The following is a 71,182-nucleotide window of genomic DNA, read 5'->3' on the forward strand; positions in this document are numbered from 1 at the left end:
AGTGTGTCCAGAGAAGGGCTACGAAGCTGGTGAAGGGCCTGGGACACAAGTCCTATGGGGAGCGGCTGAGGGAACTGGGGTTGTTTAGTCTGGAGAAGAGGAGGCTCAGGGGAGACCTTATTACTCTCTACAACTACCTGAAAGGAAGGTGTGGGAGCTAGGGGTCGGCCTCTTCTCACAGGTAACCAGGGATAGGACTAGAGGAAATGGCCTCAAGCTGCACCAGGGGAGGTTTATGTTAAAAATTAGGAGAAATTTCTTCTCAGAAAGAGCAGTCAGGCATTGGAACAGGTTGCCCAGGGAGGTGGTGGAGTCACTGTCCCTGGGGGTATCTAAGGAAAGGTTGGACGTGGTGCTTAGGGACACGGTTTAGTGGGTGACATTGGTATCAGGGTGATGGTTGGACGAGATGGTCTTGAAGGCCTCATCTAACCTTAATTATTCTGATTCTATGATTTTTTTTCCAGATTTGTGATTGATTTTATTGCTTTAATCCAGACTTTCGTTAGTGCACATTCTTCTTAAAGTGCAGTCCTAAAGCTGACACAGAATTCCAGATGGGGCTTTAGCAGCTCCACACAAAGCAGGATTACCTCACATGTTTCACATTATCTCATGTGTGTTTGAACATGATTGCATGGTGGTTCGTGTGTAAGCAAAAGCATAGCACTATTGGTGAACGCTTAGTTTGGGATTCACTATAGCTCCCAAATACTTTCTGTGGAACTGCTGTCTAACCAGTAATTCTCCGCCGGAATTTCTGCAGTTGATAACAGTGCTGAATTTGTCTCTGCTCATTTGCTTCCTGTTGTGTTGTGTTGTTTTGGTTTTGCCTCTTTGTTTGTTTTAGAATGTGTCCTGTTTGTTACAATCATTCTGGATTTGGATTCTGTTCTCCAGAGCAGGTACAGATTTTCTCAGCTTCCAAGAAAGGGGAAAACAAACCTTAGTTTCAAAATATCAACACCAAATCAGTATAAAAATACATCAGAAGAAAACATATAAACTTACAAACAGCAAAAAACGGTGATGCCCATACTTTGCACTGAAGCAAAGGAAAGATCTTTATTGATCAGTCAATGCTATCTATAAAAGAGATATGTAAAACTTGTCAACATTGAACAAATGAACTGCATTTCTCTAAATGTAATGTAAACTGCTCGCCACACCTATTTTCCACACCTTTTCCTCTTTTAGAGGAAATTATGTAGTTATAGAATGCCATTTGCTCATTTCAAATGACAAAAATGCAAAGTAAAATGACTGTATATGTAAAGTTGTCACTGAAATTTAACTGCTTATACAGTTTATTTTTAAAATAGTATGTCAGGAGTAGGATGGAAATACCACCTGACGTGGAATCTTAATTCTGTGTCAATATGTGATGGAAGCAGATTTTATAACAGTTTATTAGTGCTGTATCTTGACCTAGGCATTTGGCACACTCACTGTATGAATACACCAAGTTTCCTTTCCACAGGACAGTACTTAAATATATCCTGGGAATAAATACAATGGCTCGTTGTATTTGAAGATCACTCATTCTTTCAGAAGGATGTAAAAATGGTGCAGGGAAATAGCACTGCAGCACTCTGGGGATGGAAAGGTTAGAAGGAGAAGCTACTTGAGCAGTTATGTGGGAGTCAGATATATTGATACTTGTGCCTGAAGGTGTTTTGGTCAGGGGATAGCTCTGCTTAGATAATAGAGTTTGTACATAAGAAGCAGAGGTCACAGGAAGGGAAGGTGCTGAGAAGAGCTGGGTAAGCACAACCAGACCTGACAGGACCAGTGCCAAGGGGAAGGACAGGTAGGGCTGCAGGAAACACCTCACAGAGGAATAAGCAACGAGAGGTGCCTCTGGCCCTGAGATTGAGACACTGGGGCCTTGGCTGCTGTGGCTTTTGGGTACAGCTGGCTGAGGCAGAAAAGGCAGCACGCAGGGAACCCACTGCACCCCGCGGGCAGTGACAGGACACACCAGTGCAGGGCTGGGCAGGAGGCACAGCCTCGTCCTGTCATCTCAGCCAAAACCAGCTGAGGTCTGCAGCTGCTCGGTTTGTCTGTGCCTGCTCAGCACCTCAAGCTGACGGCTTTCCCTGGCAGCACGCAGGGAATGGCGGCCGTGAGGCAGCCCTCAGACCGGGTGCGGCTAGGCTGGGCGAGCAACGCCCGACTCTCCAGGAGCCCGTGAGTCTGTCACACCGCCGTTTCCCTCGGTCCCTCTTGCCAGCAGCCATCGGGCCTCCCCACACAAGCAATAGGGACGGGACGTAAGGGCACCTGCCACCGGGGAGCTTGCGCAGTGAAGCCGCCCGCCCTTTCCGCCCTGCCCGCCTCCCCTCCGGCCCCCATGGCGGCGGGCGGCCCCGAGGCGGCCCAGCAGCAAGTGAGCGGCGGCGGGGGCGAGGAGGGCGGCGGGGCTGCGAGTGAGGGGCCCGCCGGGGCACGGCCTTCCCCTACAGGGCGGGCAGCGGATGGCTCCGTCCTGCGAGGAGCTGCTGGCCGGCTCCCTTCAGGCACCGGCGGGTGGCTGCGGGTTTGTAGTGAAGAGCCACTGCCGGTGTCCGCCTGCTAACGCTGCAGCTGCTCCCTGCTTCATGTCTGCTACTTGCAGCCTCATCCAGGGAAACAAGAGACCTGGGTGCCTGTGGAAGAACAGAGTGAAGTTTACTTGTTCTGTAAATCAGGACTGGACCCCCCAGTTTTTATGACCGCCTGTTACACTGAACCGTGTTTGTAAATAAGCAGTAGGGGAGCCAGGCTTAAAACCGTGGCTGGCACGCAAGGTTGTGTGTTTTCTTCTTTACTTCTTTATTCATCTTTACGCAATGCTCTTTCCAGATTGATGAAATTGAAGCCCTGTCATCCATATATGGTGAAGACTGGTGTGTGGTTGATGAAGATGAAAAAATCTATTGCATTAAGATTAGTGACTGTCTGGACCAGCCAAAATGGACGCTCTGTCTGCAGGTACAGTGCTGTTGAGGAGTTTGACACAGAAATTGCAAGTGGACTCCTGCAGGGAAAAGCTCGTGCCTGCATGAAAGCCTTTGAAGTAGGATTTGATATCTCCTCAAACACATTAAGAAGTTTTTGGATTGAAATCTTTGATACGCTTTTCAGTGGTGGTTCCCGTAACACATCAATGTGCTTGTGACGTTGGCAGTAGTTACGTATCCTAATTCCACACCTGATAAAACCACATCTCAGTATTTTTCTCTGTCTCATTTTAGACAAACTGGTTATGTACATTATCTTTGTATAGGACACCTGAGTGAGTCTGGTGCAGCTGCTTCTAGATTTACTTTCTGCAAAGTGTGGAAACACAAAATTCAGATCAACTTGACCAAGTAACTTGCCACTTTTATTATTTCCAGTTCTGTAAACATGCTTCATTTAGTGGAAGTAACACTGAAATGACTACTTGTGGAATTGCAGAGCCCCTTAAATTTAAGTACAGTCACCACGCAGGCAGCTCTTTTCACATTTCTTCTGCACTTCATTTTGCATAACACTTCATCCGCAAAAAGTATGCCACGAAATATGGTATTTGTATGCATTACCGTTATTGGAATCCTAAATACAGATATACCTGTTTTTCCGTCATTCTATAACAGCGTAGCCAACTGTTTTTTTCATTTGTAACACTGATTGTAGCCCAGGTGCTCAACATTGGAATCCATTAGTAAAACTCAGGTAGCTGAGAGCAGTAGTATAGTGAATATTTACCCTGAATTTCTTTCAGGTGATTTTGCCTCCAGGATATCCAACTGCAGAGCCACCTATTTATCAGCTAAAGTAAGTGAAGTTTCTTGATGAGTTTTTTTCCTTCAGACACTTGTATTTCTTTCCTGAGTTACCAGTGCTAATTGTTTAAAGTGTAAGTTGAGGTTTAGTTAAGATGACTTCTTGAATTAAAATATCCTGGGCATAGCAGAATGTTTCAAGAAATCATATTTTATTCTTTCCCCCCAAGTCGGCCTCATGAAGTTCACTATGATAGTCTGATCTCTTGTCTCAGAACTCTAATTCTTACAATATTATTTTGTGGCAAGGCAGCAATTAGACTATGGAGGTATGGTAGCTGCTACTTGACATATTGGACAATATCTCATCACTTTCTAGAGTGTACCACCCTTGTTTCTGCCCTTCTTTCAGCTTGTAAGGCATGCTTTTCACCTGAGCACTTGCTCTTGTTAGGATGGAACCAGAGCAAGTGCCACTTTTTTCCTTCTCTGCTCTCCCCATTTCCCTTGATATGTAAACCAGATGGCAATGGAGACATGTCAGCCAGACCCCTGATTTGGGTGATAGAGGGATCAGGCCTGCAGGGCGTGACATGCTGCATATATGCTAAATTTTGGTCAACAGCATTGGCAAGGGAATGCAACACAGTGCTGGTAAATTTGAGGTAAAATTTGTACTTTAACGTGAGACTAAAAGGGTACAGGTACAGAACTGAAGGATCATGCTAAATATAGTAAGCACGTTTCTTCACTATATTTATGTCCTTCGCTGTATTTAGATCCTTCACTATAATTCATTTATTACATAATAAAATATAATCGTTACATTTTAATATAGTAAAAAGTAGTATGGTGCTGAAGGAGTCAGAAAGGTATGCTAATAATATGTAATGTGACTCTGGAGAGACAACGGCCTACCATAAAAAAGATGAGTCCAGCTTACTTACCTGAGATATGGAAAGGCTGCCAAAGTTGGGAATCTTAAGGGAGATCTAGGTAATCATGCTTTTAGCAAGATGTTTACATCTGAAATTTTGTAAGTGGGGATGATTGACAGTGTTTATTTTCTAGGTGTTTATCATGTTTATTTTGAAATGAGTGTTTGTTGAGATGATGGAGTCAACATACAGACACCATTTTCATCATATTTCTCTTCATTCTAGTGCCCCTTGGCTTCGAGGAGAGGAGTACACAGAACTAGCAAATAGCTTGGAAGAAATATATATGTAAGTTACAGATTGGGGAATATAGAAAAAGATGATATATTTCCAGTTTCATGTTGTGCTCAATGTGTGCTTTCAAGTAACTGCTTGAACTAGTGAGTGTAATAAGTGCTGCAGTAGCCATAAAACAGTAAGTTTCTTTTACAAATCAGACAGTTAATGCTATGTATATACTATGTTTAACATTTTATGAGAATGAATTGTCTTAAATGCCAACAATTTTCCTTTATGTTATTTTGACCTGGTTCTCTAAGGACGGAGGTCTTCATTTTGGCTCCTAATCTTGAGATACTTTCAGAATTCGGTGATATTTCAGTATGAGAGTATATTTCTGTATTTGGATGTTAAACTGCAGGATGTGAAAACATTTCTTCATGTCTTAGAGCATAAGCGACAAAACAGTTTTTCTTAAAAGACAGCTAAGGGATAAGTAGGTTTTGAAGCAAACACAGTTAGTAGAGTCTATTAACTAGAATCCGTAACATAACAGACCATTTATTATCACAGCGTGTAGCTAACAACTCACGATGCATGAGAATAAATATAACATTTAGAAATACTCAAATTATATGTTTTTGAATTGCTGTGAAATTGGGGTATTAAGTGTAGTAATTATATGTGGCTTATTTAATCCTTTCAGATTTCAAAGATAACATAAGCTAAATGAAATGAAAATATGTCATAAGCAAGCATGGTTGTGCCCAGAATTATGACATCTGAACTTCTTGCTTAAGAGATGTGTTTTAATGCCGTAAAATAAGGAAGACAGCACTTAGCTTGCATGAAGTTTGTTTTTGTCTAATTACGTAGTTATTTTGGGTAACTGGATTTCCTCTAATTTAAGCAAGCAAAATTAAATTAGAAGTGTCAAAAAAGCACAGTGATTTAAAGTTAAAAGTTTGATGGGATCAAATTAACCACAGTGGAGGAAAAAGAGCAGATTATCATCGACTCCGTCCAGATTCATTGGAGTCCCTACCAGAGTCAGAGCTGCTCAGTGTCCTTCACGAGCTCTGTTCTGAGCATCTGGAGCAAGTTGCCACATGAAGACTGCAAGGTGGAATAGCATGGTTGTGAAGCACTCTCCCTATTTTTAATAGAGTCTTGTAGGTTATTACAATTTGCTAGTTAGATAAATCCCTGGCAACTCTGTTTTGTCGCTTGCTGTTGAGAGCCCTTGTTGCTCTCCTGTCATTTTTGTTTGTTCAGCAGGAAATGAATGTGTTTGTACTTTAGACCATATATGTCAATTCAGATTGCGTTTAAAACCCTTCTGGAGTTGCCACTGATGTGCACAGTGTTTGTGAAAGCCTTTTATCAATCCAATGTTGAAACGGTTGTCAGGTAAACATAGTTACTCTGCATTGTTTACGATGTGTGTTTTAGTGATCTAAATTGCTTAGTTTTGCAATCTAAAACAATATGAACCATACTGTTAGTCACTCACAATGTCCTCTTAAGGAGGTGGGAAAAGCAGATAACGATTGATCACAAATCTGTTTTGGGATGCACAAAGTGCTTAAAACTGAAAAATATAGGAAATGTTTGGATTTTTTATTATTTTTCCAGATATTCTTCTGGTATACTTGTATACAACAGAGAAATCTTATTCATTGTCTAATCCCTCTCATTCCATCATTAACATAAATGTAGTTCTTCATGTTTTAAAGTAATGCTTCTGTATGATGAGCAGCAGCATGAAATCAGGCCTTTGACTCAGTCTGTTTGGATTTTGGGGACTAAGCTGCAAGTTTACACATTCTTTATTTTTGCTTGAATATTTTTCTTAAAATATGTAAATTTGTTTGAATTACTGATTGCGTTTGACAATAGTACTGTGTACACTAAGCAATACAGTTTTGTTACTGATGTGTACTTACATGCTGCCCCAGATGGTGGCAGTAAAAATAAAATTATTAATGAGAGACTGTGAGTTGACTAAGGCCCTATACCTTCAGTTCTGGTTTTGAGACAAAATATGTCTCGAAATATGTCACAGTTCATAAGCATGTTAAAATATAATTTGGAAGATTATTTTCAGGATACCATTTTCAATATATTTAGGGATGTTTGGGTCCTGCTGCACATAAAGGCAGTGTTTCATAACTCTGGATGTGCACATAAAACCACTTATCCCATTCTCCCCCAGTACCATAAACATGCCTATGCCTGCTAATTAAGGACTCATAAGCTTAATGATTACCTCTCCTATAGGACCCAAACTCCCGTGTATTAGGACCCAGTGTGTCTGCTACCACTGACCTATTGTCACAGTCCACCAGGTTTATTTAGCCCCTACTGAGTGCATGAGGGGAAAGAGAAGGGAGGCTGTTCCATGGAAGAGACATCCAAAACATAAAGGGGAAACGTCCCCTGCAGCCACAGAGTGGCCAAAGGAGCTCACCACTGGCAGCAAAGAACTTTTTGAAGAGAAAACTGATCAAGAACAAGCTCAAAGGCTGGAAGTACTGGCTTAGTGTTCTTTCGAAAATACCGGGAGCTGTCCATTTTTCTCTTCTTGTGGTTGCTTTCACCTTCTGTATATGCCAGAAAGTTTCCATCAGTTACCTGTTTTCCTTTATTATTGGTGTTTTTAATATATATAAAAAAAAAAAGCCATAAGGAGGCAGATTTTCACTTGTTTCACATGGTGAGCTGCTTAGATAGAGTATTCCACAGGCCTCTCTAAGCTCTTTATCTAGACTGTAAAATTGTGTTTCTGCATGTCTGAAGTCTGCATGTTATTTAACGTAGATACTTTCCAAGTAAAATCTGAAATATATATATATATATATATTCTTCATTCACTGTGACTTTTATCTTCCAGACAGAACCTTGGTGAAAGTATTCTTTATTTATGGGTGGAGAAGATACGGGAAGTTCTGGTAGAAAAGGCACAGTCAGCAGATCCAGGTATTTCAGAAAATACATGGGTTTTTCAGTTTACTTCTTCATCTGCAAAGTAAGATTTCATTGAAAGTTAAAGATCTATGCCCAGTTTCGTTTTGACCTAGATAAGACAAAACAGTCTCTAGTTTGATGGCTTATTGTTCTACAGCAATGGCTTCCGTCTTCAAAAAGCAATAGGGGGAAAAAAAAAAAAAGGAAGGAGGTGGTTGCAATGAACTAGAACAAGGTTCTCAATTCTCTCAGATTATTAAATTACGTGCGTGAAAGCAGAGTGCTGCATGCAGATGCATTACGCATCTTCCTCTGTTCTGCTGAGAAATCATTCGTAGCAGTAATTAATTTCTGGAGCTGAGTGCACTCTTGGAGGATTGGGATTAGCCTGAAAAGGAGATAAACTTTAGTGGAATATGCAGACAAATAACCAAGTATGCCATCTCAATTGCATTGTGCTATACTGGGATGAGAAGTTATGTCATCACTAGAATTGCAGTGATTTTTCTGCTTTTATAGTGACAGTTTGTGTAAATTCACAGCTGCTCTTTCCAGAAGTGGCAGGGCCTTTTTTTTCCCTTTCATTAAAGTGCTAAACTACCATGAAATACATGAGTGATGTGCCTGCTTATGCTTGTGGCAGAAGGAAATAGGGATATTATTAATGGGGAAGATGTTAGCTCATTCCTGTCAAGAATGAAAGACTGAAGAAGAAAAAAAAACACCTCACATTTTCAGTGATTCTTCATGACAAAGTCTAGTTTTAACCTCTCAGTAAACTGTACATTTGGCTGCTACATTGCACAAATTAAAAAGACATTTTTCACTGACAGGACTAAAGGAGTGGATACTGAGAAGTGAAAGTTTTAGTTTAAGTATTGGAAGTTTATTGGGTAATTTGACTGCAACCTTGGGGCTTTTATTTCTGATAATTTTTCTAGGCCTTTTGAACATGCATCACCTTCCTCTCTGTTATTAAAAATACTTGTGTTACAAAAACTGCATCATCACCACATCATAGGTCCTCAGAGGAGGAAATTAGATTGTGATACATTAACTTATCTCTGTTGTAGGTTCTCTCTAAATCCAGTTGCCAGAGTGCTAGAATTATATGATATTTACTCTTCTGCAGTTGACTGGTATTTTTCATATGTCCTGTGCAGAAAAGAAAATAGGATTTTGGGAATCCCAGAATGCTTGAAACATTTCCAGAGAGATGTTTCAAATCTGATGTTTTCCTAACCTTGTTGAGTACCATTGAACAGCAGTTTTACATTTTTCCAAAACTGACCAATAACTTACTGGAGAATTTGTGAAATACCAGATTATTTTATTAATCTAAATTCAGATTAAATTACCGTCAGTACCATGAAATTAACAATTAGTGCTACTGTAAATGTTTAATGGAAATGGTAAGCATGAGTGTGAATTAGTATTAAAACAGAAGATACTGTGGATGGATTTCATGACGTGAATATTGTATTCCTAATTCTAAATATGATTTTATTAAATACTGGATGAAGTATTATTCTGCATTTCATTTATTCTTACTGGCAAGCTGATTTGAACTGAAAAGACAGACACGTTAGAGAGAAAGAATTAGAAAATTTGTATTACTTGTCTTGCAAAAAAAAAATTGTAATAAATCTACTGCTTGTATGTTACTAGAACCAGATATTAAGAAAACCAGTGAAGAAGTTGATGAAGATAATGGAGATGACTTTCTCATAGACTATCAGCCTGTTCAGGAAGATCCAGTTAAATTGTTAAATTATATCACCTCTGAAAATCAAGAAGGTAAAAAAGGTTTCCTCATTAATTGTGATGAAATCATTTATGAGAGAGAGGCCCTACGTTTCTGTTTTTCTACTAAACTTTTGAGTAAAATTAGTAACATTTAAAATTATAATAAAGATTAATAACAATCGCAAATAACCCTGCATGGTTTTGGTGGTTCTCTGTTATCTTGCATACTTAACTTTAACTAATCTCTTTTGAAAGTTAAGACATTCTTTCCTTTTGTAGCCATATATGTTGTTTCAGTATCCTTAAAAAACACCCAAACACTTCCTTGTTTGTGATCAGTAGATGAAGAGCTGCCATCCATACATCATGGAAACCCACTCACAGATAGGAGGAGTACTTTCCAGGCACATCTGGCTCCTGTGGTGACAACCAGACAAGTTAGTAGAGATCAAGCCTACTCTTTTTGTCTGTACTTTGAGATTGACAAGATATTACTGAAATAGTTGCAATTAGATGAATTTGTCTTTCTTTGCATTTTTGTGTTGATATTGTATTAAGTAGTCTTCAGTTTTTGGTTTTCATTGTCAGCAAAGTAACTTGTATCGGCTCTGCAGTTCTTCCTGGTAGCTTTCCAGTTCTATTGTGGAAGTGGGTGGATGTTGCTATCCCTTACTTTTAAGTGTGTTAGATGTAGGGCAGAGAATAAGAGAATTACATTTTGACTTCTGGATGTTTGCGAAGTTTTCATATGATACATGGAAGTGACTGAGTCTGTTGTGTTACTTGTGAAAGTGAATTAAAATTAGCTTATAAATATTTTTCCCTTCTTCAGAAGGCGATTCTATTGAGAAATACATTTGGATAATGCATAAGTAAATACTTAGACGTAAATGAGAGGGGTAAGCATGCTAGCAGAGTTGTGTATATCCACAACTAGAAAAAAATCTCTGCACTGGTTCCTGTCTCTTATGGGAATCGGTGTTAAATATGGATCTAGATAGTGTGCTAGAAAAGGACAGCTGTATTTTGTTTCCCATCGTGCTTCTCTTCTTTCAGCAGTTTAACACAAGGTAAAGATTGTGTCATTGTGGTTAATATTAATGTGGGTTTTTTTTTGAGGGGGTGGGGTTATCCAGTTGCTTTTTGGACCAGAATGAACTTTCAGAATCTGTGGTATTGTATGAAAATACACCTTGTGTTTGCTGTCAATCAGTTGCTTGTAACTTCCTTTCTTGCACCTCTCTGCTTTTGTATGTAGTTGCATTTTGTAGACATCTATCATGTTTCACAGACCTTGCTGAAGACCGACTTCCCCAACTATTTTGGTACTTCTTGGATGAACTTCCATGTGTGCAATCATTTCTGTTTTCCAGCTGCTTCTGCTTTCTAACCTTTCTGAGATGCAAACCAGAACTGTACACAACACTGAATGCAATCACACCAAGGTTTTATGGAGTGATATAAAGAGTTTTTTTTGTTTGTTTTCAATGTTCTTTTCCTGGTAATACCTTTCAGTATGCTTTTTTAACCTCTATTCAGCACTGAGCTGATGCTTTCATAGAAATGTCTGTTACAACCCCAAGATCTCTTTTTGTGAATGCTTGTAACAAGTTTGAGTCACTTTGTACATCACTTTGCATCTGTTAACATCTCTCTCCTTTGATGATTCCTGTTCAGCGTGGAAACTACTGATCTCGTCTTGTCATTAGCTAGCAGTTACACCCTGGGAATATTTTCCTCTTTCCTTGTATCCAATTCCAGTTTTTATTAAAAAAAAAAAAAAATTACAAATGTATCTTGTCAAATATATTTTGAAATTCCATGTGGGCTTGATCAACTGGAAGCACATGCTCAGTGACTTTGAAAGAATCTTGACAGATTGACAGATTTTAGAGGCATAGTTGCCTATACAGAAGCTGTAGTATCTTAAGTTTTTTTTTTTTGTTAATACCATCAATTAATTTGCCTAGTACGGTTATAAGGCTTGATCTGCAGTTCTCTGAGTAGTTCCTGGAGTACTTCTGAAATGTTGGTATCACAGCAGTCACCTTCTACTGCACCAGGCAGTTTTAACTGGCAGGTTAGATACCTCAGTTACAGTTCAACACCTTCATGCTCCAATTCCTTTTAAACTTTTAAATACACGTGATCTCATTTTGCTGATTTGTTTGTATTCATCTTATCAGCTTGCTTAACATTATTCTGTGGTAAGGCTCCACTGTGGTATCCCTGCCTGACCTTTTTTCATAAATACTGTACATTCATTTATTATTATTTCTTGGTGCTACTGCTGTATATTTTTTGGGCAATTCTTCTGTATTATATTTATCTGCTGGCAGTACAGATTTCTGGTAGGCTTCAGCTTATTGTGTTTGAGAAAATATTATTATAAAATATTATAAAATATAAATATTATAAAATATTACTGTAGCTTCTGTTTTCACACCTGCAAAAATACGCCGTGCCTTTCACATCTATCTTGACATCTATCATGTTTTTCTCTGTCCGAATACATCATAATGTTTTGAACATGCCTTCAGCTTTCTTGAGATGTTCTCTTAGCGCTTCCAAAGCAAAAGCAATTTTATTTGTTACTCTTAATGTGGAATAACTCAATGTTTTAAAATACTTAATGTGTTACCATTTTCACTAAAGTAGCATTGCGCTTTAGGGTCTTTCTTAGCAGTGCTCAGTCCCTATGAACTGTGAGTTTTTATGAGCTGTTTTGCTTTAGAAAGAGAGGGAATTGGAATCATTGACTTTTTGATTTTTAAAATATTCTCACTCTGATTTGTAAGATCATTCCTACCTAAAGGAAGTTCATACATGCAGACACAGGTTTCAGAAAGGGCAGGTCTGTGTCAAGAAATAGTACTTAAAGCAGGTTAATAACTTTCCTTTTGCATGTGGAGATGTTCTTAATTTCTTCTTTTATGACTTCTTTTTAAAAGCAATGTATACTTAATAAACCTAGGAATTTCACGTCAAGGCTTCTTGTTACTTGCATGGTATAAAGGTAGTGTCAAATCCATCTGCTTTGATAGAGTCATACTGTACAGTGTGAGGGGATCAGTCTGCGCTGCAGGGAAGCTTTACCATGACATGGGCTCATTTTTATGAAAGAAAGCAAAAAGAGGTAAGGAGTGAGGTAAAACATTGTACATTTAGAGAGCACTAACTTGTTTATTAACTGAAGTGATTAGTAAATGCATTGTCGGTACGTTACAGTGATGGCTGTTGATGTTTAAGACAGTACACAGATTGCTGTGTAAATTCCTTTATTGAATATTTTAATGCAGCTTTCAGTAATGACAACCAGCATAATACTGTAGTTATTTACATAAAATAATAGGTTACTATAAATTTTATGAGGGAAAAAAAAGCGATAGGTATATTTCAGGTAGCAAGCTAGATTTGATACTAGATTTGGTACCATTGCTTTTCCTTGTCTCTGTCTGGTGTGTTTTGGCATTTAAAATGTATGTGGTTCTTGGACTTGACATTGGTTTAGAAAGGTAGGACTAAGAAGTGATCTGTTGTTTAAAGATCGTTATGAACAGGTGCTTCACTGATGTGTAGGGAGTTTTCCCTTAATTCCCTGAATCAAGAAGAGTAGAAAGGGGAGCAGGGAAAAAAGGTTCATGATCTGCTATAGAAGAAAAGATAGGTTACTGCTTAGCTGCGAGATGTCTGTCTTAGAGGTTTATTGCTAATACAGACATACAGTGAATTTTTGAGAGATATTTTCTGGAGCGTGGTAGCCAACATATAACTAATGTCAAAGGTGACAGTAATTTCATATGCTTTGTACCCTAAATCCATGTATTAAAATGTTTATGAAAGCATACTAAGTAATGTGAGTTGTCTTTCTTCAACATTCCACTTCAGGGAAGGGGACAACAGGAGAAAACGGGTGTCTGAAGCAATGTTCTCAGTTCATAATAGCATTTTTTTCATTGAGGTATCTTATATTTGAGATAATCTTGTATTTCTTCCAGAAGCATTGGAAATAGCACAGTGTAGCTATGACAGATATTAAATATGAACACTGATTACTTCTCAGAGACGTTTTTCTTTGGAATGAAAAGCAATTTACTTACCAAGCATGTTTTTCCAAGCTTTCTCAACTTCAGTCATACTTTGCTCAAAGTAATATTAGTTATGCATTGTCTACTAAAACAATGTCTTGATCAAAGCTCTTTTTACTAGACCAAGTTGAAGTGTTGAACAATTGCTAGCTTGTTTAATTAGAAACAGAAGCTGCACTAATATTGATAAGTGTTTTGGTACTTCTTAAGAAGAGAGATCGATATAGTGGGAACATCATTTTTTTGTGAAATACTGACTCAGATCCACAGAGGAAAGCTGTTTTTTTTTTTTCCAGTTCTTTCTGTGAAATGGAAACTCTGAAAAGCAAGTAAGTTTGAGTAAAAAGAAAATCTCAAAGTGAAATGTGGTAGAACTTTCCAAACATCATGTTACGGTGATATCAGTAAAAGCAACGCGTAATATGTGTAATGTAATAGGAAAACATGTTGTGCCATTATTCCAGCTTAATGTTACACTTGAAAAAAGCAAGTAGCTGTAATTGATCCTTAATACTGATTTAAAGTGTTTTCTAGATCTCACTCTCTCTCTTGTTTAGTAAATCAGTTTGATGCTTATACGTGTTCAGCAATAATATGAATGCACTGATTCAAGAAACAGATGTTTGCAGTATCCTGGAAAATAGCATGGGGGTACTGAGAAGCTGCTTGAGTTAGCAAATTGAATATTTAATTCATTTTATGTCAAAATGTAGAAGTGTTTCCCTATAGTACTGAAAAGGAGGTGTTTGTTTAGCAGTAATATTGAGATGATGTGTATGAAATCCCCTTACTGAGCTTATTTCTGTGTGTTTTTTTAAAGGTAAAGAGAGTTCTTGAAAAGTTATATGAGAATAAGAAAATTGCAAGTGCCACCCACAACATATATGCATACAGGTGAGAGATTAATAGTGATTTTTTTCAGTGTTCTCTGTCAAGTGAGTGCAGGGCATGAGAAAAATAAAATGCATCAAAGAAATTCCTTGCTAATAAGAAACTACTCCCATGAAGATTTATTTGCATGTTAAAGGTTTCAGGCTTTATTTTGGACTTGAGATCAAGAAAGTGCAACATATAGTAAGGAAAAATATTAAGATAGTGAAGCAGCACTAGGAATAAAAACCAAAAAGAAATAAAAGCGGATTTGAACATGTGTTGTTAGACTTTGTATAGGAGGTGTGAGCAAGGAAATGCTACTTCATCCTGAACTAAATGTGGTTTTATTTAGGCAAAGTGACATTTTTCAACCTGACCTTGCATTTATAAATGGCTCAAAGATTTCAGTTGAAATAAGGGCTGAAGCAGAAAGCCTGATGCAGACACCTGGCATATGAAATTTCCTGAAATACATAAAACTTCAGGGAAAATGGGGAACAGGTAGTAATGAGTTTGGCAGTGGTCTATCCCTGGCAACTTTTGTGAACATAGATTATTTGAAATGAAACAGTCTCAGTCCAGATAGCAATGTAGGTTTTCTGAGGAATGTGACAGTAAGAGGAGCCCCTTTCATTGCTGGAGGAACTGGTCATCTGAAAAAGTGCGTATAGAAGGTGATCCCTTCATGCACATCCTGGAGTGATCCTAATGAAGCATGAAGTGAGAGTAAGTGAAAGCTTACCAATATATCTACCCAAGTTAAAGGTTTGTATAAAGAGAGGATTTCTATTGTTGCTGCTGCTGCTGATGTGACACCTTCCACTCATACTATGTAAATACACTTCAAAAAAGCAACAGAAACATAGTTACTGCTTCATATTTTTCATCTAAAACTAGCTGCCTCTTTGTCATTGCGTCATGTGTATGTTAACTAAGGGTGGAAGTTATGAAATCAATTAGGTAACAAAACAGTAGAGTTCTGAGCATTACTTCTGTACATTTAGACCTGGGCAGCTGTCCTTCATTTGAAACAACATGCCCCAAAGTCTCCCGGAGTGCCCCCAGTGTAGTTCCTCAGGCTTGCTATATTCTGTCACAGGTCTGCTTTGGAGGAAGGCTCAGTAAATGGCACGGAGAATCTGGGGCAGAATTTCAGTAATAGTTTTACACTGCTGCTGCTGAAATACAGACTTAACTGATTACTAATAATCACTTCTGTCAGAGTTCTTCTATCTTGTAGGTGTGTATCATATATAATTTGAACCTGCATCTGATGGAGTTGGTTGAAACTACATGTAATTACTAGGCTAAAAACCTAAGGATTTTTCTTACTGGGGACTTTACACTGGTAATGAATATGGAGTTAACCTGAAGTAGTTACGGTATATGTAACAGCTTCTCAACGCTTGTTCCACTGTAGAGATAAATATTTGTGGTTTACCCTAAGCCACATCCTGTTTTCATGTGCATGTCCTTAGTGGAGAAGCAGATTGATGCACTTGCTTATGAAAGATCTCTGAGACTTCGTTAATCACTTAAAAATGTTACTTGATTGAGTTTTTGTTAATTCTTTATTATTATTATTATTATTGTTTTGTTTTAGAATATACTGCGAAGATAAGCAGACGTTCTTACAAGACTGTGAAGATGATGGGGAAACAGCAGCAGGTGGACGTCTTCTTCATCTTATGCAGGTTATAGCAATTAGTCTTTGATTTCTGGAAGTCTTGAACAGATTTGAAAAAATCACTACAATGTGACTAATAAACTTATACAAGATTACTTGAATTCTTGCTTTGCTGTTGGCCCAATAGGTGATTGCTTACTCAGAAGTCAGAGAACAAAGTACAGACTGTTGTATACATGTAATGAATTGGATTTTCCAAGTCTTGGATCATAAAGATTCCTGTGCTTCCTATATGGTGTAAGATGGATAGAAAATGAAGACTGGAATAATCTGATTGACACAACCTTTACTTCAGTTTCCTTATGAATATTCGTAACATAAAAAGACACTTCTATTAGAACTTGCAGAGTAGAGCTTCAAATGCAAAAGCGAATGGGAGTGAAGCAGTTAAGTTGTTCTCACCATTGTATGTATATCTTTGTGCTATTTCCAGGTCTGACTCTTTAGCCCTTGTATTTGCATATATTTTAGTTTTCAGATGTGGAGCTAATATTCCCTCTACAAAGTTACTACTAAATGTACATTGATAAATTTTGATTAGCTGGCATGATACAGCCCCTTGTAAAGCCATAAGTAAAATACCATAACTACAGGGAACAGCTGGATACAGTTTATGCCTCAAGTCTCTTAACTATATCAGAACACTAATTAATGTTTTTCATTTTGATTTTCGATTCACATCACCTTCAGAACAAAGGTTTTCTTTTCCCATCCTTTGCTTGCTTGTATATTCTGTCATTTAATGTGCTGTACTCTTATTACTGGAGACTGTTTTAAAGTTGTTGTGTAGTGGGTTTTTTGCTTTTTTTTTTGTTTTGTTTTAAATTTCAGAGGTTTCTTTATTCAGGAAGAAACATTATAATTGTAAATATTTTAGCACTTTTCATTTAGAACTTTTTGAAACTTCCTAAGTAACTCAAACTTGACTTGGGAAGGAAAACTTAATTTATATAATATATGCAAGTATATGTGGTAAGTGTGAAAATACTAGTGTAGTAATAATAATGTAAAGAATATCTTTGCAGTTACTGTACCTCAACTTACTCTGAGCTTATCAACTCTTTTTCAGTATATTAATGTAAACTCTTGAAAGGTGCCAGATTTACTGTGTCTGCTTAATGGTCCATAAAAATCCAGTTTAGAAAATGACATGAAATTTCACCTTTCAAATGTGAACTGATAGTAGTTATTACTGGGCGTACTTTCGTTTTGGAATTGTGATTCTGCAGAGCTCAGAAAAGTGCAATTTTCACTCCTGGGAAAAACTGAAGTAGTTTAAGGACTAGTTTCTAGGTGTTCATGTAGTTCTCTTAATTCTTCTCTTGCAAACTCTTAAGACACATGATATGGGCATGAAAATCAGGTGGTTTAATACAGTTATTGTTGCTGTAGTTATAGTTCTTCTTTTGCAATAGAAATCTTATCTTGTTTCAGATAAACCTAGCACTTCAGTCAAGATATCACTTTCCGGTTACAAGAAACAGTATTTTAGATTAATACTTTTGAACTCAAAGTTAAAAATTTCCTAACTGTTTGACATCCTGTTTACTCTGAACAGTTGCTATAAACTGACTTTATGGATGATGTGTAAATGTAGAGTAGAAAATGCCCGTCAGAAAAACTGCCCTTCCTTTGTGTTTTTTTTTTTTTTGTTTTTTACATTATCCCTTAAACTTTAAAATTCTAATAATGTTTCTGTTTTCACAAAGGTAGAGTCTTCTAAGAGGATTTTTCAAATTAGTCATATACATATATATATATATATATATATATATATGTAATTTTTTAAAAATTATTTATTTTCCTTAATGGAGATGATGAATGGTTGTTAACCTGCTTTATAGATAGCTGGCACTTAAGGTGTTTTCCTCACCTTCCACTTCACCAGATCGCCCTCTGTCTTGCAGACCACAGTGGTTTTGCTCAGCCTTATGCAAATAAAGCTGTTCTTGCTCTGTCTGGCCATCTGTACGCACTAGTGGAGTACTGCACAGGACTTGAGAGTAAGCTGTTTGTGAGTGAAAATCTTTCACAGATATTTTAGATGCTTTAGTTTGACGAACAAATTCAGGATCATGGTCACAAACCATGTCAAAAAAGCCAACTTGTGATTGTCACTACGTGTTTTCGTGCAGTAATGTATTTCTTATATTTTGGCAAAATGTGTGTGTGTGTGTGACATTTAGTCAGCTGGAATCACTCTGTTACTAGCATTTGCTGCTGCTGGAGATCTTCTTGAGGGTAGAATTGCTGTAAGGCAGAATAAATGCTGGTTTTCAAGTCTAGTCAAGTCACATTTAGCTGTCAAAAATAAAGCTGTTGAAGGTCTGTGTTTCTTGCCTTTAATTGTAATAAAGGAAGTCATTGCTTCTGTTTAAATCTCTTCTTGACTTTGTTACTGATAGTCTTAAAAACACTATGTAAGAGTTATTTAGTTCCTTTCTGTTTCCTCCTTTGCTAATACAATTATTTCATGTTCTGTGAACTTTATATATGCCTTTTGGAATTCAAAAAGGAACTGCTCGGTTGTAAGGGATGCTAACTCAGACCAAGAAAATACAGATGTTTTTCTGTGTTATCCAAGAGTTGTTGCTAAGTCCTGCACTTGGTAACAGTAGTAGATTATTCCACAAAATCATAGAATATCCTGAGTTGGAAGGGACACAAAGATCATCAAGTCCAGCTCCTGGTGTTATGGCATTTTAGATATCCATATGAACCATGCCTTATGTACCTGTTCCCTGGCTGTTATTAGCTTTATCCATCATCATTTCCAAAAATGTGGATAGACAATCTACGTGGTGACAGAGGTGCTTTGGAAATAAAAAGTGTCTTATTAAAAATAATGAAAGTAACTCAATAAACGTCCCTTTAAATAATGCCTGAGGCCTTTGATACATGGATGAGCAACTGTAGAGCACATGAAATAACTTTTCACCATTTCTAATGGGATACATTGACTCATTTTACTTTCAATTTACCTTTGAGTAGAAGCTTGGACAGGGAAACTTACCACAACTACTGAATTGTTATTATTTGTTACCTTCTGACTTCTGTGCTATGTGGTACAGACATGAATGCAATTTCATCTTAAAAAGTAGGCTTTTTCTATTAAGAAAGATATCAACAGTAAAACTAGTTCAATAAAAAAACTTTTTTATAGTTGTTTGTTTTTGTTAATTTTATTGTTGTTGCTGTTGTTTTAAACAGATTTTGGATGTCCACAATGTGTTAGTCGTGGTATCCCGCTGGTATGGAGGTATTCTGTTAGGACCAGATCGTTTTAAACATATCAACAATTGCGCAAGAAACATCCTTGTGGAATACAACTATGTACATTCAGTGGTAAGTTTCTGTCACTTAAAATAAAGGTGTTTATATGTGAACTTGTGCAAACTGTCACTGTTAGATGAAGCCAGAAAAATACTACTCATGCCATCCTCCGATTGCTTTGATGCATTGGTAGGGAGTCTTTGCACTGATCTTATGACTTACTAATAACTTCCAAAGAAGTTAGTGACCTGTAAATGCGAGGTGTGCAACGGAGTGCGGCAGGAGTGGAGGGCTGTGGTCCAGAACACCAATTTGAGGCTTGAGGGAGGGCAGGAAGGGGATACGCTGCTTTCTGTGTGTTCAGAAACCAGGCAGCTGCTGCCTCTCATGCTTACACGTGTGCCTGGTGCTAGTGTGTAGGCAGACAGAGCTTGGGAATCACTGTAACTAGTAGGAATTTTAAAATGCAAATGCTTTAATAGACACAAATCATTTTCAGAAACATAGCATATAACATACAGCATCATAACAACAGCAAATACTATTAAAAAATAGATGATAGGCATCATTAAAAAATCAAGCTAGACTAGAAGAACTCAAACCATCTAACAGTAAGTGTTACAGAAAAGATGAAGGGAAAATGTTTCAAGGGGGGCTTAAATTACTCAAGTGACAAAGTTCCAAATGTCTTTATATGGCATTTTATGTCAGGGATGTAGGTAATTTAATTATCTATTCCTGTTTTTCAACATTGTTTTCTTCATCATCAGAACAGCATATTAGATTTGTGTATGTTATATGCAAATACTAACATATACTACAATAGCAGAGTTCAAACATTTTGTTAAGGTCTGTTTCCCTTCCACATGGAAGGGAAGAGATTAAAATGTCCCATGTTCAGTCAGATTTACTTCTGGCAAATTCCTTCACCATTTTGAGAAACGCTTGAGATGAATGCTTAATGAATTTAATTACATGGATCATAATCTACCGGTGTGTTGAAATCCAAAATAAATTGTAAACCTCTAACTAATACAGGAAAGTGTAGTGAGACAGTATAGCTAGAAAGTAAAAGTACAAAAACTCATACATTGATTGACTTTTCATATGTGAAGAAATATCTTGTTTTTCAGAGTTGGCAGTCAGAGTAGTACAACAGGGTGTTGGTCCATTAAGACTGGTAAAATTTTGCTTTTCCCCTATTGTAGATTTGCTTTGTCTAGGGAAGCAGTTTTATTGTGCCGGTGTATGGTATATCTCTTGATAGGGCCACATTCCACACTAGGAGCAGTTTTGCAGTATAGCGTAGAAGTATTCCTATACTGGTAACGTCCTCCTTGAACAGAAATGGCTTAGATTATTTTTACACTTGTTTTGTTGTTGTTGTTGGCATAGCTATGTGTATAATTTTAGCATTGCTGAAGGCAGAAGTTTCTAGATAGCAAGCAGACAAAATAACAAAACTGGTTAAATACTTTACAGTTCAAAACTGTATCAAGTCCCAGTGAACTATGAACACTTCATATTAAAAATAATTATTGTGAGTGACTTTGAGAGAATGTTAACAATATATAAGAATGTTGTTTTAAATTTTGATTTGCTTGTTTTTCATTTCAGGATGAATCATCTAAACAAGCAGGAAAGAGCAAAAAGACAAAGAAGGACAAGAAGAGAACAGAACACTAATTTATTTTTAAAAACTATAAAAAGATTACTTTGCACATATTTATACAAAGGAAACTTGTACATTATTGTCTTATCAAATACAACAGACATTTTGTATTCAACAGAGAATTCAGTAAAGCTATAGATATGTTTTCATCTTGTTTTGTGATTTCTTCTGCTGTTGAGAAATAGAGCTTAGGCACAAGTTTTCTCTGTTCTTATACATCTCAGCATCTTTCTGTGAGGGTGTTGTAACATCTAGAACCATTTCCCCCCCTCAGTGATGGCTGACTAATTACAAATGTGGATTTTACTCATTGCTATGTTAGAACTCAAACATCTGTCCTGTGTTAGAACTTGAACTCAGTAGTTTGTTGTGTTGAGGATGAGACTGAAGCCATTCAAAGGCCAAGGTCACTTATGAAGTTTTACATTTTTAGTACTTACAGGTAAAGCTGGTGGTCCAATGCTATATGACGTCGGAGACCCTGGTCCTGCTTATGCAGTTCTTACTCATGGTATGTAGGGCCTGCCTGATGACATAAGAAGAATGGAACATGGCTGAAGAATTATGAAATTTCTTCCAAAATTCTTTGAGGATCTTTCTGTGTCTTTCAGACTCTGGGAGCCTGTCAGAAACTTGAGAGTTAAGTATTGTGTAACTGAATAACCGGTGATTTCATCAAAGAATATGGGGCTTTTGAAATCAGACTGTTACAGCTAGTCACGAACATTAGTAAATGTTCTGAAATTAGTTCTGTTGATGCAAAGTAGGAAAAAAAGGTGTTAAAAATATTATTATAAACACTTGGGTTTTCTACTCATTTACTAATAGCTTCCAGACTTTTCTCTAAAGCATTACAAAAAACTAACTGGTAAATTGCTGCTATTTTTCACTTACAAAGGATGGACTTTAATTATCTCTTGTTTCTTGTCTATTTTGTTGTGTGTTTTTTTTTTTCTTCCTCAAGTTAATTTCTAAACTTTGTGATCTTTGAGTTATTAGCACGAGTCACAAATGTGTTCTTAGGTACAACAGATATATTTTACTCACATAGTAATGTCAGGGCTGTAAGTATTTTTAATGTCATTTCTCTGGTGGCAACTGCATAATTTAAAGGTGTGTCTGTAAGACTAGCTTATTTGACCACCAGTTTTCTGTATGCCTTTTGGCTGATATGTTTTTATACTTAACTGTTCATCGCAGTAGTTCAGTATGGGTTCCCCAGAACACCTTCTGCAAGGCAAACTTCATCTAATTAAAGTAACTGCTCAAATCTTGGTTCAGCAACAGAAATATTCCCTAAAAATTTAGGTAACTTGAACAGTACCACTGAAATACGTATTTAAAAAAGAAATTAAGGATATTATAGACTCTCTGGCAGATAGATCCTGCACTAATCTGTTGAAACAGTTGTATGCAGTTCTGCTGCCTTCTCTGCATTTTAACGGTCTTTTGGGTTCAGACTTAGCAGCTGCACTTGCTATTATTAAAATAGCAGTCCTTCTGGGGAAGGAGTTCCATATATTACAGTACAAAGAAGTCTGGGCACTTTTTGTGTCATGCTTGTTGTTCATAGTTTGTCTATCTTATCTATAGACTCTTTTGTAGTCAAAATTTTGTCGTACACTTACAGTTCTTTATTGACCTAAGTATTCCAAAGTTTCTAGTGATTCTATGACGGTCAGAAATCGTCGAGATGACTTACTAAGGAAAGCAGGTGAATTGTGAGATGTTCTGCTGTAGCTGCCATAGATTCAATTCCGCTCGTGGTACTGCATGGGCTTTTCAACAGCTCATTTGGAAGGTCTGAGCTTTTGTGTCTTCAGTCTGAGGTTTGTGGAAACTTAGGTGTAAGACTTTTTTTTTCTTCCAGAAATTACAGATCTTTGTCAAGATTTCACATTTCAGTGTTGATCGCAAGAACTAAAAACCCCAAAATGGAAGAAACATGTTGTTGATGACTGCTGTGTGAATGTAGTAGACCACATAGGTCGCCCAATCAGTGAGCAAAGTGAATGCCCTATAACAAAATGACTGGCAACAGAGCATTAAAAGTAGGTTGTCATAATGGAAATGTGTTCTTATTTTCATACTATTTCATTCAGTGGGAACATGAAGTGCTGGCTAGCTGTGGACACTTTTTGATTAGAGAAGTTGTAGTCTCTTCCTTTTTTTTTGGTTTGTTTTGGGTGTGTGTGTATAAGCATAAGTTTGAACTTCCTTTATTCTAAGAATAAGTTTTCATCTGGCTTTCCAGAAGAGTTTTGCAACACAGGAGTCTGTCCTTTCCTTTGAAAGCAATGCCTCAGTTTGCCTGATGGCCTCAAGAACTTGCGATACTCCTACTTGGATTATTAGCAGTGCTGCAGGGAGGCTGCAACCCGGTGCTCAGTTGAATTGAAAATTGTTTCTCCTTTGTAATACAGAGGATGTTAGATTAGCAGTGGTGTTACACGGCAGGAGCAAAAATTTGGCACTGATACTGCAGTTGAAGTCTTTGAGATGTGTCAAGGGTGTATTCACACCAGGACTGGTGCCAAGGGACGCACACAACCTATTGTGTGTAGGGTGAAGCAGCAGCAGACATGTGGAGCACATCTCGATCCTTACACCTTGATTGTTGTGTATAATGCGGTTAACTTGTTAACACAGAAACCAAGAACCTTGCTTCTTTAGAAACTGGGCTATAAAATGTTTGATTTCTCTTACTTACTGGAGAACGCGTTTGCTTCTGACGCTAATAGTGTTCTGAGGCTATAAACTAAAAGAAAAGGGGATGGGGGGGGGAAAGCAAACCAGATCTCTTAAAAGTAGGTGAAATTATTCTTTGTAACAGTTGTGGAAGCTGCAGATTCCTATAGTCTAACCTTAAATAGACAGTCACAGAATAACAGAATGGTTTGGGTTGGAAGGGACCTTAAAGATACCTAATTCCAGCCCCACTGTTGTGTGCAGGCACACCTCCCACTAGACCAGGTCTCAAATGGACTGAAATTACTGGCATCTCTTGTCTCTGGACTATAGTAATTTTAGATTGGTATTAATTTGTTAATTAAAAAACGCTGTGAGAACAAAACAGGTAATTAAGAAAGGTTTGCTTTTTCTGAAAGGTACGTGTCACTATTTTTGCAGGGTTCTGTGGTGGAACTAAGTTAAGCAGAATCAGCAAAACTACCACACTTAGTGGGAAATAGAATTACTTTTTTTTTTTTTTTTTTACTTCACTGAAGTTTGCTGACACAAGATTAGCTTTAGATATGGCAGTTTCCTCCTTTACCAGGTGTAGCAACTTAACTTGCTTTTGAGTAAGTTGAAGATCTAACTCTGAGAGTTTTATAGGGGCACAATCTCCATGTTCCTGTTAAGCGCTTTACCATAAATTCTGGCACTGTAAACTCTTTCTTCCACACAATGTGATAGTCTTATTTATCAATGTAAGCTATGATGATTTAATACTTTCCTGCTAGTTAAAGGTTTTAAATAAGGATCTAGAGGAAAGTTTTGAAAAATTAGGTAAATCAGAATGCGGCACAATGTTCATTCCAGAACTTGATGGTGTGACCTGATGAGAAGTCAGGTTCTGTTGAATAAATTCTGTGTGTTTGAACTAGCAAGTGAGATCCAGCAAGGGAAAGATATTTCCAATTATTTCCTAGTAAAATGTATGATGTTAAACTGAAACAGCAGTTTTAGCAGTGAGTTTTTGTTGTCAAATATTGTAAATTTGTTGAGAAAAATATAGCCTTTATATATATCCCCTACTTGTGGAATGGTTATAAATTTCATTAGAAAAAAAGAAAAGTATTATAGTGAACTGTTTTCACTTCACTGGAAATTAATCAGGACTACAGCTGAAACCTAAAAAACCATTACAGGATCCCAGTCTCCTACGAGGTAGTATCAGAATGATTTGTTTCTTTCTTGCTCAAATGTGAGTGACGGGACCAAGAGCTGGAGTTCATATGTGGTTTCTCTGATCAGGTTAGTTGGTTAGCAATGTACCTTTTAAAGAAATGCCAGGTGATTTCTCTGTAAAACAGAGACTTCGAATAGAAAAGCATTAGTAAATTCCAGCCATTTTAGAAATGAACTGTCATCCTTGCTGGAAGTTGTGATGACAGAATATTTCATCCAAATTTCTCACCACGTATCTAGATTTATTCCACGCCGAAGTATAGAAATGTCACTTGTTTTCAAAACCTACCACCTGTAACATTTTTAAATGGAGACAAATTTCTCTAACTGCAGCATAGCGATTTTGAACTGTTCATAATTTCTTTGTCTTCAGAACACTTCAGTAAATGGGTAATTCAGGGTGATTCTTTTACTGTTTACTGTGTGTTTTCGTTAAATGCCTGGGGAAGCAGAAGCCATAACATTTGCTTGTGGATTAGTCTGTGCTTATGCATTTATTGTCTAGCACGCCTATTTCAATTAAAATTCTGTATCTCTTTATAGGATTATCACCAAATAGTTCATATCATCCCTGACCCCAGTAGAAAAACAGAAGTTTATTCAGTACCTATTAGACAAGTTTTCCAGACTGGTTTAATCACGGTTACAGCCACGCACACAGATCTGCTAAAAGCAGATTTTAGTAGCGGGTCTTCTATTAAACTTTACTTATGCTGCTGATATTTTTAAAAACAAGCACACACAACCTTGCTGACTGATGTAGATTATCCTTTGGATGCGAACAGGTTAGTTACCTGTCATTGTGACTTGTGCAGAATGGGTTTGTGATCTTGGGTGCATCCCCAAAGCACGTGAAAACAGCATCCATGGTCACAGCAGCCCTTTCCACACAGACTTTCCAAGCATGGTGTGAAAGAGTTGGGTGCCCAAGACTGTGGGAAACCAATTTAGATCTAAGTTAGCTCCAAGGAGAAGTGCTGAGGGAGAGGAATGGAAAGGAATTATGTAGCCATATGTTCCCACAAAGCACATTCAGATTTAAGCCATTTAGCCATTTGTTAGCTCAGTTGTTTCTCATGAAAGACAGTGAGGCTGCTGATTCTCCTTTGCTATTGAATAGTCTGTGGGTAAAGTGCCTAGCTAGGGTGAGTCTCATCTTCAACTTCATTTGGGAGGCTGTGAAATCTGACTTTCTTGCTTCCCAAATGAGTTAACTAATAGACTAAAGGGATTTTGGAGAGTGTACCATACTTTTCATTCTCTTCCACTGACATACTTTATTAATTAATGCACAATTCCACTCAGATTTTGAGAAGCTCAGTAAGCATTGCTTTTGTCTTAGGGTTGAGGAAAGTGAATCAAAGAAACCACGTAACACACTGAAAAGTTATGAGGGGAGTCCGCTTGGACCAGAAGCGGAGCCCAGAATTTCCAGGTTCGCAGGGGGGCTTTAGGGACTGCCAAATGTTATTGTGCTGGAGCTGATGTTCTAATTCTTGCAGCAAGACTAGGGGATACAAACATCAAAGGAAATCAAGGAATTCAAAGCGATGCCGTATTTATTAGCTTGATTGTTTAGCTTTTTCCTCTACATCTTACCTTTAACAACGTCTAGCACAGCTGTTAGATACATGTGCACTAAAACTATGGCAATCTGTTGCATGCTACAAAATTGAGGATGTGGTCATTATACATTGGAAGCAATTATATGAGTAACCTCATTAAATGCTTATAATACTCTCCCAATTCAGTTCACTCAGCACTGACAATTTTGGGTTAAGATACAGTGACAACTTCTCTGTTTATACTGTTTATATGTAAAGCAGCTTGAGAGAGAAAAAAAGAGTCCAAAACGTTACATTAATTTTTTGCAAAGAGCTGTAATTGCAGCTTCCCAGCTCTGAGGCTGAGTAGTTGCAAATAGTATCAATAACATAACTGTCAATGTAGCTTTAATTATTTTATCAAAGATTCTCTCTGAATCAAAAATGCATAAACTTGTATGGGGTTTGCTAATAGGAGAATCCAATTTTAGCTGTATTTGTTACAGTAATTTTCTGCTTTATGGCTTGCCTATTTGAATGTTTTTTGCATGACAGTATACTTTTGGAACACAGTTTAGATCTATGATTTTTTTTCTGCTTTTGTAAGATTTTTGGAGTATTTTGATCGTGGGGCTTTGGAGAAATTGTAACTAATGCTAATAGGTCTCTAATAAAAGAAAACTTTCATGTATTTTCCTTTAGATGTGGATCCTCTAGGCTGTGCAGTTTCTGTGCAGCCAGTTGTGAAGGTTTGAAGCAGGTGTATTGCATGCAAGTGGATTGCTGCTCTAGGTTCGGTGCTTCTTTCCACAGGACTACCACTTTGAATGCACAGGGGCGAGCTGTTTCTCCTGTGATAAAAAGGTAGTGAAAAAGAACTGGCTCAAAAAAGAACTGGCTGCCTAAGGTATGAGGAAGGAGACACTAAGTATAATTAGGACACGGTAACTTTTTATAAAGAATCAGTGATTTGGCAGCAACCATGGCAATTTTCCTGCTGTTCTCTGGCTTTGAATGTACAGAAGGACTGTTGCCCTCCTTAGAGGCTCGTAGAAGCCCTGTGATATTATTTATCGTCAATAACATGCAGAAGCAAAAACTTCTGGAGTAAGAAATTGACTGTTTATCAGAAAAAGTGAACATAAAATAGTCAAATGTCACTTCTGGTTACCATATCAGTATCTTGAGCCACAAACCATTGGAGGAAAGGGGAGCACACCAGTGGTATATTTTCTATTTTCTTACACTCTTCATTAGGCTACAGGCTGCTGAGACAGACAGGATATAGACTTAGCTGAACCCTTAATCTGCCCTCAGTTTTATTCACCACTTTATTTTCTTCTCAACCATGTAATATCTGAGACCTCTAAAACTTCACGTAGATCAGCCTCCATATTGCTAGCAGAAGAAAGGCTAGTGGCATTACTTAGTAGTTGTTGCCAATCTGTGTTTTCTATGTTTCCAGCCTTACCTGGAAAGGAAATATAACTTAAAGCAGAAATGGACATGCATGCTGTGCAGTTATTTGTATGGATAATAAACTTTTGTGCTTTTGTACTGCTGCCATTTAAACATTCAGTAAAAACACTTTGAGAATGCTAATGAATTTGTTCCCACAATGGAAGCACAGACATGACGGCCAACATTTTTCAAATTTAAGTATCTAAAATTAGACACCAAAGTGTTTTTAGAACCTATAATAAAAATGATTGAATTTTTACAACGGTGGAATACTCAGCTTGAAGCATGTGAATGAATGAAAGAATGAAGCAAGTGGCTTCATTACTCATACAAAAATACACACACTTGTGGAAGACTCACAATTCCTCCCACCAGCGTGGAAAGAAAAGCCTAGTCCTATTAAAGTTAATTGCAAAGCTCTCATTCACACTCAGGGAGTCAGTATTTCATTCCTTGGTGCTGGGATGGTAGCAGCCTGTGTCACTCAGGCTGCTATGAGTTTTAAAAACCTGATTTCTGAGGATTAGGCCATTACTGGTTGATTGCTCTGCTAAGTAAGTAGGCATATGCTTACTCAGAGTACCAATTTTTAGCCCTATGCTTCACAGAAAGAGGAACAACAACAGCAACAAAGTCCTCTACGCCTTTGGTCAGCAAAAACATACAACGCAGTGCAGAAGGACTGTAAGCTTACCGAAATATGATTACAAGAGATAAGCAAGTATGAAATTGGTAGTGTAACATAGATTAAATTCCCATGAAGATATGTAACCAAAACCAAGAAACATTTTCCAGAAAAAGTTGAGATCCATAATCCTAACAAGCAAAACATTTCTGAGAAGAAGGGTGGGAGGAAGAGGGAGAGGAAAGAGAGAAAATCGTGAATCAGCCCTCATGACCACCCCAGATAATTATCAGGTTGCATAAAGAAGAACTTACATTTTAAAATACGAGCTTGAAAATACTGCATGTTTTTTCCTGGTAACTCTTCTACAGATACACGTGGTTGCAGATGTGTTGGTGTTTATTAAAATTTAAATATCTTACAAAAATAGATTTATCTGGTATCAGAACCTTTTAATTTTTTCCTTTTGACTCTTTTTTTTGTTGTTTGTTTGGATGTTTGTCTTTTTGGTCTCAGCTGTTAATACTCCTTATGAATCTCAGCTTTTTGGATTACAAAAGTTTTTTTCTGGACTGAACTGACCTGGATATACAACATGCACAACAGCACTGCTGAAGCTGATGGGAACATAACGGGACCATGTAACGGGACTTCATCCCCACAGCCGGAGACCTCAGAGTTTTCCATGGGTGTCTTGGTGCTCCTGGCTCTGCTTATGGTGCTGCTAGCTCTGGTCACAGTCCTTGGAAACGTCCTGGTAATCCTTGCTTTCATCATGGACAGAAATCTCAGGCATCGGAGCAACTATTTCTTTCTCAATCTTGCTATTTCTGACTTTGCAGTGGGTAAGTTGCAATGCTAGAGACCTGTAGTATTTACTTTCTAGTAATGTTAAGAGGTGCAAGGGGGCCTTATTTTGGTGGGCAGTTTCTTGGAGAAATATTTCCCAATCGTGTGCCATGGGGAAGGGTAAGGAATGTTGGAAACTGTATTAAGTGTTTTAGCAGCCTATTATGTCTCAAAATATGAGATACATAATGCATCATTTCTCATATAAATACTTGTAATGTCGCTTATCTTTCAGAAACACATTATCATAGGAAATAGGTCCTTTGTCATGCAAGTAGATGTTTAATGTTTTTGCTTCAAGAAAAAAATACTTCTGTGTGTGAATCAACATTCACTAAGAAAGAGTGGGAGTTTTTTTGTAGTAAGTTGACTGAAGTCTAGAAAGCCAAATTACATACAGTTTACAATATCTGGTGCATCTTGCTTATGTTGTTGATATCTTCCATTTCAATCTACTGTAGCACAATACAGATAATAACCTCAGGTTTGCAACTAAACAGTAATGCATAATGTTTTTCTACATTTTGTAGAACATTGTGCTATCTACAGTCTTACCTTAGGAATATGTGTCAGGTAAATAAAAATAGCAAATCAAACAATTTCTAAGAAGTTTAATAATATACATGTCCATTTATACATAGGAATACAAGTCTGAAACTTGTTTGGAGAAAAAACGCAATTAAAACAGTGTGATGTGCAATTGGAGATTGATGTATTGAAATGCTCTGAACTGTTGAATGGCTCTGGCAAAAATCTTGCTTAAATTACTGTGTATGCAGATGAATGCTTATGAAGAAGGGTGGCTCTTTCCTGAAGTCCATATTCTGAATTGCCACATCACAACAACAACTTCTGAAACTGTTTTTATTCTGTATGATGTTTTGATCCCTTCCCCCATAAGGATGATGACTTCTTCCAGTTTGTAACTGCCTTGTTGTGCTGCAGAGCTCTTGCTGCCTGCGGTCTGGATGCATGCCTAATCTTTTTGAGGCACCCCTCTGGTTACCCACTGGTCTCACTCAAATAGCACGAGCCTCTGCACAGAAGCTGCAGCAGTCTGAACACCCAGATAGGTGCTTCTGAGAGAAAACACCTCGTTGCAGCTGTACCAAAATTCAGATCATCCCCAGGGCTAAGAGTCCTGCAGATGTCACCTTGAGCCCATCGTGTCCCCCAGTCTGGGATTTTTGATTCTTGCCTGTAGCTCTCAAACCCTATTCTGCCAGCCAGTGCCCTGCAACCTGGACCTTTGTCAATGACAACAGTTCCCTCCCGACAGTACAGGGTGCCTTATGGTACACAGGAGAAGAAAAACAAACAAGAAAACAAAACAAACAAACGAAAAACCCCAGCAGTGGAAAAAAAAAGAAAAAAAAAAAAAAACGATGGCATACTGTCATCCTGCTCATAGTCTAGCACCATGTTAAACAAGTACTGTCTTCTAGTTGAGAAGTTTGAAGTAGGAAAAAAGTACAGCTTATTTGGCATTGCCTAACTTCCATAATTTCGTGTTTGATGACATTTGTCGAGTTTTTCATTCAAAACTTGGTTAAAAGTTTTGCATACTTTAGCATCACACTGACTTGTAGTTCTGTAGCTACACAATTTAGAGTCAGGATATGCATAGATTATCTTTAGTTTCTACTGGATCCTAACCGCTAAAAGCGTGTTTTTAAGCTTGCAGAGTCCTTTGCTTTTTACTTCTAATATATGCATTCTGATTTTTGACCTTCGACAATTTCTGCTTCATCTCTATACTTCTGGATCTATAGCATACAGAGGTCTCTTGAATCATGGTAGAGAGGGAGAGCAACAGGTATTCTTCTCAAGATTTTTAGGGAAATGAAAACTCTCAAGATACTCTTCAGTACCAGTTACAGCATCATAGACTATTATAAAGTAATTCTAAAATTGATTTATTTTTTTTTTCCTGTGAATGTTAAAGTACATGATGTAACCTTTTGTTCCAAGGAGCAGGTATTAGTTGCTCTGTAGAGGCATTTAATTGCAGCCTTGATGCTGTTCATTCTTATGGTTTGCTGCATTTATCTGACATAGCAAAGTACGCTGTTAGCTCTTCAGCCTTGCAAGTGTGCCTTGTGACTCTGTGTGTAGTAAAATCACCTAGAATATTGTTACAATGAAATTATACTGGCAGTTTCATGACATTTGGATTTAACAGCCCGATTTTGGGTAATCATGGTCACTTATGTATGTTCCCACTGCTTGATGTGTTCCCACAGATAATACCCTGTCAGTTCACCACTGAAAAGTGGTTATGATGATATTATGACAAAAGGAAATGTTAAACAGGATGTACATAATAAAACCTTGCAGTTTTGTTAACCTTCTGGTTATACGTTTTGAAAGATTAATTTGAAATTCATATTGTGTTTCTATAAAACTTACTTCTGGAGCATTTTTGGATATCATATAGTGCTTCTAGGAGGATAGAAGCATGGCAGTTAGACCATATTTTTGGAAAAAAGTGAATTATAGTAGGGGGGAAAAGGTTTCTTTTGTCTTTATTTTAATGTCAGTAGCTTAATATAGAATGTTCATTGATTGCATGAGAATACGAAGCCTTCCACCTAGCAGTTCCAGTCAGCATCACTTTTTTGTTAGATACCACAGGAATGTTTCTATGTTTGCATAGTGCTGACTGATGCATGTGTTTCCTTTATTTCTACAGGTGCGTTCTGCATACCACTGTACATCCCTTATGCCCTGACAGGGACCTGGTACTTTGGAAGAGGCCTTTGCAAGCTCTGGCTAGCTATGGACTATCTCATGTGCACAGCTTCAGTGTTTAACATTGTCCTTATCAGCTACGACCGTTTCCTGTCAGTTACAAAGGCTGTAAGAACATTTCTAATTACTTCTTTATATATTTTGAGTTTTCTATAAAACTCAGAGTACTCACAAAAAACACTAGAAGTTAAGTAGTCCTTCATTTTCCTACCATTTCATTCTGGAGAAACTCTGATGCTTGAGTACTTTGTAATAGATACTTAAACTCTGGCAGAAAGGTTGCTTAGATATGCTTTTTCTTAGCCTCTGAGAATTTACCTAAGTACGCAAAGTTTGCAAAGATTTCATAGAGATTTGGCAGATGTGGGCAGCTAAGTTCTTTGGAGACTTTTTCTGTGCAAGGTATTTCTCAAGAAAGTATACTGGAAGTAAGATGTTTCCTTCCATTTTCCTAGCTGTATGTGCCGTGGCCTTGGGATTTAGAGACAGGGGATTTCCTTGCTCACAATTTCAGTGTTTCCCTCCTTCTGCCTGGATTAGAAACTATCTAATTGCACTACAAAGGGAGGTGGGGAGGTCAAGGTGGGAAAAAGGCAGTGGGAGTATGGGTGACCTGGTCTTTGGTCATTAAAAGAGTGGTAATGAGAACTAGGTTGAGTCAAGGAGGCACTTAGGGTTGTGACAAATTTTTAAAAGGAGAAGAGGGTATGGAGAGAGACATGGGATTGACTGCAGAATAGGTGAGGATTTGTTTCCCCAAGGGGGTGACTAACACGTGCTGCCAACAGGCAGCTGAATGGAGACGTCGCTTGAAGTAAAAAGAAGGGATCAAAACGTGCAGAGAGGGGAGAGGTGTTTCATGAGTGTTATCATTCATCTGCTTCTAAAGATATCTACTAAATATTAATACCCACAATTTCTAAGCTTTACCTGGTGGTTGGTCCACATGGAAGACAATTAATATCCTTTGTTTTTGATGAGCCTACTAGCTCGAGGGATGTGAGCTGTGTGTTAGATTGGGAGGTTCTTGTTTGGGACGTGCTGATACAATGCCTTATCTCTTTCTCTTCTTCCTTGGTGTTGTGGTTTTAGGGCTTGTTGTTGTTGTGTTTCTCTTGTTGTTTGTTTTTTAAAGCTGAATAATAAAGTATGAAAAACCCTGTATTTATGGAATTGCAGTATTGAAAAATATTAATGAAGTCGTAGAGCTCAGGATGTGAGAAAAGTAAATTAAAAAGGCTTCTGCAACCCAGCTGGGCCCCATGTTCTTACATGATCACCTTCTGTTTTTTTTTTTTTTTTTCTTTCTAGATAATTAGAATGGAGTAAGTCCAGAAATGTGTAATTTTTTATCCAAAAGAAAAAATATCATGTGTCCTCAAAGACTTGGGATCCACCTCTGCTGCAGCACTAGCTTGTGGTCAGATGCGAGTCATTTCAGACTTGAGTTTTTGTGAAGATGCACTGAGCTTCCTGTTTTCTGACTACTAAATTGAGATGCTTGTGGTCTTGCAGAAGGCTGCAAATTCATTACTGCAGATGAAGGGAACTGGAGTGGTACTCTAAGCTGATGTTTTAAGATGTAAAGGAGTCTGAAATATCAGGCCCAGATGTTTGAGATTCTAAAATAATGCTTGTAAAACTGTTCATTACTCTGTTACTCATGATAAAATAGGAACAACAATGCCCCTCAGGTCATATGTGAAAATTAATGAAGATACCATTTATTAATAATTGTGTAACATGCAGTTACTACACCAAAAAACAGCATAGGAAGTTGGTGAGGAAGATAGTACTTCTGGGTCTCAGTAAAGTCTGGGATGAGAAACGTTGAACAGTATGGCATAAATAAAATTGACCAACTTCTCATTAAGTGATCATCTTGAGTGTTGAAAGATGCGGGGGTCCAAGAGCTAGAATTATGTATTTTACATACTGTCCAGGCTGTTAAAATGGTGGTTTTAACTCATATTTCCTAACTTTGGATGATATGACTTTAGCTCCTAATATCTTTTCAAAGATTTTTACAGCTAGAGAGTAAAATAAATTAGTGCAGTCTGGGTAGACATAAAAACATCGTTTGCAGTAATACAACGAGCTGTTTATGAGGTAAAGTGAGTGTTAAAACAGAATGTTTCAATAAAATAAGGGATGTTAAAGCATATGTCTGGGATAGATTGTTCTATTATGGCAAGAGGAAATAATATTTAAAAATATACTGTCTAGTGTTTGCAGTCTCTCATAGCATCCTGTCTAATGCAGAAGTCTTCTACTTTTGCCTGTGCAGGAAAGAAGTCCAACAGCTGCTTTGACTCTCCTCGAAGTCTGAGCATGCATTTCATGAATCATAAACTGATTCACTGATTCCTTATTACTGTCTGACTGTGGTGGTGATGAAAACAAGCCACGTCTCTGTACCCCTAGAATGGTAGTTTAGCCATCGTAATTTCTGGTCCTTTCCAATCCTAAGTATTAAAATTAATTACAGAATTGCAGTATTTGATGAGCAAGATTAGTAGTGTTTTTAGGACCTTACAGAAGTGAAGATGCTCTATGTGTCTGGGAAACTGCAGAACAAATGTTACATCTGATTTGATTGCTTATTTTTTTGAGATAGTTGTTCCAAAATGTTACCTGAGTAAGTGACAGGTCCTTTTCTCACAGGTATCTTACAGAGTCCAGCGGGGAATAATGTCCAACCCTGTTGTCAAGATGGTGGCCATCTGGGTCTTTGCCTTCCTCCTCTACTGCCCAGCAATTTTCTTGTGGGAACACGTGTCTGGCTACAGCACGGTGAAGGAAGGGCAGTGCCACGCTGAGTTCTTTGACAACTGGTACTTCCTCCTTTGTGCATCCACCCTGGAGTTCTTTGTGCCGCTGCTCTCAGTCACCTACTTCAACGTGCACATCTTCCACAACATCCAGAGGCGCCAGAGACGTGGCAGCATTCAGGACTCTGAGCCTCCAAGGAGCAGCAGCTCGTCCTGGAGGTCTTGCTTCTTGCCAAGGCCTGATGTGTCATCTTCGTTGGAAGTGGAGGACAGTGTTTCATCATTAACGAGGTCGTTGAGACCATCACTGGTTTCTACCTGCGCATCTCCACCACCAATGAGTCCCACGCCTCTCAGAAAGGACTTCTCTGCTTCTTTCCGCACAAATGCTGGGTCAAAACTGCAAAGAGACAAAAAAATTGCAAAGTCGCTTGCCATAATTGTTTGTGTCTTTGCCATTTGCTGGGCACCATATACTTTACTAATGATTATTCGTGGGGCCTGCCAAGGACGGTGCATTCCTAGAACCCTGTATGAAATTACCTTTTGGCTTTTGTGGCTCAATTCCTCTCTGAACCCATTTCTTTACCCACTCTGTCACATGAGGTTTCGAATGGCCTTTATGAAAATATTATGTCCCCAAAAGTTTGCAAAGTTGAGATCACCTTCTATTTAGAGAGTTGAAGTAAATAATTTACAAATAAGGTTTGTCTCTTACTTAGTGATTTTTTTATAGGCATCTTCAACAGAAACAGAAAATATTTTGTTGGCTAGGGGCATTGGTTGAGTGCAGTAGAGGCATGTACTTGCTCTGATTTGCTAGTTTTCAGATTTTTTTTGTTTGTTTATATGGTTCATGCAAGGGTAAACAACATCTAATGCAACGAATTACCTGGTTTTTGCTGGATGTTCTTCCTGGTTTGTGGGTATGATGTGCTCTTTTTTTTTTTTCGTTGCTTTTTTAAAGTGCTATTAAGAAAAAACTCTTCTATGGATATCTCCACAGATGTTCACTGGAGGGAGATACCTCTTTTTGTATGTGCTGAGTAAAACTTTTATATCCAATTTGTGAATCTGAAGCTATCAGTGAAAAAACATTTCTGCTATATTTTTGAAAGGTCATGTAAAATCCTCACAGGAGCAGTATCACTTCCTTAAAAAAGCGTTATGAAGACAACATAGTGCTCTGTAGTGATTATGTTTACCAGGCAGGGCAATATGCAAGTGAACAGACTGCCTAATCTGGCATATCTGTCCTTTTCTAATTATAATATTGTCCATATTTGATGTTGCAGGACATCATACATGTAAGTTAGTAACTCTGGATCTTTTAGAAAATGAACGTTTCCATGGTAATGATTTTTGGGATTGTTTATCAAAATTGTAAGACATAAACAGTTGTTCTTTTCTCCTGATAGTGGCTTCCTCTTTGGTCATGCTTCAATGATCTTTAGTGCCAGATTTCTGCACTATTAGATTACCTAAAAGATAGGCCACTCCTGGGCACCCGATCACATTGCTGTTGAATTAGCAGAGCAAGCAATACAAAGCTTGTGCTGGATTTGTGATTTTGACTGGCTGCATGAGAACAGACAATACTCTCTCGGGTGGAAAGGTTTGCAAGTACAAAGATATTCCATCAAAATGACTGGGACAAATTTGAACTGACAGTGATTTTTATTCTAGATCAGTTCTTTTGTGCCATGTTACTGTGATGATATGTGGATTTTCTCTGCCACTGAACCAGCATCAAGCTGGATTTTCTCTATAGCTGAGCAAGCGCCATATTCACTGCTTGAGAATAGGGTTCACAGAGATCTGTCTGAAAGCTGACACAGAAGTGTCTTAAGCAGCTATTAACAAACTGTGGGTGAATAGGCAGTGCTGGAAAGAGCAGGTAATGTGTTGGGGAGGGTAATGGAGTTTGACTGTAACCCATTCCACATGCCAAATTTTGTTACCTTATGTTTGGTTTTGGAAGTTGCACAAGGCTTTCACAGATAGGTAAGTGAGAGTTACTGGTTATTTTTTTCTCTTCATGTGTGTATACACACAAATGTATAAATTAAAGAAATAGGAATTGAATGCACAGAATAATGAAGATTTAAGTAGTCTTCTTTTGAAATAAATATCTAATTTGAAATGGGCTGTAGAGGTGTTGCAAAACCAGAGGACTCATTTGTAAGCACAATTCAAATGCATGTAAACAGCTCAAACACAGCACAGAAGCTAATTTTATTTTTATTGTTAAATCATATTCTGTTTAGAGATCTAGAGCTGAAGACTTCTCTTGACAGTTTTCATGCTGGCAGAGGATTGTATTTCACAACTTATTATGCTTCCTTCCCTTACATAAGTAGTAGTATGCATTGTGAGCCTGATTGCAAAGAGAGAAACAGCTTCAGGAGGTCATTGATTCAGCACAGCAGTTTTCACTGTTATGAGCTAAGGTGCTGGCATAGATTTCTGTAGGATGTGCTTTTTCTGTAAGGCTTTAAAAAAAACAATCACAAAACACCCACACATACACATTTGAAACATTTATAGAACAGCTAGTGTACTAAATAAACATCTGTTCAACAGAGAAGCTGTAGGCGGGCCCAAGCTGGGAAAGACTTGAATTGTCTGCTTTTGTATCTTTATGCTTTCAGTATAAAAGAATGTTGTGCAAGAAAACGGTTTGCATTTTATGACTAAATGTATTGATTACTTTGAAAGAATAGCCTTACACAATTATTGACTAGGTAAAATGGATCCACACTGTAGTACTGGAAAAGAAGAGTTTTTCGGGGAGAGAGCACAGTGTGCAGCAAACTTGAAACCTCACAGTACTGAAGTTACTAGTGGTCAATGTTTTTGATGTTCTGTATTACACCCACAATGTTCAAACCATTTTGTCACACCACCTCTGTTTGTTTGGAGAGTTCTTTTTATTTTTCTAATTGCTCTACTGCTCCCAGGTCAACACAAATGCTCAGCTGGTATTCTCACAACATTAAAGATGTCTTGCTCAAAATGGCATCCCAGGTCTTCCCCTCTCTAGTAGAGCTGTTTCAGGCTTCTGCTAATATGCTTATTCAGTATTTTTTCTTGTGCATGCCTTTCGTGCACTGACACAAATGTACCTTCCTTGCCAAGTTTGTTTTTCTAAGCAAAATCTCCCTATCCATCCATCACTCATCCATTTCCTCATTTCATGCCCTTGCACTTTTTCCTGTCTTTGCAGATGTCCAATAGCTATTGTAAATACACTGTGATCATAGGCTTATGACTGTGAGGTTCAACTCAAACTGCAACAGCATTTTTCTAAAGTTACCCTCTCATGTCTTAAAAAAAAATAAAATAAATAAAAAATAAAACATGCATGTTGGAAGAAATGGTGTTATCTTTGTTTATTTCTTAGACAAGTCCTTAATCCTAATGATTCTCTGAATTTCTGTCCTTTATGTCAGGTTATGGTTTTCCTCCACAGGGAAGAAGGGAGACCACATAAATTTTTCCCTCAGTCCCATGAAGGACTATGATAAAACTTCCATAATTTTCCTATGGATCTTGTGGCATCTTTTGAAGATTGGTGCAATGTTTGACTTTTTTTCAGTGATTGGGAACCTCCCTTCATCTCCATGACTTTTCAAAAAAGATAAAAGACTTTCAAGGATGCAGGTTCTCTCAGCACTGTTGAGTGCAGCCCATAGGGTTCCATGGACTCTTACAGGTCAAGTGCTCCCAAGTAAATCCTGACTCAGTCCTCACCTGCAGGTGAGGCAGATTCCTTCCTTGAGTTTGCTCTCTGAACACAGAGGTGGGAAAGACCTGGTTAGTGAAGACGGAAGCAAAGAAAGCAGTGGTAACCTCAGCCTTATCTACATCTTCTATCGCTAGGTCACCAGGCCTGTTCAGCAACAGGCCCATTTTTTTCGTATTCATGTTTTTACTGTTAATGTGGAGGTGGAAGTTCTTGGTCTTTGTGTCATCCTCAACGTCCTTTACAAGCATAAACTCCAGCTAAGCTTTAGTTTTCCTAACACCATGCTTACATGACCAGGCAGCAGTTTTCTTTGTAGCCTGTCTTTACTTCGTATATCCTCATGCTGCCTTTTTACATTGTAGCTCTGCTATGAGTTCCCCGGTTAGCCAGTCTCCTGATATACTTATTTGTTTTCCGGAGAATGGAGATGGACGTATACCTACTTGTTTTCCTGAGAATGGGAACGGACTTCTGTCGTGCATGGAGAAAGCTGTCCTTAAAGGTCTGCAGGTTTTCTGAGCTCCTTTGTGCTTTAGAGCTGCCTCGTGTGGGATCCTACTACCGCTTTCCTGAATAAACTTCAGTCTGCTCACCTGAAGTCCAGGAGGTGTGCTCTGCTCCTTTTTTTCCTCGCTAGGATCCTCCTCCGCTACTTCATGGTCACTACGGCTGGAGCTGGCATTGATTACACGTCCCTAACCAGCTCTTCTTTAACAATGAACAGCTGATCTGTGCGCTAGCATCTTTGACCCATTGAGAACTTGTATCACCTTAAGCGGGCATCTGTTTGCCATGTTTTATCATTCCCGAGGTGTCTTCTGTTCCTATTGCCCTACAACTTTTGCTTTAATTCTCTTTACAATATATTTCCCTTAGTTTCCCAGACATGATCCGAGCACTGCACGTCTCCTCCCCACAGTGTCCCCACCCTCCCTTTCCTTGTTTTGTGCCCTATCTCTCGTCGAGCAGCCAGCATTACAGCCCCGGTCTGAAAACCAGTTGCAGGGTGTGCTGCGGAGCTGGTGACCCTCAGGCATGAGTCACAGCCCTGGCCTGCTCACGTCTGTGCCACTCTTACCAAAATAGATGAAATTATGATGAGGAGGGGTGGGTATTTAGCTTACTGTTCTCAGGGATAGACTTGCTTCCTGCTTCGGATAACTTCAAAAGGTGACACTTCTGCAAGTAGAACTGAATTTTAGACACACTGTAGCCAGCAGCAGTGAGAAATACACTTCTCTGTTTCTAACTGTGTAGTTTAGTAACAGCAAGCACAATGGTGCGTATGTTTACAGTAAGAGAAATAGAATTGTAGTAATTTACATCCTGTTGACCACTAGGGAAGTGAAAATGAGTTCTTTTTTTTTCTTTTCTTTTTTTTTTTTTTTTTCTTTTTAGCTTCAGCTGAATTCAGTGAGTAAAACAGCTTACACAATGCTAATATGCAAACTGCCTGACTTCGAAAAGAGCTGTTTTCAGACTAACTTTTCTGACCTCAGTAGATAAAGATCAGCCATCAGGAGAGAAAAGAGATCATCATTTGCTTTAAAGTGTGCGTTTACTGTTGCTTATGAGGTATCTTTTTTACAGACTTTTTTTTTCAGGCCAATAGGTGCATTCAGATCAAATAGCATGAGACTCCAGGCTTTGAAATCTTGTGATCTAGTATGCTGATATTGAGAAGTAGTCTGGATGTTTCAGTATTCAGCCCATCCTCTTAAAAGGTTTGTCTCAATCTATTGGATAAATCTGCCAGATGCAAGTTTCTTCCCAGACTCAACTGACCTGGCTACACAACATGCACAACAGCACTGCTGAAACTCCGCACACGATACGACCGTGTAATGGGATTTTGTCCCCACAGCCAGAGACCTCAGAGTTTTCCATGGGCGTCTTGGTGCTCCTGGCTCTGCTTATGGTGCTGCTAGCTTTGGTTACAATCCTTGGAAATGTTCTGGTGATCTTTGCTTTCATCATGGACAGAAATCTCAGGCATCGGAGCAACTATTTCTTTCTCAATCTTGCTATTTCTGACTTTGCAGTGGGTAAGTTGCAATGCTGAAGATATGTAATACTTGTTTTCTAGTAATGTTAAGAGGTGCAAGGGGGCCTTATTTTGGTGGGCATTTTCTTGGAGAAATTTCCTGTGTGCCATGGGGAAGAGTAAGGAATGTTGGAAACTGTATTAAGTGTTTTAGCAGCCTATTATGTCTCAAAATACATCATAATGAGATAAGTAATGCATTCTTGGTCTTGTAAATGCTTTTAATGTTGCTTCAGAAAAAAAAAGGAGCGACTACTCTATGTAAAAAATCCTGATTGATGGAAAGAGGTTTTTTGCCACAGTTTGTGATTTACTTTTGCTCCTCATGTAAAACTGTTCATTACACGTCATCATAAGATCTTTACGTTTGACAGAGTAACTGTTTTCTTATGCAGCTCTCTGAGGTACATCAAGATAAATGGATTACTTCTCTATGCAGTGCTAATGGCCTATGAGTGTATTACATTAGAACAAATGCACTTTACCACTGTAACTTTTCACTGGATGCAACTCAGTGCAGGCTATGGATCAGAAGGATTGTCCTGATGCCAGCAGACTATTGCTTGCATCTTCCATCTGTTTTCCTTATTAGCCTCCTTGTTGCATAGTGTCAGTGCAGTAGTCCTGGAGATGCAGAGGATCCAGTCCTAGTGGGTGATGCCAGGCGAAGAGGCAGGGGCTGTCAATGCCTTGTGCCACGCTCCTGCAGGGTTCAGACCATTAAAACAGCAAAAAAAAGTTGGTCCAGTGGGAGATGTTCCAGCAAATAGGAAAAAGGTCTGGTTTTTAAGTACTTCAAATTACTGAATATGATTTTTTTAGAAGGCTTTTGGTGTTTCAGTGAAGGCTTCCTGGCTCTTTAAATGTAGCAGCTTCAGCACAGAGCTGTAAGTTTTTAAACGTGGGTCCTAGGAGCAGAGGGAGTGATTGTATCTAGAGAAGCATGATAAAATCTTCCTGCATCATCTTGACTTGAGGCTAGAAAGGAAGCATTTCTGCACACAAGTGCTTTCTCTTTAGGACAGTCGCAGAGACCAGTACTCGCTGGTCCTTGAAGAGGGAATAACACTTACCAACATACTCCACTTCTGGCAATACCACCCCTCCTAAATGCTGTTGCTTTGCCAGTGCTGAATAGTGAAATATATTAGGCTAGCCTTGAAGATTTTGCTTCACTTATGCCAATTATTAAAAGTGGTCCCTAATTCTAGTGCCTACCCAATGGGCAGAAACCAAAGGAGCTGGAGCCTTTGCTTTCCTGCTCCTGGCAGACAAATTACTGGAGCTGTCATTTCATTGCTCAAACCTTCTGCAAAGATGTGTTTCTTCTGATATCTTACAATTTAGTCAAGAGATTTAAATACCTGCCTTCTACATCAGCTCTTGTTGTGACTGGCACCCTATATGGTCTTAAGTCAGCCATCAGGAAATGATTGCTCTCAGTATTTTGCTGACCCATAAACCACCTAAATCTAGGACTTCATCTCTGGGATCAGTCTGAAGAGGTTTTATTTTTTGGAGCTGCTGTAGCATTTTTTAAAGTTCTTAGATGTCTGGAAACTTTCCAGACAATGTGACTCATTTTTTTTGCATCCTCTAATTAGTAATATTAAGAATGGTTTCGTATATGAACTCTTAAAGCTTGGTTCTTGCATCTGTATTTATACCTACAGATATAATCCTTCAATAATCGTTTTTTGACACGGTGCCAAACATTGTTTTATCCCACTGAAGTTGATGAGTGCAGTAGTTGTCATCAACAACTCTGAAAAATGAGGGTTATTTTTTGTACAGAATTGATGCTGCTTACGTTTAAGGTGTATGTTAAGACAAACCATCACCACACCATCCTGAATGTTCTGTACATTCTGAGATCTTGCCAGACATTAAAAAAGAATAATCTGAAGAGTTTAAAATGTATCTTGAAACTGTGTACAGTTCTGTATTTGCCTTTGGTGGATCAGCATTTTCAGAATCAGATATTGCAGTATACTTTTGAAAGAATATTAGTGGTAAAATAAAGAAGTTGCTGGCTTAAAAATAAAACACAAGCATGACTTAGAACCATAGAACCATAAAGTTATCTAGGTTGGAAAAAATCTTCAAAATCGAGTCTGACCATGAACCTGACCTCCCATCAGTAAACTTCAGTGCCATGTCCACACATCTCTTAAATATCTCCAGGGAGTGATGTTCCAATGCTTGACCACACTCTCCATGAAGAAATTCTTCCTAATGTCCCATCAAACCTTCCCTGGCATAGTGTGAGACTGTTTTCTTGCATCCTATCACCTGTCACCTGAGAATAGAGTCTGACACCCTGCTCATTGTAACTTCCTTTCAGGAAGGTGTAGAGAGAGATGAGCTCTCTTTTTACTGGATGCAACTTAGTGCAGCCTATGGATCAGAGGCATTGTCTCACCAGCAGACTGCTGCTGGCATCTCCCATCTGTCTTCCTTATTAGCCCACTCTTCCCATAGCGTCATTCTCCCCATATCTCTTGTAGAAGTACTTCAGTAGAAGGTCTTCTGGACAAAAGGCAAATGTAATAAAACAAAAAATAGTTCTGGGGTTAACCTTAGTTGGAGAAGCAGCATGATTTAAAACACCACTTAAAAATGGAATGGCTTTCATATCTCAGTTGTTTCTGCTCTATCTGTGGTAGAAGAGGTTTCCACACACCACGCAGCCTCTCCAACATATTGTCTGTAGCATACAAACACTAACCAATCTTACATTAATAAGCTATGCTAGCAGTATCTGTAGATATGTTTGGGGGGAAAACTCTAACAGAGATAAAAGATAAGAAGATATACAACAATAAGTTTACATTTTGTAGCATAACAACGATGCATAGAATGCTGCATACTTGCTGCAGTACTGGCTTTATATTTTTAGAGACTATATAGTTGGTTAGACTGCAGTTTTCTTCTGTGGATCTTTCTTTGCTGATTTGCCCCAAGTTTATTCCCAACAATCAACATACACTAAGATCTAATACATAGAAAGTCTTCATCAGATTTCACAAGAATGTAAAAATTTCTTTATATAACTTACATATACACCTTAACAGTATACCTTTTTCTTTTTTTTTTTTTTTTTTTTTTTTCCACCTAAATATCAAAATATTGTCTCTCTTTGCTTCCAGGAGTACTGTTTGCAATCTGTAACAACGGCATGGTGTCTCTGTGATTGCTTTCCATAGGTGCATTCTGCATACCTCTCTACATCCCTTATGCCCTGACAGGGACCTGGCACTTGGGAAGAGGCATGTGCAAGCTCTGGCTAGTTATGGACTATCTCCTGTGCACAGCTTCAGTGTTTAACATTGTTCTAATTAGCTATGACCGTTTCCTGTCAGTTACTAAAGCTGTAAGTACCCTATTTATAGTCTCTCTCAGTTTTGTGGCAAGACTGTGGGATTTGGCAAGGCCATATCTTGATATTGGTGATAAGCCCTTTGCCTTATTGGTGAGTACAGGGCCCAGATTAATCGAGATAGTAACCCTGAGAAAATATGCTTGCGTGTGGAGATAGTTGTGTCTAGATGCAGTGCTGAGCATGCTCCAGCCCGGATCTGGTCAAACAGATCTTTTCTCACAATCTCTGCTGCAGGTTGCTGTTGTGTTGCTGCTTTAAGGAAAGCAGGCTGAGGAGTGAAAAGGCTGAGACAAAAGGCTGGCAAAAAGGGACCAAAGAAGGAGAAAATCTGAAGTAAACTGGATTTGGGTTTGGACCTAAATCAGACATGGGAGGAAAAGGCTAGGGTGGTGAAGTGAAGGACAACAGGGAGGATGGCTAGGCCTGAGACGTGGCTCCAAATGACCCTGGAGAAGACTGGGAAGAAGTGCAAATGGGGCAGAGAGTGGGCCAAAGGACAGACTGCAGAGAGCATCTGTGGGTATGAGGCAATTTCCTCTCCATGTCCGAAGCAGAACCCCAAACTTCAGATGCACTCTATGTCTCTGCTTTCTGCAGAGCATCCAATGCACCTCAAGTGTGCTTTATGTCTTGGTTCATACTAAGGCTGGAGGCCAACATTTCACGCTCATTGCACTGTTGGCTGAAGTGGCAGAGAAATGTGGGGCTGAGCTAGGAGTTCCAGCTCTTGGGTGACCTATGAGAATGTCAATATTATGCCATATGAAAAAAAAGATCGGTTGTATTTTTGTTAATTATAATTACTTGAACTTATTACAAATGCCTTTTTATTATTATGTGTTTCTGTTATTTAATTTTGTTTTAATGAAAGAAACTGGGAAATCAAACACGAAAACATTTTGTTTTTAAGTGAAATTACACTGGAAAACCAAAGACTCAACATTTACAAAGTACAAACCAGGACAAAGATAAGGGTGATTTTCTGGTTTCATCAGCTAATGTCTGCATTTTAGGGTTGGATTCTGCTCCTGTGTGTTCATGAAATGTGCAATAAATGATTTTTCAAGGGTGCACATTAAATTTGTGACATAATTTCTGTTGACCACTGTGCCACATTTAGTCCTGTATCTTGTGAAGTGCTGTAAAAAACAGTGCAGTTGTCAGTGAATGGGAGTCATTCTCTGAGCAACTATAAAACGTTAATTACTCTGCCAATTCATGCTGCAGATGTTTCAAACAAGGCGTACCAAATTACTAGGTACTTCTAACTCTGATGGATGATCATGTTTCATTGCCTGGACCAGGACCCTAGCACTATGACTGATACCTAGACAACCCCATGTTATGTCAACATCAATAAATTAAACATACCTGAGTGGGCTTGAGCTGATGAGCAAAGATGCAACTCTATTAGCAAATGCTATGCTAAGCTCGTCTTTGGCTAATTCTCTTGGTTCAAATATTTGCCTCTTCAGCTGCAATATTTTCTTTTTATTTTATTTATTTATTTATTTTTCCCTCACAGGTATCTTACAGAGTCCAGCGGGGAATAATGTCCAACCCTGTTGTCAAGATGGTGGCCATCTGGGTCTTTGCCTTCCTCCTCTACTGCCCAGCAATTCTCTTATGGGAACACGTGGCCGGCTGCAGCACGGTGCAGGAAGGGCAGTGCCATGCTGAGTTCTTTGATAACTGGTACTTCCTCCTTTGTGCATCCACCCTGGAGTTCTTTGTGCCGCTGCTCTCAGTCACCTACTTCAACGTGCACATCTTCATCAACATCCAGAGGCGCCAGAGACGTGGCAGCATTCAGGACTCTGAGCCTCCAAGGAGCAGCAGCTCATCCTGGAGGTCTTGCTTCGTGCTGAGACAAGGAACATCTTCCTCATCGGAAGCAGAGGACAGTGTCTCGTCCTCCATAAGGCCAAAGAAAGAGTCTTTGGTAGCTGAAAGCTTATCTCCATCCAGAGCCAATTCTGTAACCCCAGAAAATGACCTCTCCATTTCTTTTTGTGCAAGGACCAGGTCAAAACTACATCAGGACAAGAAAATTGCAAAGTCGCTTGCCATAATTGTTTGTGCCTTTGCCATTTGCTGGGCACCATATACTTTACTAATGATTATTCGTGGGGCCTGCCAAGGAACCTGTGTTCATAACTCCCTGTACGATGTTACCTTTTGGCTTTTGTGGCTCAATTCCTCTCTGAATCCATTTCTCTACCCTCTCTGTCATGATAAATTTCGAATGGCCTTTATGAAAATATTATGTCCCAAAAAGTTTGCAACATTAAGATCAGGCTCCTTTTAGAAGTAGAAGAAGGAAAAAAAAAAGACTGAATCATAGAATTATACAATATCCCGAGTTGGAAGGGACCCACAAGGATCATTGAGTCCAATTCCTGGTTCCACACAGGTCTACCCAAAAATTAAGACCATATAGTCCAAATGCTTCTTAAACTCCGACAGGCTTGGTGCTGTGACTACATCCCTGGGGAGCCTGTTCCAGTGTGTGACCACCCACTTGGTGAAAAACCTTTTCCTGATATCCAACCTGACTCTATTCCCTCGGGTCCTGTCGCTGTCCCCAGAGAGCAGAGCTCAGCGCCTGCCCCTCTTCTCCCCCTCATGAGGGAGCTGCAGGCCGCCATGAGGCCTCCCCTCGGCCTGCTCTGCTCTGGGCTGAGCAAACCAAGGGACCTCAGCTGCTCCTCGTATGTCTTCCCCTCTAGGGCCTTCACCATCTTTGTAGCCCTTCTCTGGACACTCTCCAACAGTTTAACGTCCTTTTTGTACTGTGGTGCTCAGAACTGCACACAGTACTTGAGGTGAGGCCGCACAGCACAGAGCAGAGCGGGACAATCCCTTCCCTCAACTGACCAGCAATGCCATGTTTGACGCACCCCAAGGTGTGGTTGGCCCTCCTGGCTGCCAGAGCACACTGCTGGCTCATATTCAACTTGCTATTAACCACAACGCCCAGATCCCTCTCTGCGGGGCTGCTCTCCAGCGTCTCGTCGCCCAGTCTGTACGTATAGCCAGGGTTGCCCCGTCCCAGGTGCAGGACCCGGCACTTGTTCTTGTTAAACTTCACGTGGTTGGTGATCGCCCAGCTCTCCAATCTGTCCAGATCTCTCTGCAAGGTCTTTCCAACCTCGACAGAGTCAACAACTCCTCCAAGCGTAGTATCATCAGCAATTTTACTCAAAACACCTTCTAGTCCTACATCCAGATTGTTTATGAAAACACCGAAAAGAACTGGCCTTAAAATGGAGCCCTGGGGGACCCCACTGGTGACTGGCTGCCAGTCTGATGTAACCCTACTTACCACAACCCTTTGAGCCCTACCTGTCAGCCAATTGTTCACCCACCGTATTATGTTTTTATCTAGCTGTATGCTGGACATTTTGTCCAGTAGGATCCTATGAGAAACCATATCAAAAGCTTTATTGAAATCCAAAAACATTACATCAACTGGCTTCCCTTGATCGACTAGATGGGTGATTTTATCATAAAAGGAAATTCAATTTGTTAGCAGGACAGCTGTAGTACAGCTTAAGTACAGCTGTATCTGTAGTGGTTGATGGATGTAAGTAGCCAAGGTTTGTAACTACTCTTTTCAGAAGAGTAAACTAGTTACAAAAACTAGGTAAGCCTTTGGTGAAATATATTATCCTTCAGATTAATACACGTGCCCCAAGTTTGTGGACTTTTTCCGGGTATTCCAATTGGCAAGGAAAAGGGTATTGCCTCTGCCTGACTTTTCTTAGTATAATATTCACATTATCTTCATTCTTATTGTGGAAGATACTTTCTTCTATTGCAGTACAGCTTGTATTTGTGTTCATGGGTGATATTATTTCGCTATACGATAAAGGTTGGTTATTTGCCATAAGGTCAGTAGTGTTCAAAAGTTAATATCTTCTCTATTTCATTTCTTTTGAACAGTTTGTAGTGCATTCAGAAGTATTTTTCCCCTTATTATAACATATCCAGGTAATTTATGACTTTGTTGTCAGGCATATAGCAGGATTACTTTCTCTCATTAATGATGTTTGGATATCAGGAGAATACAGGGATTACTTTTTAAAAACAGAGTGCAGATGTTCTCTGCAGAAAGGCATTAGTCTACATATCTGCTCAGATGAAGCAGTAGAGAATTTAGAAGTATTTAGATGCATTAGAAGTATTAGATGCACTTACACGCATCTCTAGCTGTTCTTCAAGAACCAAGACTTTTAAGCTATAGTTTTGAGAGATCATAGAATAATATTATTTCCTATTCAAAAGCATTATAGATATGAAGGCAAGACCTATAATAGCCTGACTGTGATGAGAGAGAGTAAGGAGAATGCATCTGTGAGTGAATAATCCAACAGAGCACCTTTCAAACTTTTGGAACTCCCTGGATCTCATTTGATTGTGTGTCCCCACAAGAGCAGCAGCACAGCCTTGCAAGGGCAGAAGACACATGGCCTGAGTACTCCGATGCAGGAAGACATCTCCTCTCTCCTTGAAAGCACTGAGCAGCTGATCATGAATGGAGTCACCTGCTGTTCTCTCATTTGTAGTTAGTAAGTACGGCCTGCCCTTACTCCACAACAGTGAGAAAATTTGTGGCTACCAGCCCAGGGGGAGATGTGTGCAGTGGTCAAAGCAACTCCATCTTTTTATACTCCCCTCTGGATCATTTCATGACTCCCAGTAGAATTGTAACCTGTGCTGTGAAAAGTGCAGGTCTAACAAGCCTTGCTGACTTCCAAATATGACATAATGCACAGGCACCAACTCAGCTCCACAGCTGAGCAAATCCCTACTCAGTTCAGGGTGCCAGTGGGCAAGCATTACAAATAATTGAGAAACAAAAGTGATTTTTTTTTTTAATCTCATTTGTCCCCTTCCATGCATCTTCTATTTCTATTGTCAGAGGTTATGATAAATGGATAATTTTCTTACATGCTGAGGTTTTTTGATTTGCTGCATGAGCTAAGAAAATGACTGACACCAATGACTACCTATAGTTTGTGTGGTGATGTAGCTGAGAAAATATAAGAGGTAATAATAGAGGAATAATATGAGGTAATCTTCTTCCAATATGCAGTTTCCAAGCTGTTAAGGGTTATTTAGTTACAGAATTTTGGAATTTTAATGTACTAGGTTCCTTAATAAATAAACAGGTGTAACTTTTAAAAATGCAAATAGTTTCTCTTCATCGTGCTGTCAGTAAGTATAAGACTAGCAGATAAATGAACAATAAACACTAAAGAAATATGAGAAGTAGCAGATGTCCCTTTTAACTTCTGGCTTTATTTAGTGCATACTCATATAGTATATTAGTACATTTTACTTATCTCTCTTCTGAATATTCTCCTCCTGGGCTGAACTACCATTTAATCACAGTTACTTGTTGTGCTATATTATGTAATAATCTAAACTCATCTGCTTACACCAAATATGTATATGTATGTGCTGTGGTTTAACCTGGCAGGGAGCTAAGTACCACAGAGCTGCTCACTCAATCTCCTCAGGTGGGATGGGGGAGGGAATCAGAAAGGTAAAAGTGCAAGAACTCATGAGTTGAAACCAAGAGAGTTAACTAGGTAAAGCAAAAGCCGTGCACACAAGCAAAGCAAAACCAGGAATTCATTTGCTACTTCCCATCGGCAGGAAGGTGTTCAGCCACTTCTAGGAAAGCAGGGCTTATCACAAGTAATAGTTTCTTGGGAAGACAAACACCATCACTACAAATGCCCCCTCCTTCCTCTTTCTTTACCCAAGCTTTTATTGCCAAGCATGATGCCTTATGTTATGGGATGTCCCTTTGGTCAGTTTGGGTCAGCTGTCCTGGCTGTGTCCCCTCCCAGTTCCTGGTGTACCCCCAGCCTCCTCGTTGGCAGGGCACCACGAGGAGTAGAAAGTCCTTGGCTCTCTGTGAACACTGCTCTGTAAAAACTAAAACATTGGTCTGTCATCACCACTGTTTTCATCGAAAATCCAAAACACAGCACCATACATATCTCTCTGAAGAAAATTAACGCTATCCCAGACAAAACCATGACACTGCTATCAATCAACAGATATATCCAAGGCAGGTCAGAATACAATAAACATGTGCCCACTACACCAGTCTATTTTCTTTAAATGCAGAGTGTACAAGCTTTTTGTCCTGCAGAGCTTCTACCATTCTTTCAAAATGCAACTTATAAATTCAGTAATGTTGAATATATGCAAACAAATCCTTTTGTGTCAGCCTTAAGTGCAAATGGTTCCTTAATGCTAAAGAAGACATGCTTTTAACAGTGTTAGCAGTAGGGAGTTGAATATCTCATTCTGGTTAGCTTATCAGAGGATATCTGAAACGAAGCCATTGTCATGTGTAGATAAGGACACGCAGTTATATCTATGAAGTTATATATGTATATACGTATTTGTTCTTCCTCCTCCTTGCTCTTTTCTTTGGCTTGCATCTCATAGCAAAATGATCTCTGGTACAGGCCAGAGCTAGGGCTGAATGCTGTTATCAACAGGGACTTAACATTTTTTTTTTTCAGCCTGAGGCGTCTTGACATCTCCAGCAGAGCCCTGTGCAAGGCCTGGGAAGAGCAAGGAATTCAAAAAACCCAAAAAATGGTGTCAAATTTAGGTAATAGAAGATACTGAGCACAAGGTCCTTGGAAGGATGGTGAAGCACCTAACTCTGCCTCCATTTTGGCTTACTTGGCATGTTGGAAGTTACCAACATAATTACTCTACCTGGGCAGTGCTTCTTGGTGAAAACTTTGTTTCAGAGGCATGGGCAGATAGTTCAATAATACCCCTGGCTTATTTTTGGCAGCTTTTTTAACTGTACTGGAAAGTAAGTTGGCAATCTGGTTGGTTTTTTCTTCCCCACACTTTGTGAGCTATGGTTAGTGGGATACAGAAGTAAGAAAGAAGCTGATGGCTAGGAAAAACTGAATGGCTTAAATGAGGGGTTAGATTAGGCTCTTTCTTCTTCTGGTGTAGAAGTTACTTTCAATGGAGAAAGACACAGGACCTCTGTAAATTGTATTCCTTATCCTTCAGCCTGGCAACAGAAATATTGGGAACTGTCAGAGGAATGGTTTAATCTAAGGATCATGGGGGTACCCCATTGACACTGCTGATCACTATTTCTTGTGAACCGTGAGTCCCTGTGGAGGTTGCACAAGTAAGCCACATTACAGATCTAAGTGCTGATGGTATGAAATTCTCCCTACCCCTGCTCTGAACTCGTGGGCAATGCAGTCCTGTAACTAGACAAATAAATAAATAAATAAATACATCTGCATTGCAATGAGAAACAAAGCTGTCAGGAAGCTGGTGTAGCTCACACTTTGTGTGAGTCGAACTAATGCTTTGTGGCACTGATGCTTAAAATATAACAGAAACAACGAGTCAGTGCTTCAGGTGAGGCACATGAGATCTGCAGGTACTGGAAAGGTCACTTACAAAAAATTCCAGCACTGCAAGAAACTGTGTGCCAAATGAATTATTAGGGTACTTGTTGCAAATTAGTCTCAAAGCCAGCTTATCACCCCACACACCCAATACTGTGATGTGATCTGTTAGAGCAGAAAAACAATAATAAAGCTACTGGATGGTTAGGCCTCAGCAGTTAATGTTTCATTGGCGATTCCTCTGGTGCTGTGCGGTTTTCTTGCTTGGTATGTTACCTGATAAAAGGGTAACAGAATAGCTTTTCTGTTACTGCATCAAGCTAATGACTGGAGAAGTCAGGAACTCCTGGGTGATGGGAAAGTGGACCTTGGAGGCAAAGCTGTTGGCAGAGTGAGGAAGTGCTCATGTCCTTGAAAGAAAGAACCTAAAACAGTAATGAACTTGGAAGAGGGAAGTCAACTTGGAAAATTCCAAATGGAAATTTCCCCTTGGAGGAAAGTAGAAGAATAGTGGTTGAAGAAATATTTTTTTGAACAACAGGAGGAAAATAGGCCAACAAACACAGCTGAGCTCAGGTAAAAAAGAGATACATCTTAATTTCTCAAGAAGCTATTTTTACCACTGAAGACCATTTAGTCAATATAAAGCATACTTTTAACGTAAAGAACCAAGCAGTAAATTGTATAATCTTATTTCAGAGTCCCTGTGTCTGGGGGGCTCAATCAGCCAGCATCTCCAGACAAATGTCCTGGTGAGGGCTTGGATCTTGCAAGCCAAGAGGTCTGTGCTAAAAAAAGGCTTAAGTATGTTGGTTAGAGGGAAAGGTGATACTACGTTTAATGCAAATTTCATTTCTTCCTTGGATTGACAGAACAATATAGGATTTTTCACATACACCTTATTTGGTAAGTGAGAGTGACCAGGCAACTTCCTTTCTTTTGCACAATTTTATATATTTTTTAATCCCGTTTCTAAATACCAGAGTACAACTCTGCTTTAAAGTACATAATTTTGTTGAAAATTGCTATGAAAATATATGAAGAAAAGGCTTCTATAAACAAAACTCAGATGTGTATCTAGGTGCAAAAGCTGGAAATGAATATAAGGCAGTGTCACATTTTTTTTTAGGATGAATATATCTGAATTCTGGAAAGATGGCTTTTTAAGTTTTATTATTGACTTTATTATTTATTATTGATTTATTATTAGTATAGTCCTTCATAAAAAGTCTTCTTTGGGCTCTAACCAAAATAAGTGAGGGCAGGAAGGAATGTCTCGTTGAGAAAATCTTAATGAAGATTGATTATTGAAGATTTATTGAGTCTTATGGTTATTTGTGTGACAGCCCTGTGACCACCAAATAGGCCTTCGCTGCAATGGCTGAACTCACCTGGACTCTCACGCCCAACATTAACCTTGGACCTTGGAGCACTGTTTGGATGGAGGAGGGTGTCCTGCTGTGAGCTACATCGGAGCTTGCAGCTCAGGTTTTGGGTGGATTTCTGAAATTGACCTTGGACCCAGCTTATCACCTCATGTTTATCTCATGATCTTCTACAGCTGCACCTGAGGAACTGAAGTCTTCCACAATGGCATAATCTGTGGTAACATTTGTCTCTCAAGGAAAAATCACACAAGTGGAGCAAATCCAGTCTGATCCCAAGGAAGTTCCTAGCTCTGCCTTACAAGGGTTGTTTACTCTTCCTCCCCAAAGAACTAGAGATCTAGAACCCACAGTTTCTTTTTATTTATTTTACCAAGTTGGCATGGCATGATGTGTAATGCTATCCGACTACTTTATTATTATATTGATCTTCCTTTACCAGCGGTAAGGGGAACATCCTTCTACATATAACATTATTCAGCACTGTTTTTTTTGGTCTTGCAAGCTCAGCACTTTTCTTGTATCCTGTAGAACCTGGTTTCCCATTTTGCGTCAAGTAGTTCATGTTCCTCCATACTGTTGTACTGATTGTAGATCTGCTATGGCACGTGTTTCTGGGTGCCTTGCTGAACTGTTCCCAAAGCACACTGGTACAGTTTTTCAAGTATCTCAGAAACAATTGCTGTTCTCACTTGCATTACCATTTTCTTTTTCATTTCCTATATTCTAAAGATATCATTCTCTTTAGAAGATCTACACAGAAATCAAATATCCCCTGAGTAAAACCTGTTGTTAGTAAGTTAGCAGTTTACCATAACCACAAATACCTTCCCTTGCCTTGTAAGAATTTCACCATTTGTTGTCTTCCTGTTGTTGGGCTGCTGTTATTTTTAGGTGGAAAACAAGTGTTCTTGCAAAACTTTTATTTAAAATAAAATGTGAAAAAAAAACAAAGCAAGCAAACAAAAAAACTGTAATCAGAAATGAAAGAAGTTTAAGCAAAGAAACACAACAAATTTATCCAGAGCAGAAAAAATCAGCTCCTCTGTTCTGTTTTTCTACATGTGTTCCTTTGGTTTAAAAACAGTGTTTTAACAGCAGTGATAATGAAGTTAGAAATAGGTTTTAAATAGCATAAAGTAGCATGGCTGAGTTTGTGTGTGGCAAAACTGGAATAGCATCATACAATGAAGGAAGGCAAAGCTCTATTATTATTATTTATTTATTTATTTATTTTACTATGTAGGAGAGACTGTTTTTCTTTAACAGAGTAGAAAATCAAAGAAGCAGACTGTCTCCTTCCTTACATCACCACATTTAGGTATTACACTACCAAGATTTTTCCCCTGTAGCTCTTTATTTTTCAGGATCCGGCTACTATACTTCAGGCTGGATCAAACTTTCTTGCCTGTAAATGTTTGCACAGTGCTCTGATCTTCACTTGGGTGCATACTCTCTCACTCGTTTGCTCTCCTTGCCAAACAACTCTGCCCAAAGTTTTTATCTTGAGTGTATATATATATATATATATTTGTGGGAACTCCCCCTTATCGCTCTATCTTTAAAGAAGAAAATTCGTTATACCTATCAGTTGCAACAAAACTCAGTGTAACCAATAGTGACTCTTCACTGATGTTTTCTCTCTTGAGCTGTGGAAAATTTTTAAATTAGCTGCTCCCTTTCCTCCATCTTCTGCAGGACAAGGCATGATGATTTGTGGTTGCCTCCTTCATGCTGGTATCTCTTGGCTCACCCTCTTCTAAAGGAAGATCATTCCTTTACTTTTCACTCCTGCTAAAGAAGGTAGTCACATTTCTATGTAAGTGACTTGTAGAATAGGAGGCCAGCTTTCCCTAACCACCTATATTGGCAATGAAATGAGAAACTCCTCCAGAAAGCAGCTTAGAGAAGGGGTCTGATTAACCCCCTGAGGCAGCAGTTCAGAGGCCTGTTTGTCCCCAGTGCGCTTGTGAAGGCAGGCGCTGCGAATGCATCTGCTCGTTTTCCTCTCACCAAAGCCTGATTTTTGACATTTTCCTGTTCCAACCGACCTGTTCCTGCAGATGTCACTAGTGCTACACAGTATTTTTAAACCTTGCAAATCCGTGGATTTTTCAAAAGGTGCCATTGGTATGTACAATACTACGTGATATCACACCAGCGCCTTTCTGCCAAAAATGCCAGTAGATCCATTATATTACATCTAATATTTACTTTGCGGTAGAAAACATTAGTGGAAGGGCTTATTGCCTTGACAAAGAAAAGAAGAGTTTAGTCATACAGATAATCATCAGTCAGTGCAGGACTTCTTCCTAAGTTGCTCTGCATAGAAACTGTCCCGTGCTCTGCATTTAAAACAAGCTTTCTATTGCCTGTGAAAAAAAGATACTGAGTTGAGAGCAGGTTCCTCAGCATTGCCTCGTGGTAAAAAAAAGGTGCCCTCTCCTCTGATGTGAAAGGCTTTGCTCTCGTGATTGCTTTAAGCTATTTAATTGTGGACTGCTGTTAAAAAAGCCATCCAGCTCTCCTACCCTTCCCGCTGTTGCTCCTGCTCCTGGCTACGTGGTCCTGCCCCAATGTCACCCTGGGCAACGGCTTGTGCAGCTGCACAGGAAACCAAGTCTAAGAGCTGATCCAGGTGGAAAGCAGCCATTTCTATTTTTGATTACTTAGTTTAGGTCGAGTTAGATAGAATACCTTTTTTAGCTTACCACAGAAGCATACAAGTGTTAGATGCTTGTCTGACAGCTGACCCTTTGTCAGCAGTTTGGTTTTCAGTCAGATTAAAGCAACGAAGAAGCTGCAGCTTTGGATATGAGTATTTGGATATATTTCTCAATAATTTTCTACAGGGCAGATCTTTAGCTTGGCTGACTTGGTAGACCTCCAGTGACTTTAGCAAAGTTGTGCCAAAATAGACCAGAGTAGGGTCTTGCCCAGTCTGCACGGTGGACATCTTCATGGGGATCTGCTCAGATGGGCTTTTGGGGATGGAGCATTTCCACGAGAGGGGGACAGATCTCAATTCCGCCACTTTTTCTGTCATGCTAAGGGTCTTAGCATCATTAGCTCTGGCTGAAGCCCTTTGTCTGAGAGAAATTGTAACTTAAAATTAGTGAAGTTCCCTGCTGAGACATTTACATTCAACCAATTCTGCCGCTTTTGACAACTGACTAGACTCTGTCCTCAGGTACATACAAAGACAATATGTCAATGCAAGTGCCTGCATTACAGGACATAGGCCGAATTAATTTCTGGAATAATGCCATGGAAATTAAGTGATCGGTATAGTCTCTGAAGTTTAACTGTTTACATTATTTGTATTATATTTCAGCAATAGTTTCTGGTGTATGCTTATCAATTGGTTTTCAGCCTGTTCTCCTATTGCTGTTTTAGGTTAACTCATTGCCTGGCTTTTCTGGTGGCAGGCACAGTGTTTCTGTTCTGTTCTCCATCACTGGTTTCTTCACACTGTTTAATTTCATAAGGTACTTGTTATTTTTTTCATTATTATACGTCAGATTTTCTTTGCTGTGTTCTGCCCGAGCAGTTGCCCCTTTGTTGATGTCTGCACCAGGCCTGTAGGCTCTGTGTATCCTGATATGAGCAAACAGCACTGGCCTCCGACTCACCTCCTTTTACAACCTTATACCTAGTGTTGTTCTCTTCCTCCCTATCATGTTGGAGGAATTAGAAGCAGGGTCCTTTGAGAATCTGTGTGTAAACACTTGTTACTTTTACTTAATGAAGTATTATCTTTATATATTTATATTCCTCCCATCCAGCATGCAGGTTTATGTCTTCTTTGCTACAAGAATTTATGTGTACAAGAGAATGAAGAAAGGAGAATTTAAAACAAAACTGCATCAAAAAGGTACTTTAATTTCCTTCTGAGATTCATGCTGTGTCCAGAGTCTCTGCCTCCCTACAACTTATTTCTTGTGCAGCCACTACGTTTGTTCTCCCTCGGTACTGTGGGAGGACACATCTGTGCAGGGAGGACAAACAGAAGGTTAAGATTAAACCTGTTTGAGCTTTTAAGCCTTGAAAGGCAGACCTAACTCCATTCAGAAACCAGTGTAGAGAGCAAATCCCCAAGACATTAAGCCTGCAAAAACATGTGATGCTGAACTGAAGAGCTGCTTTGTTTTTTAAAATATGTCATAAAACCATGACCAGCTTGGAGAGGGCAATGAGCTTTCCGATGGAGCTAAGGAGATTTCTTCTGGTCCTGTGCTGAGCAGGGCCAAGCTTAATAGGGAAAACTCAAGTCTAATTTGATTGGGCTCACAGACTGAAAATAGGGGTTTTACTGATATTCCTGCTGATGGGACTTCAGGCTCCCAGTACCACTGGGGGACAGGCGGGGAACAACACTAACACTGTAGCTCCTTCTGAGGAGTGCATTTTGTTCATGTTGCACTTGGTGTGAAGCCAGTACCGTTGGTCACCTCTAGTGGAGTTTTGCTACACCTCATTTGGCCAAAATATTGTTTACTTTTTTAAAAACTGCCTGACCTGAGGGGGAAAAGTGTGCGTTGGACTTTCACATTACTAATAATATCGCAGCTCGATGGTCAGGTCAGGAAGCGGGGACTGCCTCACCCACAGTGGAGCAGCTTAAAATCTGCCTGTAGTGATTACTATTCCTGGCCTCAGACTGTTTATTTCTTGCACTCGAAACCACAGTGTTCACACAGGCCATTGCCTCCCCTCTTTCCTCCCCCCGACCCTCCCAAAGCAAAACTCACCAGTGTAAGAGCTCCCGTGGGTGCTTTTCGGCTGACCTTGCTGCTAGGATCTTTTCATCCCGGATTGTCTGTCTTTCTTGCTTCAGGCCATTAGCCTTTGCCTTGTCCCCTTTGACTGCCCTGAATAATTCTTGCCTCTCCACGGCTCTTCCTGGTTTAGATTTATTAATTGAAAGGAAAGCTGCCACCATGGCCCAGCCACCTGAAGGGCTGCTGGTGAGCCTGCGGTGGGGCAGCAGGCTGCAGAGAGGAACACTCCGCTTCAGACTGCCCTGGTGGCTCCTGCCATCAGCTGTGCTTTGCTGACAGTCAGGGCACTTAGCATCCAATTTAGCTTTTCTAATAAGGGAAAACTGCTCCACAGCTAGGAGGTGAGTTTGAAAGCTGTACCCTGCCCCAGAGAAAGGAGGGCAGAGATCTGAGTTAGCAATGCGACACCATGCCCAGGAGGCAACTTTCAAGAGCTGGGTACCCACTGGGAACCTGGATGTCCAGTCCTGCAAGGGCTCAAATTCTAAATTTTCTTTGTATCTAAAAAAGAGAATCGAGGCCAGGTTTGCCTAACTTATGATTCTGCTCAGACCCATGAGTTCAAAGTTTGGTGATGTCCTCTGATTCTTTTGGTTTTGCATTAAATTTGAGGCTTTAAAATTTTTATTTGTTTATTATTTTGTCCTGCAAACTTTCATTAAATTCCTGCTTCAATTTATGGCCAAAAGATAATGACTCTTTTAATACCTCAAATGAATGCTATGAATGCTGTGTCAGGAAGTTTTTGACCTATAATCCATCTGTTTGCTGGTCAAGAGTGAATGCATTTGTGGTGTTTGCGTGGAGGGGGAACAAAGAGATGGGGGCTACCCTGAAACAGCTTCATCTGAGCAGATGAGGTGGTCATTAGGCTGCCCCATCACCACTCTGATGGGGTCTGGGGTGCTCCAGTAACGGAAGCTGCTGGTCCTTCAAAGGCACCTTCTTTGCCTTCTCTGTTCCTTAACTGCCCTAAACATATCTTATTTCTGTGTAACATCTCTTATTTCTGTATATGCAAAATTCTCTCTCCATCTGTGTGGTTTTGTTAGAGGAACAGAAAGAAGAAGCAAAACTATCTTTTTCTTAAAGCAGAAGATGTGGTAGGAGGAAGTTCAAGAGGGACATGGCTGCTTAAAACTGAGTAGGGACAGCAAAGTTTCCTTGGAAAGTGAGGGAAGACTTGAAAAAGAAATCAGATGAATAGCTGCCGGTCAGTCTGTGTTTCAGAGTATTGGTGAGCATTGTGCAATGCGTGACTAAAATTCCACCAAAGGAGAACCAAATGATACCATGAGGTTATTCATGCAGAAAGCTTCAAATACTGAGGGATGCATTCATTAGTCATAAAATAATGCCATGACATCATTTTATTATTCCTTTCTATAATTGCCCACAACCTCATAAATGACAAAGAGGGGTCCCCAAACTTAAGGAATGTCTACAATATGGAGGGTAAACCACCTCTGAAGTTTGAACCTTCACATGAACACTGACTGCCTGTGTGAAAGTCAGCCGAGAGACACATTCGGTCATGACATTTTAAAAACTTCACTGCTTTTTAATAATACAAAGTTTATACTTTTATCTACATACTTAAGTTCAATAAATATTGATCAGATTAATGTTTGATACAGTGACATGGGATGCTTAAGCTCTTCTATTTTAAAATCTTAGGTGAGCATCAGAGTTTAAGGTGATTTAAGGATTTAGATCAGTAGAAAATAATAAATTGTCCTTAAACCTTCATGCAGCTTAGCTACAGCTTTGCATGCCATCCCTCAGATATTTTAAAGATTTTTTTAAGGCTTCCTCAGCAGCAGAGCTTGCTTCAAATCCATCACATTTCAAAGCTGACTCAGAGTTTCAAGTAGTGCCCCTCTTGAAGTGCTCTATTTTGTGGAAATAACCATTTCCCATTTTTTTTTTTTTAATTTAATTTTATTTTTTAGTTTAGGCATGCTGTAAGCAGTTGTCTTACGGCTTGGTCTGGCAGTATCACCCTTGTAGGCAGACGGCACATGGCACTGAACAGAACTCCCACGTGCCCCGTCATTGCCAGCTTCAGTGAGAGTGGTCAGCTTGAAGATGAGGATGAAGGGGCCATTAGTACCACTTCGTATAACTGCAGAATAATTTTGGTTGGGGGGGACCTGTGAAGGTCACTTAGTTCAAGAGAAGACATTTGAAATGAACAAGCAGGTTGTACCTTTTTTGTTTTATTTTGTTTCGGTTTGGGTTATTTTTCTTTCTCTGCATTCGTTCCTCTGATTCCCTAAGGCTGTGAATAGTAAGTGAAAGCACACAGAGTACGATGCCACAATTTATGTTGTTTTATTTAAAAGACTTCTAAAGAAGAACTAATATAGACAAACTGTAAATGCTGGGGAATGTTTTATGGTAGTGATATAGGAGTCGCTACGCATGGGATCCACCACAGTACGGTAAATGCATCCCCATAGCACCCTGCCCCATCAGAGCAGGCAATGGGCTTTTGTAGGGCCAGGCTGTGGGGAGACACAACGCCTCCTTCCTGCCTCGCTAACAGACACAGTTTTGACAACTAGTTACATGATAACCTAGTCAGTGTTTAGCAAAAACTGAGGTGGCAAGTGTTAGAAGTGGCAGCAGATGTAATACAACTTTTTTCTCTATTTTACTTTTTTTTTTCCATTGTTTTACCTCCTTTTGTTTTGTTAATGTCTCCTATATTTTGTGGACCTACACATCACTCTGAGTCACTACAATTTCCTTCACAGCCTGGTCACAGCCTTTATAAAGTTTTAATTGAAAATGCCATCCCCAGTTACAGTGCTAGAGGTAGGGAAAACAAAGCAGACTGGCGGAGTGCTTGATTCTCAGCCAGCTGATTTAATAGCAAACAGGATCAGACTCTTTGTATCTTCTTCTGCTCATGTGGAAAATCTGTATTAATGATCAGTAACATCCAGCTTATACCAATAGCTCTGTATTGGTGCTGGGCTTTATTGCCTTCCCTAATTTTATTAACTTATAATCAAATACTAAATAATTTTCAAGGTAATATTCATTGACATTAGAATACAGGAAACTTTTAATACAAATTATGTGACATATTGAAATTACACAGATATTATTGGTTTTTGAGTAATATTGCATTTTATTGACATTTTGCAAATTTACAATAATGCTACTTCAATGCTCTGTTCCCTAACACAATTAATCTGAATAATTTGATCTGTAATATTATTCAGAGCATTTTTATTTTATTATTTTATTTTATTTTATTTTATTTTATTTTTATTTTATTTTATTTTATTTTATTTTATTTTATTTTATTTTATTTTAATATAGCAATGATTGAAAACCGCTGAGTGGTAACAGAAGAAATAAAGAGTTCCTGGGTGTCTTACAGTCCTCTGCTCTCTCATGCCACTTCGCTGGGCCACCCCTTCTCAAACACCTGAGGCTCATCTTGAGGTGTAATCAACTTTCTGTCCCACAGCTCTTGGAAACTTTGCCTGAGCTGCACTGTTTTTGCAGTTAGCTTTCCCTCCAGCCTAAATTTACTCTTGAACACTCTGTACACACAGGTCCTGTGCCAGCGTTGTCTTTTGTTTTAGATAGGACTTTTTTTCTCCGGGGTGCTTGTGACTCATAGCCAGATCTCTGGCCAGCATCCCCCTTGTTAGCCTGAGCAGCCAGACTTCTCACATCGACTTTCCTAACCTTCCTGCTGACCTCTCCACAACTCTTCCAGTTGGAAGGTATCTCCCTGAAATGCGGGCGACCAGGATTGTATGCAGTTTTCCATATGGTATCACCTGGGCCTCATACAAAGCCATGAATGCTTCCCTACATTTCCTGGAAATACCTCCTCTGCTATGTTCAGAGTTACCTTTTCAAGAAAAGAAATTGAGTGAGTCTGGCAAGGTCTACCTTCAGTAAACTCATGCTGCATTTTATCCCATATTGCTTTTACCTCTGCGTACCTCTGCGTTAGATTCCCCACAGACTGCTATTTTAAAGCCTGGTAAGCTATTGGAGTGCCCCTAATAGACCTGTAAATACAGGTCATATTTTTCACCTTCTTAATTGCAGGTCATACACTTGGGGTTCCCCAGTCCTATGGCACTGTCCACAACTTGCTAAGTTTATCAAAGAGATTTGCTAACAGACTCCAAATATCATGTGTTAGAGCTTTCCTAACAAGGCAGGATATTTTCTCATCCTTCCTATTTCAGCATACTCATCGCCTTTGTCTTAGTAGGAAGTTGCACTTTCAAGATTCAGTTCATCTGACTTACCTACTCTTTTGGTCTTTGAAATCTATAATCTTAGTTACAAAGAAATCTTGCTGTGTTTTGCATTCCATTTAAGCTGAATCTGTTTGCAATAACTTCATAAAAAATATTTTCTATGCACACCTATATTTTACAGTGCTTTAATATGAACCAAACCAAGTCTAGACTGTGATCATCTCATGTTTGCTGAAGGAAGGTTAATGAGGATGAAGACACTTGCTGGCCATCCAGCTAGTGGTATTGTCAGGCCATACTATCATGAGAAGCATTTGGTTGCTAACCTATATCTAGGTTGTGATAGTCTGACAGCACTTTCCTCTTGAACAACTTCGGTGAGGTTTCTGGGCAGAGCCAAATCTGGTGGTGGAATTTAGTGGCTGTTTATTGGAAAATTCCCCCCAGAGTGATTTTTTGGTTTTTTCTCTCAGGACCTTATTGTATATTGGTGCCATACTTCTTTCTCATCGTGGATTCCTTCTAATATAACTGTGTTATAAAGTTCAGGTTCTTTTTCAAGTTTCATGGTGAAATTCACTCGTCTCAAGAACAAAAAGGAAAATAAAACCAACTATATTCTTCTCAGGAATAATACTGCATGCTTTAAAATATCCCCCTGCTGTAGGTTTTGGAAAGATCAGTGAGACCAAGCACATTGTATAAGCTATTTTCAAAGTGGTTTTAGTTGTCAAAATGAGCTTCTTTTATTTATGGCTTTGATTAACTGTTATTCAGTTTAGGGACTGAAAATTTGGGAAGAATGGAAGGCTATAATGAATGGCCAAGAGAACACATTTTTCTAAAATAGAAAAAACACCAACCAGACTATTCTATAAGCAAATGTGCCCAATGGAGATAGTCCAGACAACTGCACCTGGACACCACCTGGATATAATTAAAGTCCCACAGTGGAAGATGGGTTAAACTAGATGCCAGAAAATTTAACACTGTCTCTCCTTTATTCACCTGCAGTGAAGGGATGGCAGTTGCTCTGAGCTGGATAGCACAGTAGCATAGGCTTTCCTGACTCTGGATACTTCAAAGGGATTTTTTGTTTGTTTGTTTGCTTTGTCTTTTTTTTTTTTTAATTTATTTATTTATTTATTTATTTGGCTCTAGCAGTGTCAATATGCATTGGACTTTCTCTGCTTCTTTACCCTTAAAGGAGCAATTTTGGTACATAAAAGTATAAGACAGCTTACATTGGCTGTGCAATAAATTTTTTTGGTCTTTCCCTTGTTCATATCCATGGGCCAGGCACAGTCCCTGTATGCCTCCTCCTTGAAAGTGTTGATTCTCCTTAAAACAGCATGCACTGGGCCTTTTCTTTCTCTTACCCATTACTGTGTGTGTTATTTATTTCTGAATGCACCATTTAACACTACACTTCAGATACACTCATTTCATGTGCTGTTTTATTATCCTGAAATGAAGAAAACATAAGGAGGTTTGCATGTATTTATATTTGGCCTATTCAGAGACTGGTTTGAAATGAAATGTAATGCTTAAGCTGAAAAAAAATTGAAGGGGAAAAATTAAGTTCAGCGATACAGAATATAACAATCAGTTGGTTAAAAGCTAACATAGTACCTTCATTAAATGTTAAAAATCTCTGTTGAAACATTATTAGCACAGCAGGGTTTTGAAGAGCCAGAGGTAAATAATGACTCAGAGCAAATAGCAAGAAAAAGGTCTGTTTGACCTTATTGTGATCAGAAACTGTCCTCATATATGTTCACAATTACGTCTAATCTCACTATCATTATCATTATATGTGATCTTACTGAGTTTCTGTAGTAAGAATAAATGGATGAAAAGCACTCTGAGTCAAGCATTTCTATGTATTATTCTGTTTTAAGAGTTTTGTAGAGGAGCTTGGGACAGAGGTCTGTTGCAATAGACAATGCAAAGGGAGAATTGGTCCCGGAGTGATTTTCTCAGACCTGATGCTCTAAAGAAAGACAAAGTGAGAGGCATGAAATCAGATATTAACATGATTTCCATAACTGGAGGCTGACAGATAAGCTGGATGTGGATTTGGCTGTGCTAGGTGCTTTGTAATCACAGGATGGTCTAGTCCTTGCCTGAAAACCTGTTAACATCTTTGATACACAAGCAATAAAATAAAATAAAATTAGTACATGAAGAGCACCTCAGCCATATGGAACTCCTTTTCAACCTTCAGGTATCCTGGAAGAGGAGAGCCTGAAGAAGGATCGAGGATGGTGGCTCAGACCTATCTTGTCTATCTTTCTATTGTTGAATTCAGTATTGTTCCTCATTAAGAGAATATATAGTAATATAAATGTAAAACATGCTGATACATATGTAAGAACAATAGCAATGCTAAAGTCCCTGCCAGTGCTCAGAGTCTTCTGGTACTTCCTCTCCTCTGGTGCTTAAATCTCCCCAGAGTGCGGTGTTGGTGATTCATCTTTACTGGAGCAGCTTGGGGACATGAGGAGCAGTCAGCGCCGTGGTGGGGAGAGCATGCTGCTTGAGAGGGGAAGGTGTGAAGAAGGAGAGGGGAGGGAGCAGTCGGTTGATTTTGCTGCTTGTAGCTGGAATGAGAAGAAAAGCAGAGAGAGGAGTGGGACTCTCGGGAAGAGGAGGGTGGCAAAGGGGGTCTGCACTTTGGGAAGACTGGAAGTCAGGATGTGAACTCGAAATTTGGGATCAGCATGAAGAAGAGGCCAGGCAGCTACAAAGGTGTCACAAAACCTGCTTCAAGTAGGCACACGTGGTAATGTGTATCTGGGATTTTACCTCAGAGAAAAGCTGCTGTGATCAATGTAAATGATGATGAAGAATTCCATCATAGATGGATAGAGGTGTTTCCATTTTAAAATAAATTTGAAGTGACTGTATCTTTGGATACAGGCAAGATCTATAGGGCAGAAAAGATGGGGGTGGTGTTAGGATTTTCCCCATCATAGGGAATAAATGCTGAGCTTCCTCACACGTAAGATGTCTGTGTAGAAAAGAAAACCAGTCTTCTACCTTTGTATGGAAGCGTGGCCCTATTCCCAGCCAATCCTTCAAGTAACAACTGAAGTTAGAACAAAAGAGAATCAAAATGATTAAAGAAAAAGAACTTAGGCAAAAATAAGTCTTGAAATATATATATTTGGGCAGAGTATGAATGTTTAAAAGATATTAATGTACCCTCTGAGAGATAAGGAAAGGTTCTGCCATCTCTTATTATCTGGCTTAGTAGGCTGAATAAGTGAATAATTCAGAGAGCAAAGTTTCTCCAGTGAATGAGTCACCTAGACTCCAAACTATTAGCATGCAGCCAAGGCACATTGGAAAAGGAGAGTTCATCCATGCTGGTTTTAGTAACTGCTCCACTCAGTGGGGGAATAAATCTGTTTTTCCTGAGTTAACACAAGATCTGAATAACCATCAATTCCCTCCACAGTATCTGCAGCACAAATGGTATCACAGATGCTTGATTGTGGGTATAAATTAGCATATTATGCCCATAGGGGGAGGCTAGATGGTGATGGTTTAGCAGCTGAAGCCTGCTGGCCTCTGGGTAAGTGCAAGTGTAATGTCAGATGACTCAGCTCACCGGGTGAGCAGGAGGGGCTGTGCCTCTGTGAAAGGAAAGGGTGAAAAATGCAGACATATCACAGAGCTGTGCCTCTGCTCCTAGGTGCAGTGGGTGCCTGACAACAATGCTTGCTGATACTGAAAAGGGAGGAAAATGCATCATGGAAAATTAAACCATTGAGAAGGAAAGGATGGAGAAATATCCAGGTAAAATGTCACTGCATGCTAAGTCTTTCCTCTCACCAACTGATCCATCCTTCTGGAAGTGGTATGACAGCTGCTTGGAGGTTTTGCAAGTTAAACAAGCTATTTTACAAGTTTATAAGCTATCTGCAGAAATTCAGGCCTCCATCTAGAAAGCAGCGTCTGTGACTGAAGAGCCTGATATGATTTAAAAAGGAAAGACAAAACAGGATAGCAGATCTGCAGTTTTCTGCTGGCTGCAGAGAGTTAGGGAGAGGACAGAATGGCTATAGCTTCATCTTGTCACCAGCCCAAGTTAAATACGGACATATACAAAAATCACAGGTTATCGCATGCACAAGCGAAATTTCTCAAGTTTCCCACTCAAACCCCGGTGGGATCATGATTTTGTGAAGCATTGTTGGGCTAAGTACACTAGGATTCAGTAGAATTGTGCCTGCAAAGGCCGAGGAGAAATGGATTTTATTGGGGTTTAACTAAAATCACAGCCCTACTTCTGGTTCCCAGGGATATTAAGCAGCTTCAGTGCTGGACCAAATCAGGAGTGGGGACCAAAACCACCACGGCACAAGGATTCACCATGCCAGCCTTGCCGAGACACTGTGTCCTCTCCTGCAGCTTTATTTTGCTTATTGTACTTCCTCACAGCAGGCTTTCCCCCCTTCTTTTTTTCTGTTCCCATCCTTTATCAGCAGGATGTATCAAGAAAAAGGGAGTTTTTCATGTTCTGGCTGAGCACACAGAGATGTGCCTCTAGGAGTGACACCTTGCAGGCTGTCCTGTGCCATCAGTCACCTGCTGGTGCCGTCTCATCCAAGACAGATCCAGCTCTGCTCAGCAGTCTCATGGCATCCCCAAAATGTTCACTGCTAGGTAGGAATCCAGCTGCAGGATTGCTAGAAATGAAATGATTCCTAGGAGGCATGAGCAGGGCTGGAGCAAGTGAAGGGCAAAGGGAAACATCTCAGGCACTGTTGTGAGCTCACAAATGGAGAAACAGACAATGATTTGGGGTAAAACTGCAAGCTCCTGCTCTAGCAGAGGCCCCAAGGGACCCTGTACTTCCCTCAGATCTGCTGCGTGGCAGGAGGAGGTAGCCACATTAACACCCTGCCAACGTCTTTACCCAGCCCCAGGGATGGAGGTCTTACAAGAGCAGAGCTTCCCTTCCATGGTTTGAGGTTGCAGCGGATGACCTGGAACAGCAATGTTTACTTCTCTATTAGTTATTGACTTTCTTCCAATTCACTGACAGTCCTGGAGGTCCCTGGGACTACTAGGAAAGCTAAAAACAAAGCTACTAGTTACCTTAATTAATTATCTGCTTTTCTTTCCTCCCAGGAACCAAGAAGCCACTTCTCAAAATTCACAGGTCACGCATTCCTCTCTCAGCATCCATGTAACTTATTTAAATGTTAGAGCTACGATATCTACTGTGCAGCCAAGGATGATGACATTGGGAAGTGGCTTCTCATGTAGCCACTCCAGTTTTTTGATCTTTAATGCAGAAGCAATCACTAAGCTACACAGAGCCCTTTTGCCTGCATTATGATGGCATTTTCCACCTGATGAGTATTTTTACTGTTAAAGGGGAAAGGTTGGTGTAGCATTGCAGTAAATTGCCTTGAAACGCTCGTAAGCAGTACTTTTTACTGCAGTTGCTTATTGCTAGTAAATTGATATCCTTGGAAATACTGGGTGTTGCTGTACAAGGGGCTCACAGGCCAGGGTGTTGGAGGGCTGGTTTGCAGCAGGACAGCTGAGCTGGCGCAGCTGCAGAGCCCCCCAGCAGAGGCACAGCTCGCAGGCAATGCTCTCAGTGCACCCTCATCCTCAGTTCAAAGGGAGGAAGGTGAGGAGGAGGAGAGAACACTGAGGCTGAGCCAGGGCTGCCCCAGGTACGGCTACAGAGCGGAGAATGCTGCCTGTTAACTTGCCTCCCATCACTCCTTCACATGAGCTTTTGCTAGTACAGCTAATCCCGCTCTAGGGATTTACCAGGAGTAAAAAACAGGAATAAAAATGTCACTGCTTAAACCAATGTGGTTCCACAGATAGGGGTTTCCAGTGCAGACTTAGCCTCAGGTCAGTTTTGTAAGGGTAGCTCTTGTCATCGTTTACAGTAAAGCGGGACTGTTGGGAAAAAAAAGTTGGAAGGGTTGCAGCATTACTGACTCTCTGATTTTGCCAGTTTCCTGGTGCTCACTACTCTGGAGCCAAGGGCCCAGCAATGAGCAGGTGTCAGGACAACCACAGAATTTATTTTTTTTAAAGTCCCTTGACTGTAGATGGAAGATTTGCAGCTGCAGTTTTAAGGTTGGAAATGAGGAGGGGAAGCAAAAATAATCCCAAACCAATTTCGGTGACGTGGGGCTACACCCCGTCAAATTTTTGGCTTGGGGTTAGTGACCAGGGGGAGGCATGGAGCTGACCTTCCCCTCCCAGAAATACCCTCACCAAAATATTCCCAGTCTGTGTTATTTGTGCAGTTTCTGGTCCCAAGCCTCCCCACATCCCTGGGCTGACCTTCCACTGTTCGTCCTCGGTCGCTTTGAGTAACGCAGAGTTTTGCTGCTGAAAAGAGACCTGCGTTTCCAGTAATATTCCTGTCCCACCAGCCTTTAGTACTTTGCAGGTCATTTTTTACATCACAAAGGCAAAGCATCCTGAGCGATGCCCGTGGCAAGAGTTAGGCGGCTCAGCTGGGTCTCCGTGGCCACGGGATGTCACTGTTGTTCCGCAGAAATCAGCCGGCACGGCTAAACGTGGAGGAGAGCGTTATCCTTTCCCACCCTCTGCAGGATCCGATGCACAAAGTAGCTCTGAGCAGCCCAGTTACATGCAAAAGGTCCGTATGGATGCTATGGGTGTCATAAGTTGCGGGTGTGCCCTGCCCGTGATGAGTGTTTGCCATAGTTTTTGTTCCTCATTGACGATGGAAGGAAATGGTGATGAAATTAGCTAAGTTGTGGGACTGGAAGGAAATCAGGGTGCTCCCCACAGAGACGGGTTTGAGCTGAGGATTGGTTCATAGGACTCGCAGTTTTCTGGTGTTTGTCCTGTACTGGGAATCGGTTTCCAGATCTGAGAGTCCAACACGGAGCTGTCATGCTTTAGGGAAGTTTTTTATTGCTCCCAATAACCAATCTGTCTTTAGATTAACCCTATTGAGATATTAAGATTTGTCCTCTCATGCAAAATTTTGTACTATTCTCAAGGCATAAAGGGTCATCTGTTGTTTTCTATCTAAAACCTCAATGTTCAGGGCATGCAAAGGTTCCTAAGTTTCTAGCAAAAGGAAATAGTGAAGTGGTAAGAAAATACCTCCTCACAAATGACTTACTGAAATAAGACTCCAGGAAGGCATTTTTTACGGTCCCCAAAGAAAAAACACTCTGATAAGCATGGTAAAATATCTTCACGTATGTCCTTAGGAGATACTTATTCTTTTTTTCAACATGTTTCTTTTCCCTGGCATCTTGACCCAATAGGATACCTTAATATATGACTAATTTTATGTCATTTGGATCTGATTCCCTTGGGTTTCTGTGAAAAACAGATGTTCCTGTGAATGATACCCAAACGTGACCTTGATGGTACTTTAACAGTAGCACTATTGAAAGGAATGAGGAAAATGCCATGGAGGAATGAAGAAACAAAAACAGGACTGAAAAAGTGAAGCTGGCTAAAAGAAAATGGATTGCTAAAAATCCATTACTAGCAATGGATACTGAAGAAAGTCTGGAAAACATCCAGCACATAGGAGAGCACCTAGCTTATTTGGGGAAATGGCAATCTGTGCACAATGCAGGCATCCATCAGTCAGTGTTAATTCTCCAGAGAAACTCACATGGCATAATCCCAGCTCAGGTCCAGAAACAACAGAGCCACTCCTCAGCATGTCCCACTTCTGGAGGAACCGTGTCCTTCCCAGGCCCCATGTTTTTGTGCTCAGCCAAAATGGGATCCTGGCTGTGGCAGGCAGAAACTCTCCAAGCCCGTCCCACGCTGCCCACAAGCCTTGCAGCAAAGCTTGGAAATAATGGGTGCTAAGGTTGCTACCTGGCCTCTGGGTAAGGTGTGACTCTTTTCCAGCTGGTGGGAGCAGGATAATGAGAGCACACAGGGTCTTCTTTTGCGTGCTTGAATGTGCCCTACAGATGTTCTCCCTCACTTGGGTGCCTCTTCCCCTGGAGAAGCGTATTGCACCCCTAGATTCTTGTAACCCAGGAGACTGCTTTAGTCATGACGGGCCACTTTAAATACAAGGAAATACCCAGACAAGTGACTTCTTAAGCTTTTTTTCTCCTTTGATCTTTTCTTCCTGGAGGCATTTATTTGATCTTGGAAGGATCTTAAGGCTATATTCTGCCCTAGCAAAGATATGACAGAGAGTGGAGGAAAGAGATTTTGGGTCTTTTCTTCTGACTATTCCCCTATATAACACGGGCAAAATATTGGCATATTTTTCCCAGGAGCATAGGAGCAGGACATAGCGAATCTGAACTGAGAGAAACTAAGTGAAATTTTGAGGATAAAAGCAATAGGAAAAGATTAAGTCTATGAAGAGTAGGATGCTTTTCTAGAAAGTATGACATGTCTCTCAGAAGACGTGGATTCAGGAGACCCAGAGCATGTGTAACTATATAGAGGACACCTAACTGTTTTGTTTCCTAACTCCCTACCTGTAAAATGTCCCCTGTCCTTTATCTGTTTAGCCCTAGAGGAACTGTGACTTTTCATGTTAATGCAGTGATGGACCAAGGGGTCTCGCTTTCTGCTGGAGCCACTAGATGGGACCAGAGTAAAATAGTGAAAAGAATTACATCATTTAGGCCAATAAAGACATGCTATCTTTGTCCTTTAGATACCAGTCTTGGGATTCAAACCAAAAGTCAGTTAAGCTTCCAGATTTACCTGCCAAAAATTATGTATCTTCTTTGATTCTCCTTTCTTCCTTCTTTGAAATAAACTCCATCTGCATATCTGCCATTTGCATTGCTGTGTTAGAGGAATCAAACGGTGTAGACACAAAATCTGCAGACAAAATACATGAAGGTGCCATTTGGGCTTCTGCAGCACCTCCCTCCCTTCATTACACATTATTTTCTGATAACACCAAGAGGTTTGTTGAAGACCGTGGAGATCCAGTTCAGACTCAAATGGAGAAAAGCTGGGCAAAGCAAAATGAAACACCATATTTATGTTTCCCTCCCCACACACTGTGGCTGGGGAAAGAAAATCAGAAGGACCTCAGACTCAA

General features: G+C 39.6%; 3 protein-coding genes across 11 annotated transcripts; all 3 read left to right on the forward strand.

Moving 5' to 3' along the window:
- Positions 1 to 2,230: 2,230 nt before the first annotated feature.
- Positions 2,231 to 21,516, forward strand: IMPACT (impact RWD domain protein). Of its 7 annotated transcripts, none has more exons than XM_080582829.1 (11): positions 2,231 to 2,389; positions 2,845 to 2,973; positions 3,749 to 3,801; positions 4,913 to 4,975; positions 7,800 to 7,885; positions 9,542 to 9,670; positions 9,959 to 10,056; positions 14,528 to 14,601; positions 16,184 to 16,274; positions 19,478 to 19,612; positions 21,158 to 21,361. In XM_080582829.1, the coding sequence occupies exons 1-11, from the start codon at positions 2,354 to 2,356 to the stop codon at positions 21,224 to 21,226; spliced, it is 963 nt and encodes a 320-aa protein (XP_080438955.1). In that variant the 5' UTR covers positions 2,231 to 2,353; the 3' UTR covers positions 21,227 to 21,361. The 7 variants fall into 7 exon arrangements, with proteins under 7 accessions (XP_080438955.1, XP_080438956.1, XP_080438954.1 ...); XM_080582830.1 differs by having other exon boundaries at positions 2,232 to 2,389; positions 9,962 to 10,056; positions 21,158 to 21,516; XM_080582828.1 differs by lacking the exons at positions 2,231 to 2,389; positions 21,158 to 21,361 and adding exons at positions 2,396 to 2,681; positions 18,175 to 18,281 and having other exon boundaries at positions 19,478 to 19,613.
- A 3,590-nt stretch (positions 21,517 to 25,106) lies between these two features.
- On the forward strand, positions 25,107 to 38,493 carry LOC308190968 (histamine H3 receptor-like). Of its 2 annotated transcripts, XM_080582823.1 has the most exons (4): positions 25,107 to 28,813; positions 29,271 to 29,599; positions 32,296 to 32,462; positions 35,019 to 38,493. In XM_080582823.1, exons 2-4 carry the CDS (start codon positions 29,350 to 29,352, stop codon positions 35,799 to 35,801), a joined length of 1,200 nt encoding a protein of 399 aa, XP_080438949.1. In that variant the 5' UTR covers positions 25,107 to 28,813; positions 29,271 to 29,349; the 3' UTR covers positions 35,802 to 38,493. The 2 variants fall into 2 exon arrangements, with proteins under 2 accessions (XP_080438949.1, XP_080438948.1); XM_080582822.1 differs by having other exon boundaries at positions 25,107 to 29,599.
- Positions 38,494 to 39,954: 1,461 nt separating this feature from the next.
- Positions 39,955 to 57,171, forward strand: LOC308188685 (histamine H3 receptor-like). 2 transcript variants are annotated; one of them, XM_080578029.1, is made up of 4 exons: positions 39,955 to 39,980; positions 40,738 to 40,918; positions 44,124 to 44,290; positions 45,825 to 57,171. In XM_080578029.1, the coding sequence occupies exons 2-4, from the start codon at positions 40,759 to 40,761 to the stop codon at positions 46,605 to 46,607; spliced, it is 1,110 nt and encodes a 369-aa protein (XP_080434155.1). In that variant the 5' UTR covers positions 39,955 to 39,980; positions 40,738 to 40,758; the 3' UTR covers positions 46,608 to 57,171. The 2 variants fall into 2 exon arrangements, with proteins under 2 accessions (XP_080434155.1, XP_080434154.1); XM_080578028.1 differs by lacking the exon at positions 39,955 to 39,980 and having other exon boundaries at positions 39,988 to 40,918.
- Positions 57,172 to 71,182: the final 14,011 nt, after the last annotated feature.

The sequence above is a fragment of the Anser brachyrhynchus genome (genome assembly GCF_964034855.1).
Source record: "Anser brachyrhynchus genome assembly, chromosome: 2".
NCBI lineage: Eukaryota > Metazoa > Chordata > Aves > Anseriformes > Anatidae > Anser > Anser brachyrhynchus.

Coding starts and splice junctions, on each gene's coding strand:
- LOC308190968 (XM_080582822.1), top strand. CDS start 29,350: ATGCACAACAGCACTGCTGAAGCTGATGGGAACATAACGGGACCATGT. Junction 29,600..32,295: donor TATTTCTGACTTTGCAGTGG/GTAAGTTGCAAT, acceptor TTATTTCTACAG/GTGCGTTCTGCATACCACTG. Junction 32,463..35,018: donor TCCTGTCAGTTACAAAGGCT/GTAAGAACATTT, acceptor CTTTTCTCACAG/GTATCTTACAGAGTCCAGCG.
- IMPACT (XM_080582824.1), top strand. CDS start 2,478: ATGGCTCCGTCCTGCGAGGAGCTGCTGGCCGGCTCCCTTCAGGCACCG. Junction 14,602..16,183: donor CACAACATATATGCATACAG/GTGAGAGATTAA, acceptor GTTTTGTTTTAG/AATATACTGCGAAGATAAGC. Junction 19,613..21,157: donor ACAACTATGTACATTCAGTG/GTAAGTTTCTGT, acceptor TTTTCATTTCAG/GATGAATCATCTAAACAAGC.
- LOC308188685 (XM_080578028.1), top strand. CDS start 40,630: ATGCAAGTTTCTTCCCAGACTCAACTGACCTGGCTACACAACATGCAC. Junction 40,919..44,123: donor TATTTCTGACTTTGCAGTGG/GTAAGTTGCAAT, acceptor TGCTTTCCATAG/GTGCATTCTGCATACCTCTC. Junction 44,291..45,824: donor TCCTGTCAGTTACTAAAGCT/GTAAGTACCCTA, acceptor TTTCCCTCACAG/GTATCTTACAGAGTCCAGCG.